Here is a 53,516-nt window from a genome sequence, read left to right on the forward strand (position 1 = left end):
AGAATATGGGACAAGAGTATTTTGGGAGTTTTCTGGAATATGGGCCATGCTTAAGGGATGACATGGTTGGATAGGGAATAGTTTGATAAGAATTTAGAAACGAGAATTATTGGAATCTGAGTTTGGGAGCCTGGTTCGAAGGAATCTCAAAGTTAAGCGTGCTCAACTTGGAGAAACCTGGGATGGGTGACCAGATGGGAAGTTCCCACTGGAAGGAAAATCACAGTCATCGGAGTTCGTATGACTGGAATATGGGTCTGGCTGGTCTTAGGTGGACTGGACAGCATGATGGATGAGTAGTTGAAATTTGGGATGACTAGATGACCGATGAATAGTAACGATGATTAGTAACGATGAATAGTGGCGATGGAAAAGTAATTATAGATATCATCGATGAATAGTAACGATGATGAATAGTAACGATGATGAATAGTGTATGTGAATAGTAACGATGAATAGTAATGGTGAATAGTAATGGTGAATAGTGATAGTGAATAGTTCGTATGAACGAAGGATGACCGATGAATAGGAACTATGAACGAACGGACGAACGATCGAATGATCGGACGAACGAACGATCGGAATTTCGACAGCATAACAGCAGGAAAAGATTATTTGGACGAACGAACGGACGAACGATCGAATGATCGTACGAACGAACGATCGGAATTTCGGCAGCATAACGGCAGGACAAAGATTATCTGGAAGAACGATGAATAGGGACTATGAACGAACGATGAACGATGAATAGGGACTATGACGAACGATGAACGATCGAATGATCGAACGAACGAACGATCGGAATTTCGGCAGCATAACGGCAGGACAAAGATTATCTGGAAGAACGATGAATAGGGACTATGAACGAACGATGAATGATGAATAGGAACTATGAACGAACGATGAACGATCGAATGATCGAACGAACGAACGATCGGAATTTCGGCAGCATAACGGTAGGAAAAAGATTATTTGGACGAACGAACGGACGAACGATCGAACGATCGGACGAACGGACGAACGAACCATGAACGATCGGACGAACGATCGAACGATCGGACGAACGAACGAACAAACTAAGAACAGGGGACGAACGATCGAAGAACGATCGAACGATCCTTGTGCTAGTGTGTGCTTGTGTGGAACATGGAGTGGGTGTGTGTGTGGGGGGAGAGAGTTGCCATGAAATGGCTTGGGGTGGGATGAGAGGAGGCCCTTGCCCCTCTATTTATAGCCATGGTGGGGGGATTAGGGGGAGGGATGAGAGGATTAGTGGGAGGATGAGAGGATTAGCGGGAGATTAGCATGTATTTGTCTTGTATAAGTGAGATTAGCTTGTAGAGCTCACCGTATGACACTGGAGGCATACGTATACGTATGAGCATGAAGAAAGTTATGAGGAAAATATTTATAGGGACTTGAAAAATGATTCTGAAGGTATTTCTCAAGAGGAAAATACTTGGAGATATATCGGTGGAATATCTGGGCAATATTTCTGGAAGGAACTTGAGGGGGATCACTGGGGAAATATCTGGACAGTATTTCTAGAAAGAGTTTGAGGGGGGTCACTGGGGAAATATCTGGACAGTATTTCTGGAAAGAATTTGAGGGGGATCACTGGGGAAATATTTGTAGGATATTTGAGGAGGATTTTGGAGAGAATATAGACCACTATATTTTATTTGCTGATATCAACTTGCAAACAAACATTTTGAAATGAAATTTGAAATTCATTTTGAATTTAGAGCGAGTTTGAGAAAATTTCAAGATTTGAATTTTTGGGCTGCTACAAATCTACCCCACTTAAAAGGAATCTCGTCCTCGAGATTCGGCTTAGAAGGGTTATGGGTATAGCTTTACTTCAGCTACATATCTTCACTTTGCAACTCTTCGAGGAGATGGAACTTCAACAAAATCTGGCCCTTGCGGAGCATCCGACTGCTGATTGCAAACGCTGATTCTGGCTACTCAAGATCATCTTCAGGCTTCTAGGTTTCGCTTGGCAGCTAGCTTATTGAAGAAGCATCGATGCCAACACGCAAACCTTCCTCTTGCGAACTCCCACATGGATTCCTTTCTTGAATGGTCTTCTGGTGCTTCATCAACGGAACTTGGGTGACCACTTCTCATCCAAAAACTTATATGCTTTGATGATCTGGTCCTCCACAAGTTTGCTACAAGCCTTCTTTTTCTCCATAGCAGGAACTTTATTACGGGAACACTACCCCACTTAAAAAGAATGAGGGTAGAACTCTTGAATCTTGGGGATTTGAACTCCTTAAAGTACCTCATAACAAGGGTGTTATGGGTCCTTCTTCTGCTGTTGCTGCTTGAGCAGGCTGCGGAGAGATGACTGACATAGAGCAGGGTTGATTTTGGGAGAACCTTCTTCTTATCTTCTCTTCACTATCTTCTTTTCTCTTCTCACTGCCTCTTTCTTTCTCTTTGCTCTTCCCACTGGAGGATTCTATCAAAGAGTATTACCATCATACAGAGGAGGAATCCGAAGATGTTGAACCATGTACAACAGTCTTCAACCCAAGAATCGCCAAGCATTGTGATCTTAGGGGCGAGGGAGTGGAAAAATGGAGTTGCTTGCTATTTGGCAGAGGGGATTTTATCTGGTGTGTGCTTTGCTTTGGGCGAGATGGTAGATTGGGGGAGCTGGTGGGGGTTTTATAGGCGAGCGGTATGCGAGGTGGTGCTTGGGTGAGGAGTGGTGGTGATGGAGCAGGTGACACGCGGTAGCAGAGGCGACATGGGAGGGGGGATTGTGTTGCTGGCGGTAATGGCGGTGGGTGGGCGCGCTGGAAAGGGGGGTGGGCGGCGGTAGTGCGCTGCAAAGGGGGCATGGGTGGCGGTGCTAGTGCGCATGGAGGCGGGCACACGTGCGAGGGGCACGGGTGAGTGGTGGGGTCAATGACCCTGATGTTTGTGGTCTCTGGTTGCAAGAATCTTTGCCTCTCTGTATGGTAATAACTCCTTCTGTCCTCTTTTCCTGTTTACTTTGACTCAGGGGCAGTGCTTTGATTCTCATGGTCGGTCCTTTTGACTGAGCGACTGGATAGGTTCCTCTGTAGCTTATTCTAGGCTTCAAGGGTAAGCTTCCCGATATCTTCTTGGGTAAGACACTTTTCTCTTCAGATGGGTTAAGATGAGAATGGAAGCATAAGGTAAGGATTAGCTCTAATTTGTGATCTATGTTTTTAGAGAAAACCTTTTTAAGAAAAACAAAAAGAAAACACACAAGCTCAGCAATGATAAGCACAAACAAATCAAATGTTTTGAATAAGGGAAGAATAGAGTTTTTCCAAAGCACGGACTACTCAGATTCGGGGGCTAAGCATAACTACTACTGCTCAGCTCCTGAATTGAGGACTATGCTAACCAGGACTTATGAGCACTAACGTTAAAGCATCACATATGCACTCAAAAGAGGAGAAAACATCAAGCGAAATTCATTTTGAAATGCCCTAGGGGGCCACAATTAGAGTTTTGCAAAACACGAGTCTACACGATTACCTTTCATACATGCAGGGCTCTAGCCAAAGTGAAGAAAAACTTCACTACCCAATGCATGCAGAGGACTGGGCATAACTAACTCAGATCTGACATCTCTCTTCTGGCAAGGCTTGCACACAACTTCAATCTGAGACATCTCCTGGATGGGTCAACAGGGAGCTGATGTTGATGACTTCTTCTGGCAGCGACTGAGATGGCAACACGGGGTCGAACTCTTCTTCAAGCGGGACTGGCTCTTGTAGCTCCTCTGAGGATGGCGGTGCTGGCGGGGTGCTTGCAGCTTCTTCCTTGACCTCAAGGGACGGTGCTGGAATCTTCTTCATGGTGAGGGGCTCAAGCAACTCTGGCGGGGGATCTTGGGAGGATTCAGGGTGCTCTTGCTTATCCATAGACTTAGGGGAGACTGGAATTCCTTCCAAGACTATGGCTCCTTCCGTGGGTTCCCAAGCCTTCTTCTCTCCTCTGATAGATACCGGGTGACCTTCAAGAATCTGGGGGTCTTCAGCTCTGATGGGTTGAACAGGGTTGGATGGAGCGGGCTCTTGGATCCACAAGGCTCTACGTTGGTTAGGGGTTACCAAGTAGGCCTCCATCAACTTCTGGACATGCTCATCCTTGGCTTGCTTCAGGGCTTCAACAGCAATGACTTCGCGACTCTCCAAGGCAGTTGCACGGGCTTGAGCTGTGGTGAGATCCACATGGAGCTTACGGTTGAGCTTCTCTGCATCTTCTGCTCGAGCAATCATCTGACGGTGGTGCCGAGCCAAGAAATCATACTGCGCATCCAGGGTGAGCAGGTATGTAGTGAGGTACACGACTGTGGGGTCGTCCTCAAGCAGCTGCTGCTCTTCCAATGCACGCATCCTGGCCATCCAAGCAGGACGGTCTCTCTGAAAGGGCGGAAAGAATCTGAGCGGTGTGTCGGCCACTTCTTCTTCATAGATCTGACACAGGGTCCTCAATGCCTTGCGGGCGACGACTTGGCAGGTGTCTCTGAATCTGTGCCCAGCAGCAGTGACACTCCATTCCACATGGTGTGGACTGGATCCAATGTATACAATCACGACACACTTCTCTGTGCCATGCTCGACGAATTCACGACCATCATACTCTGGCTGACTCCTGATTCCGAGGCGAACTGTGCATGCTCTCAGCAACTTGGGGAAACCATCTTCATTCTGGCAAAAGCTGGTTTGGCAACGGACCTCCATCTGACTTCTGAGAGAAGGAAAGGGGGAAAACATTTTTGAAATGAAGGGATGAGAGCAAGAATTTTTTTAAGAAAATAGTTTTGACTCAAAAACTTTTGGATCAGGCTAAGGGTTACGTCCTGCGGCCAACCTAACAGCTCTGATACCACCTGAAGCGTCCCCAATCCTCTGGGACTCAAATGTGATACAATTACTAGTCCCAGGAGGCTAGTAAACACATTTATACATCAGATGATTCCAGATCTGCTTAAACGAGACAAACTTACAAAGGTGGCGAACAACTTTAAGAGTTGGTCCACAACTCGAGACATATCATCAGAGTGGGGCTGAAGCAGCCCGATATACGCAGTGAAGCAATTCAGCGGTCCAACAGCCACAGGCAAGGTTGGGAACAGTCGTAACTCTTACCCGATCTCTTTTTTCTGAAAAACAACAAATAAGCAAGGGTGAGTACAAACATACTCAGCAGCCCACCTTCACCCGCGGAATGGGGAAATTAGATATAATGCATGGAATATGTGGAGCTCAGGATATTTTGCAGAAACAACAATATTTTATGCAGAGTTGTTTTGAAAAACATTTTGTATTTTTGCAAAGCGCATCCTCTCCAAAAGGAGCAGGAAGTTTTTCAGTATTATAACAAAATCCCCTGGACTAAACCATCCAGGTATCTCAGCAGTTTCCCACTGGTTTTCATTTCCAAAAACAGCTACTGGACTTCCCGTCCACCATAGCTCACGGCTCAACCGCCGGACCTTTTAAAACCACTTTTCTCAAAACCATCTCTTTTTTTGGAAAACAAAACATTAATTGCCATACCATACCAGACTCGTCCATTCCTGTGGACACAGACTATTCGAATAGGTTTGAACTCTGCGCAGAGGTGTACACTTTACCCACTAGTCCGGCTCTGCGATCTCATAGCTAGTGAGACCTGAATCCGAATCCCTTTCTTTCCCCGCACGTCCTAACCTTAACGGTTATCCGGAAGGAGTCAGGCCACCACCATGTCCAAACCGGACAAAACTTTCCCCCTCCTTATCCTCCCGGTGCTCCCCAGCCTTCATAACCCTGGGGTCGGACCGCACGAGTTCAGATTGAGTGACTGCCCACACAATCTCGAGTGGTTGTACTATTAAAGAGTACAGGTAGTGAAGATGACAAACCGGTCCTTATATGAGGGGACAATCCTTCTGCTCACGCCTAAACCAGCTGAGCCAACACCTTAGGCCCTCCCCTAAACCAGGGAGTCCCTGATCATCCATACTCAAAGGTGATAAGGGTGAAAACCCTTCATCATACACATTTTGAAAAGCATTTTCTTTTGAAAACTCACACCTTTTCTCAAATCATTTGGAACATATATATCAGGGATTGATTGCGGCAAGCGGCTGGGTGGCCATAATAACTTGTCTCAAAATCATATCATGCATAAAATAACAAGCTGAGGGTTGTGGTTGAAAAACATAGGTAATTTATGCATCAAAGGGATCCAGTGAGCTTGCCGTGCTTATTCGGCGAAGGGGGAAGGGGAGCTCGCGGAACTGGCTTCTGGCTCCACCGCCTAGCGTAGACTTGCGGATCTGGCCTCCACGAGACGGCACGAACGCTCCGATAACTATGCAACATGAACAAGCAAACATACAAACCAGCAAGTATACCAACAAATATTTAGTATAGTGGTCAGAATAGCGATATATGGATGGGTAGAGTCTTGAGTAGAATCTGTGTCATGTGGTGTTGTGATATTACTGGTGGTGGAGCGGAGGTGCTTACCAGGAGGGTGGACTGGAGGCGAAGCGACACTATGCGTGTAGCCGGCAGAGAGGAGTAACTGAGTGGGTGGGGTGTTTGCCTTGGCTGAGGGTGTTGAGTGTGTGTGGAGAGGGAGAGGGTAGCTAGGTGTATTTATAGCTGGGTGTATGTGGTGTAGCACAGTGAAGTTCACTGTTGGTGAGAATAGTGACGAATGAATCGTCTGACTTAGTATGAACATGAGAGTTATAGGCAGAATATGGGACAAGAGTATTTTGGGAGTTTTCTGGAATATGGGCCATGCTTAAGGGATGACATGGTTGGATAGGGAATAGTTTGATAAGAATTTAGAAACGAGAATTATTGGAATCTGAGTTTGGGAGCCTGGTTCGAAGGAATCTCAAAGTTAAGCGTGCTCAACTTGGAGAAACCTGGGATGGGTGACCAGATGGGAAGTTCCCACTGGAAGGAAAATCACAGTCATCGGAGTTCGTATGACTGGAATATGGGTCTGGCTGGTCTTAGGTGGACTGGACAGCATGATGGATGAGTAGTTGAAATTTGGGATGACTAGATGACCGATGAATAGTAACGATGATTAGTAACGATGAATAGTGGCGATGGAAAAGTAATTATAGATATCATCGATGAATAGTAACGATGATGAATAGTAACGATAAATAGTAACGATGATGAATAGTGTATGTGAATAGTAACGATGAATAGTAATGGTGAATAGTAATGGTGAATAGTGATAGTGAATAGTTCGTATGAACGAAGGATGACCGATGAATAGGAACTATGAACGAACGGACGAACGATCGAATGATCGGACGAACGAACGATCGGAATTTCGACAGCATAACAGCAGGAAAAGATTATTTGGACGAACGAACGGACGAACGATCGAATGATCGTACGAACGAACGATCGGAATTTCGGCAGCATAACGGCAGGACAAAGATTATCTGGAAGAACGATGAATAGGGACTATGAACGAACGATGAACGATGAATAGGGACTATGACGAACGATGAACGATCGAATGATCGAACGAACGAACGATCGGAATTTCGGCAGCATAACGGCAGGACAAAGATTATCTGGAAGAACGATGAATAGGGACTATGAACGAACGATGAATGATGAATAGGAACTATGAACGAACGATGAACGATCGAATGATCGAACGAACGAACGATCGGAATTTCGGCAGCATAACGGTAGGAAAAAGATTATTTGGACGAACGAACGGACGAACGATCGAACGATCGGACGAACGGACGAACGAACCATGAACGATCGGACGAACGATCGAACGATCGGACGAACGAACGAACAAACTAAGAACAGGGGACGAACGATCGAAGAACGATCGAACGATCCTTGTGCTAGTGTGTGCTTGTGTGGAACATGGAGTGGGTGTGTGTGTGGGGGGAGAGAGTTGCCATGAAATGGCTTGGGGTGGGATGAGAGGAGGCCCTTGCCCCTCTATTTATAGCCATGGTGGGGGGATTAGGGGGAGGGATGAGAGGATTAGTGGGAGGATGAGAGGATTAGCGGGAGATTAGCATGTATTTGTCTTGTATAAGTGAGATTAGCTTGTAGAGCTCACCGTATGACACTGGAGGCATACGTATACGTATGAGCATGAAGAAAGTTATGAGGAAAATATTTATAGGGACTTGAAAAATGATTCTGAAGGTATTTCTCAAGAGGAAAATACTTGGAGATATATCGGTGGAATATCTGGGCAATATTTCTGGAAGGAACTTGAGGGGGATCACTGGGGAAATATCTGGACAGTATTTCTAGAAAGAGTTTGAGGGGGGTCACTGGGGAAATATCTGGACAGTATTTCTGGAAAGAATTTGAGGGGGATCACTGGGGAAATATTTGTAGGATATTTGAGGAGGATTTTGGAGAGAATATAGACCACTATATTTTATTTGCTGATATCAACTTGCAAACAAACATTTTGAAATGAAATTTGAAATTCATTTTGAATTTAGAGCGAGTTTGAGAAAATTTCAAGATTTGAATTTTTGGGATGCTACAACATTTCCCTTTCAATCTCCCCCTTTTTTGGTGATTTATGCCAACACAACATAAAGCAAGTGGAACAAGTGCAAAACTACTTCAAATAAAAACTAACTTTGAGATTTATCCAATTTTGGCATATATGGATCATCTTTTGCCACCACTTGGTTTGTTTTTGCAAATCAAACTCAAATCTCTATCTCTAAGTCAAACACACATGTTGAAGTATAAAGAGAGTCATTCCAAAGAAATTTGACCACGGATTTGAAAAACTCCCCCTTTTTCCCATATCAACATTTCTCCCCACAAGAAGCCAATTTTTGACACAAGAGACAATGCAAGAGTTTTGACAAACCAAAAGCTCTACTATACTTTTTCAAAATTTCTCAAGTGGTAGCTGATCCATTTATTGCTTGGGCCTTTATTTTCTCCCCCTTTGGCATCAAGCACCAAAACGGGATCAATCTTGGCCTCTTTTAACCCCATTGCCTCACCAAAGTCTTCAATTAAGAGCAAATGGCAATAAGATTTCATGAGATGAACTTGGAATTAGTTACCCTCTCATCGGAGTGCAGTGGAAGTCTTTCATGGTCCAAGTCCACCTTTTCCCTTTCAATTCTCCTTTGAGACTAAATCACAACAAACTCAAGCATATGGTTAGTCTCAAAGGATCAAGTTGTAACACATCTCCCCCTAAACATGTGCATCACTTTGCAACGGACTTGTGAGGTCCAGGGAGTGTTTGTACAACTTGAGCACCATAATAAGCAACAAAATGCAGAATGAACATGATCAAAGGCATAAGCACATGTATGCTACAATTCAATCCAAGTTCCGCGAATCTAAGACATTTAGCTCACTACGCAGCCTGCAAAAGGTCTTCTCATCTAGAGGCTTGGTAAAGATATCGGCTAGCTGGTTCTCGGTGCTAACATGAAACACTTCGATATCTCCCTTTTGCTGGTGGTCTCTCAAAAAGTGATGCCGGATGTCTATGTGCTTTGTGCGGCTGTGTTCAACAGGATTTTCCGCCATGCGGATAGCACTCTCATTATCACATCGGAGTGGGACTTTGCTCAGATTGTAGCCAAAGTCCCTGAGGGTTTGCCTCATCCAAAGTAGTTGCGCGCAACACTGTCCTGCGGCAACATACTCGGCCTCAGCGGTGGATAGGGCAACGGAGGTTTGTTTCTTAGAGTTCCATGACACCAGGGACCTTCCTAAGAATTGGCACGTCCCCGATGTGCTCTTCCTATCGACCTTACATCCAGCATAATCGGAGTCTGAGTATCCAACCAAGTCAAAGGTAGACCCCTTTGGATACCAGAGCCCGAAGCAAGGCGTAGCAACCAAATATCTAAGAATCCGCTTCACCGCCACTAAGTGACACTCCTTAGGATCGGATTGAAATCTAGCACACATGCATACGCTAAGCATAATATCCGGTCTACTAGCACATAAGTAAAGTAATGACCCTATCATTGACCGGTATGCTTTTTGATCAACGGACTTACCTCCTTTGTTGAGGTCGGTGTGTCCGTCGGTTCCCATCGGAGTTTTTGCGGGCTTGGCATCCTTCATCCCAAACCGCTTTAGCAGATCTTGCGTGTACTTCGTTTGGGAGATGAAGGTGCCGTCCTTGAGTTGCTTCACTTGGAACCCAAGGAAGTAGTTCAACTCGCCCATCATCGACATCTCGAATTTCTGCGTCATCACCCTGCTAAACTCTTCACAAGACTTTTGATTAGTAGAACCAAATATTATGTCATCGACATAAATCTGGCACACAAACAAATCACCATCACATGTCTTTGTAAAAAGAGTTGGATCGGCTTTCCCAACCTTGAAAGCATTAGCAATTAGAAAGTCTCTAAGGCATTCATACCATGCTCTTGGGGCTTGCTTAAGTCCATAGAGCGCCTTAGAGAGCTTACACACGTGGTCGGGGTACCGTTCATCCTCGAAGCCAGGGGGTTGCTCCACGTACACCTCCTCCTTGATTGGCCCATTGAGGAAAGCGCTCTTCACATCCATTTGGTACAACCTGAAAGAATGGTGAGCGGCATATGCTAGCAAGATACGAATGGACTCTAGCCTAGCCACAGGAGCGAAAGTCTCCTCAAAGTCCAAACCTGCGACTTGGGCATAACCTTTTGCCACAAGTCGAGCCTTGTTCCTCGTCACCACCCCGTGCTCGTCCTGTTTGTTGCGGAACACCCACTTGGTTCCCACAACATTTTGCTTGGGACGAGGCACCAGTGTCCAAACTTTATTGCGCTTGAAGTTGTAGAGCTCCTCCTGCATAGCCAACACCCAGTCCGGATCTAGCAAGGCCTCCTCTACCCTGAAAGGCTCAATAGAAGAGACAAAAGAGTAATGCTCACAAAAATTAACTAATCTAGATCGAGTAGTTACTCCCTTGCTGATATCACCCAGAATTTGGTCGACGGGATGATCCCTTTGAATCATCGCTCGAACTTGGGTTGGAGGTGCCGGTTGCGCTTCTTCCTCCATCACTTGATCTTGTGCTCCCCCTTGATCAAGCGCCTCCACTTGAGGTACCTGTTCGTCATCTTCGGTTGGGGGATGCACCATAGTTGAGGAAGAAGGTTGATCTCGTTCATCTTGTTCCTGTGGCCGTACTTCTCCAATCGCCATGGTCCGTATAGCGGCCGTCGGAACATCTTCTTCATCTACATCATCACAATCAACAACTTGCTCTTTTGAAGAGCCATTAGTCTCATCAAATACAACGTCGCTAGAGACTTCAACCAAACCCGATGATTTGTTGAAGACTCTATACGCCTTTGTATTTGAGTCATAACCTAACAAAAACCCTTCTACAGCTTTGGGAGCAAACTTAGAATTTCTACCCTTCTTCACTAGAATGTAGCATTTACTCCCAAATACACGAAAGTACGATACATTGGGTTTGTTACCGGTTAGTAGTTCATATGACGTCTTCTTGAGGAGTCGGTGAAGGTAGACCCTGTTGATGGCGTGGCAAGCCGTGTTCACGGCTTCCGACCAAAACCGCTCGGGGGTCTTAAATTCTCCAAGCATTGTCCTTGCCATATCGATTAGCGTCCTGTTCTTCCTCTCTACCACACCATTTTGCTGTGGTGTGTAGGGAGCAGAGAACTCGTGCTTGATCCCTTCCTCCTCAAGGAATTCCTCCACTTGAAGGTTCTTGAATTCGGACCCGTTGTCGCTCCTTATCTTCTTCACCTTGAGCTCAAACTCATTTTGAGCTCTCCTGAGGAAGCGCTTGAGGGTCCCTTGGGTTTCAGACTTATCCTGCAAAAAGAACACCCAAGTGAAGCGGGAAAAATCATCAACAATAACTAAACCATACTTACTTCCTCCTATGCTCAGATAGGCGACGGGTCCAAAAAGGTCCATATGCAGCATCTCCAAGGGTCTTGATGTCGTCATCACATTTTTGGTGTGATGAGAGCCTCCCACCTGTTTCCCTGCTTGACAAGCTGCACAAGGTCTATCTTTTTTGAATTGAACATTAGTTAGACCTATCACGTGTTCTCCCTTTAGAAGCTTGTGAAGGTTCTTCATCCCCACATGTGCTAAGCGGCGATGCCACAGCCAGCCCATGCTAGTCTTAGCTATTAAGCATGCATCTAGACCGGCCTCTTCTTTTGCAAAATCTACTAAATAAAGTTTGCCGTCTAATACACCCTTAAAAGCTAGTGAACCATCACTTCTTCTAAAGACAGACACATCTACATTTGTAAATAGACAGTTATATCCCATATTGCATAATTGACTCACAGATAGCAGATTATATCCAAGAGACTCAACTAAAAACACATTAGATATGGAGTGCTCATTAGAAATTGCAATTTTACCTAAACCTTTTACCTTGCCTTGATTCCCATCACCGAATATAATTGAATCTTGGGAATCTTTATTCTTGACGTAGGAGGTGAACATCTTCTTCTCCCCCGTCATATGGTTTGTGCATCCGCTGTCGATAATCCAGCTTGAACCCCCGGATGCATAAACCTGCAAGGCAAATTTAGGCTTGGGACTTAGGTACCCAACTCTTGTTGGGTCCTACAAGGTTAGTCACAATTTCCTTAGGGACCCAAATGCAAGTTTTATCACCTTTGCATTTTGCCCCTAACTTCCTAGCAATTACTTTTCTATCCTTTCTACAAATTGCAAATGAAGCATTTAAAGCACAATAAATTGTAGAGGGTTCATTCACTACTTTTCTATGAACATTTGCAACATTTCTTTTAGGAACAACATTTCTCCTAGTAACATTTCTATCATACACATAAGAGGAACTAGGAGCAAACATGGCATGAGAATCATATGAATCAAAAGCATCATAACTTCTATTTCTAGTTTGTCTTTTATCATGATACAAAAAAGCATGGTTCTTTTTAGTGCTACTAGCCATAGGAGCCTTCCCTTTCTCCTTGGCGGAGATAGAAACCTTATGGCTTGTCAAGTTCTTGACTTCCCTCTTGAAGCCAAGTCCATCCTTAATTGAGGGGTGTCTACCAACCGTGTAGGCATCCCTAGCAAATTTTAGTTTTTCAAAATCACTTTTGCTAGTCTTAAGTTGAGCATTAAGACTAGCCACTTCATTATTTAACTTTGCAATAGAAGCTATGTGTTCACTACAAGCATCAATATCAAAGTCTTTACATCTATTGCAAATAACAACATTTTCTACACAAGTTGTTGATTTACTAGCTATTTCTATCTTAACATTCAACTCATCGTTAATGCTTTTTAATTTAGAAATTGTTTCATGGCATGAAGATAATTCACAAGTAAGCATCTCATTTCTTTTAACTTCTAGAGCATGAGATTTTTGAGCTTCTAAAAATTTATCATGCTCTTCATACAATAAATCCTCTTGTTTCTCTAAGAGTTTATCCTTCTCATTCAATGCATCAATTAATTCATTAATTTTGCCAATTGTAATTCTATCTAGACCTTTAAATAAACTAGAATAGTCTATTTCATCATCGTCACTAGAATCATTATCACTAGAAGAAGCATAAGTAGAGTTTCGAGTACTTACTTTCTTCTCCTTAGCCATGAGACACGTGTGACGCTCGTTGGGGAAGAGGGCCGATTTGTTGAAGGCGGTGGCGGCGAGTCCCTCATTGTCGGAGTCGGAGGAGGAGCAATCCGAATCCCACTCCTTTCCTAGATGCGCCTCGCCCTTGGCTTTCTTGTAGTGCTTCTTCTTCTCCCTTTTGTTCCCCTTTTCCTGGTCACTTTCATTATCAGGACAGTTAGCAATAAAATGACCAAGCTTACCGCATTTGAAGCATGATCGCTTCCCCTTGGTCTTAGTCTTGCTCGGCTGTCCATTGCGACCCTTTAGCACCGTCTTGAATCTCTTGATGATGACGGCCATTTCTTCATCATTAAGACCGGCTGCCTCAATTTGCGCCACCTTGCTGGGTAGCATCTCCTTGCTCCTTGTGGCTTTGAGAGCAAAAGGTTGCGGCTCGTTGATCGGTCCATTCAAGGCGTCGTCCACATACCTTGCCTCCTTGATCATCATTCGCCCGCTGACGAATTTTCCTAGGACTTCTTCGGGCGACATTTTGGTGTACCTGGGATTCTCACGAATATTATTCACCAAATGAGGATCAAGAACGGTAAAGGACCTGAGCATTAGTCGGATGACGTCGTGGTCCGTCCATCGCGTGCTTCCGTAGCTCCTTATTTTGTTGATAAGGGTCTTGAGCCGGTTGTATGTCTGAGTTGGCTCCTCGCCCCTTATCATCGCGAATCGTCCAAGCTCGCCTTCCACCAACTCCATTTTGGTGAGCAAGGTAACGTCATTCCCCTCATGAGAAATTTTGAGGGTGTCCCAGATCTGCTTGGCGTTATCCAAGCCGCTCACTTTGTTATATTCATCCCTGCACAATGAAGCTAGAAGAACAGTGGTAGCTTGTGCATTCTTATGGATTTGCTCATTAATGAATGAAGGGCTATCCGAGCTATCAAATTTCATTCCACTTTCCACAATCTCCCAAATGCTTGGATGGAGAGAAAATAGGTGAGTACGCATTTTGTGACTCCAAAATCCGTAGTCCTCTCCATCAAAGTGAGGAGGCTTGCCAAGTGGAATGGGGAGCAAATGAGCATTTGAGCTATATGGAATGCACGAATAATCAAAAGAAAAGTTTGAGTTAACCGTCTTTTGTTTGTCGTGGTCGTCGTCCTTTTGGGAAGAAGAGGACTCATCGCTGTCGTAGTAGACGATCTCCTTGATGCGTCTTGTCTTCTTCTTCTTCCCATCTTTTCGCTTGTGGCCCGAGCCCGAGTCATTGGACTTGTCGTCCCTTGGCTCGTTGACGAAGGACTCCTTCTCCTTGTCGTTGATCACAATTCCCTTCCCCTTAGGATCCATCTCTTCGGGCGGTTAGTCCCTTTCTTGAAGAGAACGCCTTTGATACCAATTGAGAGCACCTAGAGGGGGGGTGAATAGGTGATCCTGTAAAACTTCAAAACTTAAGCCACAAAAACTTGTTAAGTGTTAGCACAATTATGGCCAAGTGACTAGAGAGGAGTCAAAACACAATAACCACAAGAAATCAATCACAGAGATGACACGGTGGTTATCCCGTGGTTCGGCCAAGTACAAAACTTGCCTACTTCCACGTTGTGGCGTCCCAACGGACGAGAGTTGCACTCAACTCCTCTCAAGTGATCCAATGATCAACTTGAATACCACGGTGTTCTTGCTTTTCTTTTCTCAATCCCGTTTGCGAGGAATCTCCACAATTTGGAGCCTCTCGCCCTTACAAAAGATGTTCACAGAGAATCACGGAGCAAGGGAGGGAATGAGCAACGCACACAAGACTTCAAAAGAGCAACACGCACACAAGCAGCAATAAGAGCTCGCAACACAACTCAAAGAGTACACAACTCCACAAGAGCTCTATATGCTATCACAATGAATTGAATGCGCTAGATCAATGTCTTGGTGCTTAGAAAGGTTGTAGGAATGCTTGGTGTACTCCTCCATGCGCCTAGGGGTCCCTTTTATAGCCCCAAGGCAGCTAGGAGCCGTTGAGAACACAACTGGAAGGCTATTCTTGCCTTCTGTCGTCGGGCGCACCGGACAGTCCGGTGCACACCGGACACTGTCCGGTGCCCGATTTGTTTCCATAAAAAGCTCATCCGACCGTTGCTTTCTGATGCAGATCTGCGCACAGTTGGCGCACCGGACATGTCCGGTGCACACCGGACAGTCCGGTGCCCCTTCCTGACCGTTGGCTCGGCCACGTGTCGCGCGCCGATCGCGCGGCCGACCGTTGGCCCGGCCGACCGTTGGCTCACCGGACAGTCCGGTGCACACCGGACAGTCCGGTGAATTTTAGCCGAAGTCGCCGGAGAAAAACCCGAGAGCGGCTGGTTTGCTCCGCGCTGGTCTGGCGCACCGGACACTGTCCGGTGCCCCAGCCTGAAGCAGCCCTCCACTCCTCTTCTTCTTCCTGTTTCTAACACTTAGACAAGAATATTAGTACACAAACCAATGTACTAAGGCTTAGAAACATACCTTAACTTGTGATTTGCACTTTGTTCATCCATGGGCATATTTTCACATTTAAGCACTTGTGTTTGCACTCAATCACCAAAATACTTAGAAATGGCCCAAAGGCACATTTCCCTTTCAGACTCCTCCAAACGGAAGGAGAAAAGGTCTTCCTCTTCTCACCACAAAGAGAAGAAGGAAAAATCTTCTTCCCACAAGCCGCATCGGAAAGGCAACAAGCACAAGAGGATGAGGAAGGTGGTCTACTACGAGACCGACACTTCATCAACATCGACCTCCGATTCCGATGCGCCATCCGTCACTTCTAAGCGCCAAGAGTGCAAGAAGTATAGTAAGATCCCCCTACGCTACCCTCGCATTTCCAAACATACACCTTTACTTTCCGTCCCATTAGGCAAACCACCAACTTTTGATGGTGAAGATTACGCTAGGTGGAGCGATTTAATGCGATTTCATCTAACCTCGCTCCACAAAAGCATATGGGATGTTGTTGAGTTTGGTGCGCAGGTACCGTCCGTAGGGGATGAGAACTATGATGAGGATGAGGTGTCCCAAATCGAGCATTTCAACTCTCAAGCTACAACCATTCTCCTCGCCTCTCTAAGCAAGGAGGAATACAACAAAGTGCAAGGGTTGAAGAATGCGAAGGAGATTTGGGACCTACTCAAGACGGCGCACGAGGGTGATGAACTCACCAAGATCACCAAGCGGGAAACGATCGAGGGGGAGCTCGGTCGTTTTCGTCTTCGCCAAGGGGAAGAGCCACAAGACATGTACAACCGGCTCAAAACCTTGGTAAACCAAGTGCGCAACCTCGGGAGCGTAAAGTGGGACGACCACGAGGTGGTTAAGGTTATTCTAAGATCTCTCATTTTCCTTAACCCCACTCAAGTTCAATTAATTCGTGGTAATCCTAGATATACTAAAATGACCCCCGAGGAAGTTATCGGGAATTTTGTGAGCTTTGAATGCATGATTAAAGGTTCAAAGAAGATCAACGAGCTTGACGAACCATCCACATCCGAGGCGCAACCGGTAGCCTTCAAGGCTACGGAGGACAAGAAGGAAGAGTCTACACCAAGTAGACAACCAATTGACGCCTCCAAGCTCGACAATGAGGAGATGGCTTTAATCATCAAAAGCTTTCGCCAAATCCTTAAGCAACGGAAGGGGAAGGATTACAAATCCCGTTCCAAGAAGGTTTGCTACAAGTGTGGTAAGCCCGGTCATTTTATTGCTAAATGTCCTATATCTAGTGACAGTGACCGAGGCGACGACAAGAAAGGGAGGCGAAAGGAGAAGAGGAGGTACTACAAGAAGAAGGGCGGTGATGCCCATGTTTGTCAGGAGTGGGACTCCGACGAAAGCTCAAGCGACTCCTCCGACGACGAGGACGCCGCTAACATCGCCGTCACCAAGGGACTCCTCTTCCCCAACGTCGGCCACAAGTGCCTCATGGCAAAGGACGGCAAAAAGAAGAAGGTTAAATCCAACTCCTCCACTAAATATGAGTCTTCCAGTGATGATAATGCTAGTGGTGAGGAAGATAATTTGCGTACTCTTTTTGCCAACCTTAACATGGAACAAAAGGAGAAATTAAATGAACTAATTAGTGCCATCCATGAGAAGGATGGTCTCTTGGACTCCCAAGAGGACTTCCTAATCAAGGAAAATAAAAAACATGTTAAGGTTAAAAATGCTTACGCTCTACAAGTTGAAAAATGTGAAAAATTGTCTAGTGAGCTAAGCACTTGCCATGAGATGATTGACAACCTTAGAAATGAGAATGCTAGTTTAAATGCTAAGGTTGATTCTCATGTTTGTAATGTTTCAATTCCCAATCCTAGAGATAATAATGATGAATTGCCTGCTAGGATTGAAGAATTAAACATTTCTCTTGCTAGCCTTACATTAGAGAATGAAAATTTGATTGCTAAGGCTAAAGATTTTGATGTTTGCAAAGTTACAATTGCCGATCTTAGAGATAAGAATGATATACTTCGTGCTAAGATTGTTGAACTTAATTCTTGCAAATCATCTACATCTACCATTGAGCATGTCACTATTTGTACTAGATGTAGAAATGTTGATATTGATGCTATTCATGATCATATGGCTTTAATTAAACAACAAAATGATCATATAGCAAAACTAGATGCTAAAATTGCCGAGCACAACTTAGAAAATGAGAAATTTAAATTTGCTCGTAGCATGCTTTATAATGGGAGACGCCCTGGCATTAAGGATGGCATTGGCTTCCAAAGGGGAGACAATGTCAAATTTAATGCTCCTCCTAAAAATTTGTCTAACTTTGTTAAGGGCAAGGCTCCCATGCCTCAGGATAACGAGGGTTACATTTTGTACCCTGCCGGCTATCCCGAGAACAAAATTAGGAAAATTCATTCTAGGAAGTCTCACTCTGGCCCTAACCATGCTTTTATGTATAAGGGTGAGACATCTAGCTCTAGGCAACCAACCCGTGCCAAGTTGCCTAGAAAGAAAACTCCTAATGCATCAAATAATCATGCTATTTCATTTAAGACTTTTGATGCATCATATGTTTTGACTAACAAATCCGGCAAGGTCGTTGCCAAGTTTGTTGGGGGCAAACACAAGGGCTCCAAGACTTGTGTTTGGGTACCCAAAGTTCTTGTTTCTAATGCCAAAGGACCCAAAACCGTTTGGGTACCTAAAGTCAAGAACTAAATTTGTTTTGTAGGTTTATGCATCCGGGGGCTCAAGTTGGATACTCGACAGTGGATGCACAAACCACATGACCGGGGAGAAAAGGATGTTCTCCTCATATGAGAAAAACCAAGATCCCCAACGAGCTATCACATTCGGGGATGGAAATCAAGGTTTGGTCAAAGGACTTGGTAAAATTGCTATATCTCCTGACCATTCTATTTCCAATGTTTTTCTTGTTGATTCTTTAGACTACAACTTGCTTTCTGTTTCCCAATTATGTCAAATGGGCTACAACTGTCTCTTTACTGATGTAGGTGTCACTGTCTTTAGAAGAAGTGATGATTCAATAGCATTTAAGGGTGTGTTAGAGGGTCAGCTATACTTAGTAGATTTTGATAGAGCTGAACTCGACACATGCTTAATTGCTAAGACCAACATGGGTTGGCTCTGGCACCGCCGACTAGCCCATGTTGGGATGAAGAATCTTCACAAGCTTCTAAAGGGAGAACACATTTTAGGATTAACAAATGTTCATTTTGAGAAAGACAGGATTTGTAGCGCATGCCAAGCAGGGAAGCAAGTTGGCTCTCATCATCCGCATAAGAACATAATGACGACCGACAGGCCACTGGAACTCCTACACATGGACTTATTCGGCCCGATCGCTTACATAAGCATCGGCGGGAGTAAGTACTGTCTAGTTATTGTGGATGATTATTCTCGCTTCACTTGGGTGTTCTTTTTACAGGAAAAATCTCAAACCCAAGAGACCTTAAAGGGATTCTTGAGACGGGCTCAAAATGAGTTCGGCTTAAGGATCAAGAAAATAAGAAGCGACAACGGGACGGAGTTCAAGAACTCTCAAATTGAAAGCTTTCTTGAGGAAGAGGGCATCCAGCATGAGTTCTCTTCTCCCTACACTCCACAACAAAATGGTGTAGTGGAGAGGAAGAATCGAACTCTATTGGACATGGCAAGAACCATGCTTGATGAGTACAAGACACCGGACCGGTTTTGGGCCGAAGCGGTCAACACCGCCTGCTACGCCATCAACCGGTTATATCTTCACCGAATCCTCAAGAAGACATCATATGAACTCCTAACCGGTAAAAAGCCCAACATTTCATACTTTAGAGTTTTTGGTAGCAAATGCTTTATTCTTGTTAAAAGAGGTAGAAAATCTAAATTTGCTCCTAAAACTGTAGAAGGCTTTTTGCTTGGTTATGACTCAAACACAAGGGCATATAGGGTCTTTAACAAGTCCACTGGACTAGTTGAAGTCTCATGTGACGTTGTGTTTGATGAAACTAACGGCTCTCAAGTAGAGCAAGTTGATCTTGATGAGATAGGTAATGAAGAAGCTCCATGCATAGCGCTAAGGAACATGTCCATTGGGGATGTGTGTCCTAAGGAATCCGAAGAGCCTCTAAGTACACAAGATCAACCGTCCTCCTCCATGCAAGCATCTCCACCAACTCAAAATGAGGATGAGGCTCAAATTGATGAAGGGAAAAATCAAGAAGATGAGCCACCTCAAGAAAATGGCAATGATCAAGGGGGAGATGCAAATGATCAAGAGAAGGAGGATGAGGAAGAACCAAGACCGCCACACCCAAGAGTCCACCAAGCAATCCAACGAGATCACCCCGTCGACACCATCCTCGGCGACATTCATAAGGGGGTAACCACTCGATCTCGTGTTGCACATTTTTGTGAACATTACTCTTTTGTTTCCTCTATTGAGCCACACAGGGTGGAGGAAGCACTTCAAGATTCGGATTGGGTGGTGGCGATGCAAGAGGAGCTCAACAACTTCACGAGGAATGAGGTATGGCATTTGGTTCCACGTCCTAATCAAAATGTTGTAGGAACCAAATGGGTTTTCCGCAACAAGCAAGATGAGCATGGTGTGGTGACAAGGAACAAAGCACGACTTGTGGCCAAAGGATACTCCCAAGTCGAAGGTTTGGATTTCGGTGAAACCTATGCACCCGTAGCTAGGCTTGAGTCAATTCGCATATTATTGGCCTATGCTACTTACCATGGCTTTAAGCTTTATCAAATGGACGTGAAAAGTGCCTTCCTCAACGGACCAATCAAGGAAGAGGTCTATGTTGAGCAACCTCCCGGCTTTGAAGACAGTGAGTATCCTAATCATGTCTATAAGCTCTCTAAGGCGCTTTATGGGCTCAAGCAAGCCCCAAGAGCATGGTATGAATGCCTTAGAGATTTCCTTATTACAAATGGCTTCAAAGTCGGAAAAGCCGATCCTACACTCTTTACTAAAACTCTTGACAATGATTTGTTTGTATGCCAAATTTATGTTGATGATATCATATTTGGGTCTACTAACGAATCTACTTGTGAGGAATTTAGTAGGATCATGACAAAGAAATTCGAGATGTCTATGATGGGGGAGTTGAAGTATTTTCTAGGATTCCAAGTCAAGCAACTCCAAGAGGGCACCTTCATTTGTCAAACCAAATACACTCAAGACATTCTAACCAAGTTTGGAATGAAGGAAGCCAAGCCCATCAAGACTCCCATGGGAACAAATGGGCATCTCGATCTCGACACGGGAGGTAAGTCCGTGGATCAAAAGGTATACCGGTCGATGATTGGTTCATTGCTCTATTTATGTGCATCTCGACCGGACATTATGCTTTCCGTTTGCATGTGTGCAAGATTCCAATCCGACCCTAAGGAATCCCACCTTACGGCCGTAAAACGAATTTTGAGGTATTTGGCTTATACTCCTAAGTTTGGGCTTTGGTACCCTCGGGGATCCACATTTGATTTGATTGGTTATTCGGATGCCGATTGGGCAGGGTGTAAGATTAATAGAAAGAGTACATCGGGGACTTGCCAGTTCTTGGGAAGATCCTTGGTGTCTTGGGCTTCAAAGAAGCAAAATTCGGTCGCTCTTTCCACCGCCGAAGCTGAGTACATTGCCGCAGGCCATTGTTGCGCGCAATTGCTTTGGATGAGGCAAACCCTGCGGGACTACGGTTACAAATTAACCAAAGTTCCTTTGCTGTGTGATAATGAGAGTGCAATCAAAATGGCCGACAATCCCGTCGAGCACAGCCGCACTAAGCACATAGCCATTCGGTATCATTTTCTTAGGGATCACCAACAAAAGGGGGATATCGAGATTAATTACATTAATACTAAAGATCAATTAGCCGATATCTTTACCAAGCCACTTGATGAACACACTTTTACCAAACTTAGGCATGAGCTCAATATTCTTGATTCCCGCAACTTCTTTTGTTAGATTGCACACATAGCTCATTTATATACCTTTGATCATATCTCTTTTGTATATGCTATGACTAATGTGTTTTCAAGAGTATTTCAAACCAAGTCATAGGTATATTGAAAGGGAATTGGAGTCTTCGGCGAAGACAAAGGCTTCCACTCCGTAACTCATACTTCGCCATCACTCCAAGCAACTCTCTATTCTTTGGGGAGAAATGAGCATCAAAGAAAAGGACTTCGTCTTTGGGAGAAAGTAAGAGCCCAAAGCTAAAGGACCGGACTTCGCCTTTGGTATAATCTTAACTCATTTATTTATGACCAAAGGGGAAGATAGCACTTCGAGGGCTCTAATGATTCCGTTTTTGGCGATTCATGCCAAAAAGGGGGAGAAATGAGCCCAAAGCAAAAGGACCGCACCACCACCGATTTCAAAAAAACTTAGTGTTGAATATTTATCAATTGATTTTCCTATTGTGTTCAAAAAGGGGGAGAAAGTTGTATTTCAAAATGATATATCAAAACCCTCTTGAACACTAAGAGGTGGATCTCTTCTAGGGGAAGTTTTGTTTAGTCAAAGGAAAAGCATTTGAAACAAGGGGAGAAGAATTTTAAATCTTGAAAATGCTTTGCATAATCTTATTCATTTACCTGTGACTATTGGCAAAAGAACTTTGAAAAGGATTTCCAAAAGAGTTTGCAAAAACAAAACATGTGGTGCAAGCGTGGTCCAAAATGTTATCTAAGAAAGAAACAATCCATGCATATCTTGTAAGTATCAATATTGGCTCAAATTCCAAGCAAACTTTACACTTACATTATGCAAACTAGTTCAATTATGCACTTCTATATTTGCTTTGGTTTGTGTTGGCATCAATCACCAAAAAGGGGGAGATTGAAAGGGAATCAGGCTTACACCTAGTTCCTATATAATTTTGGTGGTTGAATTGCCCAACACAAATCTTTGGACTAACTAGTTTGCCCAAGTGTATAGATTACACAGGTGTAAAAGGTTCACACTCAGCCAATAAAAAGACCAAGTTTAGGATTCAACAAAGGAGCAAAGGGGCAACCGAAGACACCCCTGGTCTGGCGCACCGGACTGTCCGGTGCGCCACCGGACATGTCCGGTGCACCAGGGGAACTCAGACTCAAACTCTCCACCTTCGGGAATTTCCAGAGGCACTCGCGCTATAATTCACCGGACTGTCCGGTGTACACCGGATAGTGTCCGGTGCGTCAAGGGAGGTCGGCCTCAGGAACTCGCCAGCTTCGGGAAACTCCAACGGCTAGTCCGCTAAAATTCACCGGACTGTCCGGTGTGCACCGGACTGTCCGGTGCGACTCCGGAGCAACGGCTATCTCCGCGCCAACGGCTCTCTGCGGTGCATTAAATGCGCGCGCAGCGCGCGCAGAAGTCAGGCGCGCCCATACTGGCACACCGGACAGCAAACAGTACCTGTCCGGTGTGCACCGGACACCCAGGCGGGCCCACAAGTCAGAAGCTCCAACGGTCAGAATCCAACGGCAGTGATGACGTGGCAGGGGGCACCGGACTGTCCGGTGTGCACCGGACTGTCCGGTGCGCCATCGAGCAGACAGCCTCCCAACGGCCACTTTTGGTGGTTGGGGCTATAAATACCCCAACCACCCCACCATTCATTGCATCCAAGTTTTCCAGCTTCCAACCACTATACAAGAGCTAGCATTCATTGCAAAGCACACCAACAAGAGATCAAATCCTCTCCCAATCTCATTCAAAACCCTAGTGACTAGAGAGAGTTATTTGTAGTGTTCATTTGAGCTCTTGCGCTTGGATCGCTTCTTTTCTTTCGCATCTTTTCTTGTGATCAAACACTCACTTGTAATTGAGGCAAGAGGCACCAATTGTGTGGTGGCCCTTGCGGGAAGTTTGATTCCCAAGTGATTTGAGAAGAGAAGCTCACTCGGTCAGAGGGACCATTTGAGAGAGGGAAGGGTTGAAAGAGACCCGGCCTTTGTGGCCTCCTCAACGGGGAGTAGGTTTGAGAGAACCGAACCTCGGTAAAACAAATCCTCGTGTCACACACTTCATTATTCGCTTGCGATTTGTTTTCCGCCCTCTCTCACGGACTCGTTTATATTTCTAACGCTAACCCGGCTTGTAGTTGTGTTTATATTTGTAAATTTCAGTTTCGCCCTATTCACCCCCCCTCTAGGCGACTATCAATAACGATCTCCATTATTTCCCAAAATGAAAGATTCTTTGTTTTGTATTCCCATCACAATGATATTGCGCGCATTGCTAGGAATTTCATCATCAAGATGAACCTCTTCGTGAGGCAAATCACCATCAGGGTGAATTAATCGGAGGAGAGTTATCACAGACCACGTGAATATGCAATCAGAACATATGCTTTGACTAAGGCTGATGGATCATATTCGCAGGCGTCCCCGAGAATAGATCAAATACCAATAAGTCAAATGTGGCTATGATATTAACCCCGGGTATATCCACATCTACATCAGGTAGAAGCATTCAGACCAATATGGTTACTCCTCAACGATTTCTGGCAAACTCCATATACACAGGAGTACACACCGAACGACAGGTTTAGTTTGGCTTTTGTGTGTTTTATAGAATATTGAGGCATTACACTAGATGGGCATTCCTACCCCTAATGTCGAGATGTTCTTAAAAGCATACAGATAAAATCCCCAACCACAATCATCTAGTTTGTGGCCAATGTATGCTATTGTGGTGATTTATTTGGTAAATCTTACGCACATTACAGATAGGGGTTTTATGCAGTGAGCTTTGGACTTAGATTGATGTAGTGGCATGAATACTACATATTTGTCCTTCAACATGAAGGGTTAGTCTTAACATCCAGCGAGACACGCAACAACAAGTTGCTTCGTGGTTACAATTCTGCAAACTTATTGTTATTATTACCAAATGCATAGTCAATCATTAAGATTTAGACTAACATGCACAACACTATTTTATCCATAAGGGTCCTTCAGGGGCTCATGAATAGCATACGTCGTTTGGAGCCATTAGTTGACTTCAGATCAACAAGTAAAATGACCATCAGGGTCTAGCGCTCACAAGGACATTCACTGGTTGTATTGTGCTTTGAGGCACATAGGAAAAATGTGTGTGTTTATATTGGTAGTAAAGTGCACGGCGTCAGGCCAATGCTGCCAAGCAGATATTTTTGTTATGCAGAGATGTATAGTCCAACTCGTTTTACCATTGCCCATTGTTTACCCAATTACTCATACCGGTCTGAAATCGGGTTTCAAGTTATGCAACATTTTTTTAGGTATTATAATTTTGGGAGAGAACTTATAACAATAGTCAAATATTTATGGTGTTGCCAGCAGGGCAAATATTTCTCCTCATATTATATACCAACTTGTTCTATAAAGCATTATTTCGATCTCTTCATTGTTCAGCAAAAAGAGAAGCTTTGGAATAGAACAGACAAGGCCAAGAATTCACTTTTTATCTGGGAAAATCACCATATAACTAGCTTTTCATGAAACAAATGACGATAACTGCTTGGCAAGAACGAAACAATACTAGTATTCGCCTAGGATCCATCTTCAACAACAGATATTACTGCTCTCATACGAAGAAATCATCAGGAGTAGAGAGGATACAACAGGTCTCTACAAGATCTTCATATTTCTATCACAAATTATCATCACTAGTAGTCTAGTGGTCAAGACATATGACTCTTCTGGCTCCGAGGACCAAAGACATGTTAATGTCTAATCTAGCTTCAAGCTATGTGGTGATGTGGGATTTCATAGTTATTTGTCTACTCTTCTCACTTCTGGTAGATCGGAGGTAGATAATGGTAAGCATGCCAAAGGGTGGAATTCAGTGTAGTTCGACTACATAAACCCCAGGTATGTGTCCATTCAGGACCGACCTTTACCATTTAGCTTACAGTGTATACCAGATTATCAAAGGACTATCTCTAGTCAATTCAGTGATTATAAGAATTTACAATTCAGAGAGATGTATGTGACACAAGCATAGAGGTCCTAGATAGAATGAGTAAAGTGGTTCGACGGGAACACACTATAGTTTTCACACCAACATAGTGAAAAATTCTCAGAATAACCTCTCGGTATACTCGCAACTTCGTGTTGCTAAGGTACTAGCCATTTATCTCAAAGTTCGCTTCATGCCGTTCAGCGACAAATAGCAATGTGCCAACATCTGGTTGAGCAATGTATGGCTGAGATTTATAGCATTTATTCATCTGTTAAGGTCTTATTGCTTACTAATAAAATCTCAATTTGTGATGTTTTCTGTGCCAAAAAGGCTTTCATGCATTAATATTGAATTTCTTCAGGTTACTTCGGGTAAAACTTTATGCACGAGTAGAGAGCAGAGATTTAACTTATTTGTGTTTCATTGTATTTCAATTTAATTTCCCAGATTATTCAAGCACTATAGAGCTTGATATAATTGTTATGGCCACTTGGCAATATAAATAAATATATGATGCCACAAAACACAAGCAAATAAAATATAGAGCTAAACAAAATTGTTTACGAAGGTTGCGCATAATGTGACTTTAGAGGCTTGAACAACCCACCACAATCCACGCGAGTACAAGCTCTAGAGTATCTGGCGTCAACGCGTGTGCGGCCATCAGGGCTACGACCGTATAGCAAGCCTTCGTAATAAGCGCAACAGGTACAATTATGGCTCGGTAATTGGGGTACACGATAAAACCACGCAACATGCGCAACAGGCGCAATCGTGGCTCACGGCAGACAGACAGTGCCTACAGGGCATGCAAAAAATATGCGACTCGGCGATGGCGGTCTGACTCAATGGGAGCAATCCGATTAATGGAGAGCGCGACATAGCAATCACATGACGCAACCAAGTTCGAACGGCACAAATACTGCGTCGTGTTGCCAGGGCGCAGTCAATATTCAGCTAATGCCATAACTCAACCGATAATAACATAGCTTGATTAGTGTGTCCGAGTACCCCTATAATATTTAACCGCTCGACGTGAGTCAAAAACTCAACATAATATAAATATTTAGAGCGATTTAAGTATGCACAGTACAACCTTCGTATGTATTTTAATTTTCTGCTAAGTATCTGCTATGAGAAATAAAAGCAGAAAATAAACACCAAAATTAATGCAAGAGCCTAACACATCAGGTGTAAAAGCCATTTCCATGTATTTTTCTACTAATTATTTGCGACTAGAAATAATTAATCAAAGTAGAAATTGCAACACAAAACATGCTTGATTCTATTTATTATTTTCATCAGGAAAAATAGGATGAAATAGCTTGAAGCATGTATATAAACTAAAACATGTATAAATTTAACACAAATTCATTTATATAAAATATGAATTAAAATGTATAAATGGAGAGATTTTTTTTCCACCGCTCGCTAGTTCGCCATGCATGCTAGACGGTCGTTCTCCCTAGAAGCATGTGATTTTCTTTGACTCAGCCACGTGCACCGGTCGCCCTCCCTAGGAACATCCGATTTTCTTTGACTTGGCCACATGCACCCAGCAGCTCCTGTAGCCGGTAGATTCGCCAGGCCAAAGCATAGCCGTCACCAACGGCCAAGCCGTATTGGCTGGGATTCTACCGGAGCACATGGCAGCTGATCCATTTAATTCGGCAGGGTGTAGACCGGGTCCACCATAGCCACGCACACAAGTGTGTTATAGCCGCTTTCTTCTCAACAGCAAGCAGCAATGCAGGCAGCACGTACAGGACGCGATGCCACGGCTGCGCGAGGGCCATTGGGTCGAGGCTGCGGGCGCGACCCTGACACGGTTCGACTCATGCACAACAAACGACTGCAGGCACAACTTCGGCTCAGGCGTAACCCCAACACGGCGCGCGGCTACTGGCGCGGGCGTGGCCTCGGCGTGTGGGCGCGACTATCGTCGCGGCCACCAGGGCTGCTCCGCGTGCGAGTGGTGTAGATCTCGTCCTGATTCTATTCCGATTAATCGAATAATAGAAAACATACTGGTCGCGTAGAGGGAGAATCAAAGCCTGTCGCGTATGACAGTTCGGCTAGGCCGGAGACCTGCCGGATTGATGGAGAGTCGGTGCAGATCGCATTCCGCAGCAACGTTGAGGTAGAGCGTGCTGATAACGTGTTGAGAACTACGTTACCACGGATCACCAGATCCGCTCCCTTTCCTCCCGTCAGCAGTAGAGACGCAAGAAGCTGTAGAGGACCCGTCTCCCTTCCCATAAGCACGGCAGAAGAAAAACACAAGACACTGGATATATGGTTGGGCCTCTGGCCTCTTTCTGATCTCTCTATTATGAGGGGTGTACAGGTTCCTTATATAGAGATGTGAGACCCCTCAGGGACAAAACAGGTATTTGCCCACATAACCCTAACTAGGGTTACTTCACGTTTTACCTTAGGCGGGCTCGAACGCGACGGGCTCGAATACATATAGGCCAACCAACGCCTTGCAATGGCAAGAAAGAAGCTGGGCAGAGATATCATCCATCGGCAGGCCAGGACCCAACGGCCCAAACGGTGCGTGCACGCTGTGGCCTGCCAAGCGACACACATAGATCCACGGCCCACGGTGTCCCTTGTCAGCGTTTTGCGGTGCAGCCCAACAAGGCCGGCACGGTAGCAGCATTGTGCTGGCACGGGCGAACGGCCGACCCGATGCGCTTTCAAATCCGCTCTGTCGATTCCCAAGTAACGAGCTTGACTTGTCAAACGATGGCTGGCGCCGCGACGTTCCACGCTGATCCCAATATGCATCGAACGGTCGAAGCAGAAATGCCAAGAATGCGTGATGAACTGATGATGGGTGGCAACGAACGCTCTCGATTTCAGACACGAATTAGTGGGACTAGAAAAACAAACCAGCTAGGCCTGCAAGAACGCGGTGGCGACGTGGTCGTCCGCACCACACGTCCACCTCCTCAAGTCTCCGGCTTGTGCAGTGGGGGCGCCGTAGCCATCGGGGAGCCAACGACGGCAAGCCGTCACACGTTCCCTCCCCTGACCGGGCCACGCCACCGAACCGCACCCAACTAATCCGCCACTCATTTCCCACGCGGATCGGACCGACCTGCAAAGGGGCTCAGGAACTGGCAATTGAGGAGGGTCAACGTTAATCAGCCGAGCGTTGGCCGCCGGCGGAGCCCGGCTGCGACGTGACTGCGTTGTTGTGCGGTGGGGTGGGGGAGCTCGTACTTCACGCCGCCGCCCCCTGCCCCCTGGGTGTGTAGGTGAGCAGCCGGGTGTTGTTGTTGGCGGGTCGATTTCCACCCAGAACATCAGGCGGCGCGCGGCGCGAGTTGTTCCGGGCCTTTCTCCCGCTGCGGAACGTGTCCAACTCCAAAGGCCAAAGCGTCGCCTTCTCTCTTTTTTTTCCCGTTCCCCGGGTACGTGCGTACATGGTCCCGCCGCGCCGCGGGAGCATCACGGGCTCACGGCTTCACGGAAGGAATCCGGGCCGCTGACGACGCGCAATCAACGGAGAGGCGTCGGCGCGATGGAAACGGCCGGGGTGTCGTCGATTGTCCGTGCATTCCTGAGTGACGACATGGAGTTTGTACGGGCAAGGGAAAAAAGGCCTGCCTGTCCCGCTGGATCGTGGCACGTTCAGGTGCAACTTTTTATCGCTCGAGCTGTGTAGTAAGTAAGTAGTACGTACGACTGCTTACTGGGTCTCGTTTTTTTGTCCAATTATTGATACGACTGGTTGCTGTCGTTGTCTCAGAGAAGTCGTCGGTCCGATGGGTCCGCAGTTCGGCAGGTCGGGCAAATCTTCCACCCTAATTTTTAAATCAGATAGAAAAATCCAGTTAGAAAAATCAGAGAGAGAGTAACGAATAACGATAGAACAAGCAAACGAAAAATCCCTACTCTTGAGCGCGACCCGTTGTTGCGACTCGGTCGTCGTCGGTGAGCACACATGCTGACGGTCAGAACTTGTCGCTGTACACACACGGATCAGCAACCCTTTTTCTTTTCTTCTTCTACCATATAGTTTTCTTTTCCTTCTGCCAGCCTTAGGCCTTGTTCGTTTATGTCGGATTGGTGGATATTGATTCTCTAATTTATATAAATTTTGATTAGCCAGAACGAATCCATGTGTAATCCGACGTGCCTTACTGTGACTGGGGTGGCGGGCCGGCCAGACCAATTCTTAACCTGTGCGCATGTGTAATCCTTTGGGGAGACTTGGCCCGTCAGGATCGCCCGAGAATGGAGTCATTCATGCCTCCCTGGTCGGTAGGGATTTTTCGTACTGCTGCTAGTGTTACAACGGAATACACACTTTACGCGTAAACGATTTGTACTTTTGTACCTACAAGGTTTATATACTACCCGCATCATCATCTGTTCTAATACGTGTTGAAATTAGATTGTTTACTATCGTTTTGTTATCTCTACTACTTATTAAGAAGGTAAGGGTAGTCTGCCGTTCTGCCGTTCTGCCGTTCTGCGATCTCAGCCGTCCATTCTATCGTGTAAATCTCAGCCGTCCGATCCCGCAGTCCATCCCGCGCACCGCAGCCCATGACATACGGCAAATGGAAAACCCTAATCTTCAGCAGTCCCGTGGTCTCCAGCGCCCTCGTCGCTTACCAGCCGCCACCCGACCCGCGGCCTCCATCTTCCCGCTCGCCGCTTGCCAGCTTCCACCCGCAACCGCCGCCCTGCCTCCCGTCCCCTCCCCTCCCAATGGCACATCCGGTTCCTGCAGACGGGGCAGTCTCCCTCTCTTCCCATCGCAGCCCTAGCTAGGGCGAAGACGGGGCGGTCTGCTCCGCCTCCAGCCATGCCGCGACACCTGGTGGCGACTCCATCGCCTGCTGAGCACACGGTGGACGCGACGGGAGATGGCGGTGGAGGAGGGCCGACGAGGGCGGCGGCGCCACGGAGCACCCGGTCGAGGTGATCGGCCGCATCCGGAACCTCACCTCGGGTGTCTCATCCGCGCTGGAGTTCGCGTGGGGCGGGACGGCCGTGCCGTGCGCGGCGACGCCGACGGGTGTCGCGACTTCACCCTCGACGGCGTCTCTGTGTCGGAGGAGGAGGACCTCGAGGGGTTCTACCGCCGGTTCGTGCGCTCCAGGATCCACGGCGTCCCCGATGCGCTCGGCAACCTCCATCCTCCTCGTCGCGACGATCTCGGTCGGCCGAGCTCCGCACCAACCAGGCAACCACCAGCTCGATCTCCTCGCTGTGAGCCTTGCCAACCTCCAGCCTGCTCTCCTCGCAGACATGCGAGGATCTTGGCCGGCCCAGCTCTGCAAACCCGCCCCTCTCGCGTCGAGCTCCGCGTTTCCCCACCCGCCATCCCGCCCTTCGTGTTTCCCTGCCCACTCTACCTCTCGCCTATCGTGCCGCCCGCCATCCGCTTCTATCGCAAGGGAACCGAGGATCTCGACGGATCCACCCACCATCCTGCCCGCGTTTCCCCGCAAAACAAATACCCCTAGCACCCCTCCACACCGGCGGCCTTGCTGGGTCCTACTCCTCCTCGGCTGTGCCTGCTGGGGTGGCAGCGGCAGGAACTAGGTAAGGGGAGGGAAGGGGATGTATGAGGTAGAGCAGAACCGTAGTGGTGACGCCGTCACACACGGATCTGGACCACCAGATCTCGTAGCTATGGGATTGCAAGTTCATGCAGGCAGTGGAGGTCAAGGCGCTATGCGAGCAGGCATAGGCGATCCTCATCGAGGAGTGGAACGTACAGCCCGTGCGTTGCCCCGTCACTATGTGTGGTGACATCCACGGCCAGTTCTACAACCTCATCGAGCTCTTCCGCATCGGCAGGGAAGCGTCTAACACCAACTACCACTTTTGTATAGATAGAAATTAAGTATCCAGTGTGATCTCTGATTCTTTGAATTATACCTTGAGATCTCTGATTCTCTGATGCATATATAGAAGATTGGTTATGATGATTCAACAACTGAATTCTTTTCTGGTGGGGATATAGCTGAGTAAAAAAATAGATTATAGAATAGTTGAGCATTGAGGCAAGTTTACTATCTCTGTTTAGTTTGTGGGTGACTTTGTTAACGGGAAACATGCATATCTTTCTAGCGCACTTTCCCTTCATGTGATTGATCCGTGAATCTGTACATAACATGTGTGGCAATTTTAGTTCAATTTAACCAATAAACATAGATAGTAAACTTGGCTGAGACTGATCAAACCCGTGCAAAAGTTATGTGATAGTCCCTTCTCGGTTTTCTTGTGTCCAGCTTGGTGTCTAATGAACCATGCCATGCTTAATAAATCCATTTGTGTCTTACCAGTAGAACGAGCGACATTGAATATTTTGTAATTTTCCTGGTTTTCATATTACATCTGCGGTTCCACACACATGATGTTTTGTTCATTTGTATCTTATTTATCTTTTTATTTAAGATTTTTTATCCTTCAAGTACCTTAGAAGGCTGCAATTATTTTGTAGATACTTCATGTACACAGTAAAGGATTTGGAAGAGTGGTCAGAAAATCATGATTCCTTTCGCCACGAGCAGAATTTGGTTCAGTGGACCGAGACAAAACGGCCATGTGTTGAAGCCTTTTTTCATCGTGGTTGTGAGTCTATTGAATGCTTTAATGCTCAAATTATCATGTGTCAGTTTAGCTTTTAGCTCCAATTGTTTTTGTTCTTCGTGAAGCTATGTCTGTTTCTCCACCATAAGAAACATATGTTACTGCTGGAATGCTTTTGAAGGATGTTGTCTATACAGCTGTCGATCATGTTTATTATGAACTTTTGAACTACCTCAGTTTTAATGAATGGTAATTTACTAAGTTTGTGACTTCATGAGTTCTTAATGAAAACGATATCTGTCTTTGTAGAGCTGTCTATAGATGTTCTTACATGTTTGCAATTTGCGTGCTAGCTGTGTTGAGCATATTGATTAAGCTTGGCATCCGAGCTCCCCTTCGTTTCACCCTGGTCCTCTGCTTGGCATCCGAGCTCACACCGCAGGTGAACACAGAGTCACGTTTGTGGCGTGTGTTTGTTTCAGCATTTCGGTGGGTCCACGGGGTACGACCACGACGACGGTGGCGGCCGGGAAGCGTTGGACTCCGTCTTCGCCGACATTGTTGGCGCGGAGGCTGCCATTGTGCGCCCGCAGGTCCCACCTCCGCACACAACACAATCTCGTTTTTTATGGTTACAGTACTGTGTAACCGAGCTCCTCTCCTCTTTGATGAATCAATCAACTAATTGCTCCACTGCTGCCAGTTCTTCTCCGGTACCCACGCCATTGCCTGTGCGTTGTTTGCGCTTCTGAGGCCTGGGCATGAGGTAGGGATAGGATGAACTGAATGAACTATTCTTGGCAGTGACATTTGAGAGTTGAGACTGATTAATGTTGGATTCCTGCAGCTCCTGGCAGTCGCTGGGCCCCCGTACGACACTTTGGAGGAGGTGATTGGGATCAGGGGGTCGGCCAATGTAGGGTCACTCAAGGATTTCGGAGTGACGTACCGAGAAGTTCCGGTGCGTCAATTTCTCTCTTCACTACCCTGTAGTGCCTACTGTGTGTCGCCATGTGCTGTAGCCTGTGGAAGTGTGGATGGTTACTGATGAGACTAAAGTTATAGCTTGTAGCAGATGGTGGCCTTGATTGGGATGCTCTTGCTTGCTCCATCAGGCCGGAAACTGGGTGTGCCTTCATACAGAGATCGTGTGGATATTCGTGGCGCAAGAGCTTAAGTGTAGCAGATATTCACAAAGCTATAGGTTTGATCAAGGCAAGATTGTTGTGTTTTGTGACCATCAACCTTCTGTATCTATAGTAGCTTTTCTCTGTGGTGACAATTTTTTTCTGGTTTTGATATCATTGCAGATGCAAAATCCAAACTGCATGGTGATGGTTGATAATTGCTATGGTGAATTTGTTGAGATATCGGAACCTGCAATGGTGGTATGTCCATGATTTTCACTTCCTCTTGAAGACGATTCCTTTTTCATCTCGTGTTTCATGGCAGGGAGCAGACTTGATTGCTGGAAGTTTGATAAAGAATCCAGGTGGAACTATTGCGCCTTGTGGTGGTTATGTTGCTGGGAAGGAGCATTTAGTCGAAGCAGCTGCAGCCCGTCTATCTGCACCTGGCCTTGGGGTGGAATTTGGGTCAACACCTGGCCATGTTATGCGTGCGCTGTTTCAAGGCCTGTTTCTTAGTCCGCAAATGGTTGGAGAAGCAGTAAAAGTAGGTTTGCTAACTGCAAATGGGTGGAGATACAATGCATGCACTTGATGATATAATATGATCCACAGGGAGGTTTGCTCATTGCGGAAGTCATGTCAGCCAAGGGATACAAAGTTGAACCACTTCCGAGGGTTCCTCGTCATGATATTGTGCAGGTGAAATCTAGCCTTAGATAACTAGCTAGCACGTGTACATAAACACAAGCATGACATTGTAAGGCCCTGTTTATTTCCTTACAGGATTATATAATCTAGCTTATGGATCAACTTATTTAAGCCGACTAGATTGAGATGACAATAACAAAAGGTATGTCTCTAACTCATAGCATATGCCATATCTATTTTTGCCATGGTGATAAAATAATTATAAAATAATGATCAATAATGTGTCTTCGTTGTTGCAACAGGACCATTCCTATTTTTAATGGATAATTTAAACTACTTCCACACATGCTTGTAGGCCATTCAGTTAGTCCCCATTTTGGTTTCTCTGATGCTGCAGATTTTCTGACACAATGATGCTAACTGTTCTTGGTGATCAGTCACGTGCATTATATGTTTCTCATAACATACTTCTGAATACTATTTTTTTAACTGCAGCGAAAATTGGAGTAGATCCCTCAGGATGTGTCGAACTAGCAAAGCATGTCAGATTGAACAACCCTAACCTTGTGTTGTCTGGTTTGATGATAATTGGGATGCTTGATTACTCCTCAACTCCGAAGAATTTCAAGGTAATGTATAACTCTGGGTTATAGAAGTTCTATCGAAGTGGCAATATGGCATGTATATGTGCACTAACGTGTATTATGTATGTTAAATTCATAGGCACTAGCCAACTGTCGGGAAGATGTGTGCAAGGAGCTTGGAATACCGGAAGAGCAGCTCGAACTATTTGTGGACATGTCATCTGACTTTGAACAAACAGTAAGGGAAATACTGTGATATATGAGTGTTGAAGAGGCATGGTAGGCTGATAGCTACGTTAATATAGACATACATTGTTTTCTATGTGCCTGCAGATTGAAATGGGAAGCACAAATGTAAGAGTTGGGTCAACCATATTTGGTGCAAGAGAATACCCAAAGAACTAGGGGGTGCTTATAAATTCGTGTCATCCATGACAGTTCCAAATTTGATGATATGTCATATATGTGAAATTGTGTGCCCAATCCTCCTTAGCTGAAAAAAGTGCACTGCCTGTAGCGGTGACCTCCGCATGCAGCACGTCAAGGAGAAGCTATCCCTCGGCCACAACTCGCTACTACAGGTGCAACCGCTCTTCCTCCTCCCTTTAGTTTTTGCCTTGTAACTTTAATTCGGTCGTCGCCCCCGCTCAATTCCATCTCATATGAATATCTGATTGGGTTTAGTTCATGGATGCTGCGCTATTTTCCCTTCCTTACAATTGCACTTGTGCCTTTTTGGCCCAAGATCTTTCCTGGTTGCTGGTCTTCTTGTGTTCTGTTTCCTGTCATTGATTGCAATTTGGAATGTAGATGGATGGCCTCATAGTTGAGCTGAACCATGCTTCTTGCTATGATATGATCTAAGGTTCTGTGATTACATTGGGAAGCAACTGGGAAGCCTTTAGAAGCAGAGGTAAATGGATTCAATCAGCTCCACTACTGTTTGGTTGTTTCCTCGTTTCTGACAAACATTTGTAATATATGTAGCTTCCCTCCCCTTGTTCTGTTTACAGCTCCAACAAACTTGAGGCCTAACAATTTGAAGTAAATGTAAGTCCCATTTGGTAGTCCTAGCAGGCAATGGCATGTTTGTTGTTTTAGAATTATTTTCCAATAAATTATTGTATGTTACTCTGCATAACCTGCATATATTACAAATGTTTGGGATCTTTTCCTTCCAGTAACCGTCGTAGACGTATGCATTGTCCTCGTATTATGATTTCATACCCAGTGTTATCCCTTTGATTGCAGTGTTATTATAGGTCTACCTTCAGCCAATTGACTCTAGATAAATTATGATTATAGTATACCCTTATTATATAAATATTGATAGTCCACCTAGAAGACCATAAAAATGTCAACAAATAAAACATAATGGAGTAGTTGGCACTGTTTTTTTGACCCAATTTGTTTATATCTGATTTTTGTTGTTTGTGTTTTACGGTTCATATTTGCACAAAGAATCATTATGCACCTATGTTGTGGAGCCAAATCAAAATTTGCTTGATGACAACTATTAGAAGCAGCACCCCTACCTGCTCACAGTCAAAATCATGTCTTACCTAATGTTATGGTCACTTTTAATATAGCTTGAGTAAGCTCATTTCTGAAACGCCTACCATAAAAAAGTAGTATTATTCAATCAAATCAAGCATTCAACCAATCAGATATAGGTACACAAGAATATCTTTTTTGCACATCTATGGTCTATTTTTGATATTCTGAATATATTTTGAAAATAAAACATTGGTTACGTACTGAAATGGTCATTGAAAAAGAGAAACTACCCTTACCTAAGTTGTATTTTGCCTAAGCTATATTTTGCCATCAGAGGGATTCCTCTTGTGCACATATATAGAAGATGCTTTTTGCTAGGGTTTATGTAATGTTGTTGTGTTTTGCTTCTTGGTGATTTCAATCCTGGCTATTAAGTTTTAGTTAACATTTGGAAATTGCAGGTTCAGAGCAGTCCATATGTGTTGATAACATTTATAGCTTGGAGCATATCTAAGGGGTGAGTTTTGACCATAAGACATTTCATTTCATTTTGTTTCTGTATTGTGCTATTGAGTTCTAACCTAGCAGTACACAATATAATTTGTCTAATCATCTTAAGAAAAAGGTAAACCATGTCTTTGTTAGTGATTGATTACTCTTATACCTATTCATTGCCATTTAAATATATACAGTTTTATGGAGCTAGCTCATATCATAACAGTATACAACTGTTTTAGCAATATCAGAGTGGATAGTCTGCTAGAAATGAATTGAGTTCATCAGATGGAAACTATTCTCAAATCTTAATGCATTTGCATGTCGATATTCAGATGAAAAGAGTACTAACATCCATTGGTACACATCTCCAATTATTATGCAACCTAAAAATAAAAAATATCAATGTCTAAATAGGCATAATTATTTCATGTTGTGTGATCTCTTTCTAAGACTTATATTTTCATCTGAACTACAATATATGATATTTATCATCATTTTTTTCTAGATCCATCTTTCATCCCATCCACTCTCTGAAAATCTAAGCTTGAATGCCCAGTACTAAATTTTGCATTATGGAAGCAGTTTGAACAAAGAACAATGTCTATCACTTTGTGTGTTCCACCAGTAAAAATAAGACAACTTGTTAGTCTGATTATATGCTTCTTTGATTAAGAGGGCTATGTTCAAACAAAACATTCCAGTAAACTGGACAAATTATCTTGAACTGGAAGAAGCCTTTCAAAAATACACATCCTTTTTCTACAGTTCAATAACTCACAACTTCAATTCTGGATGCAAGTGTTTATTATTATATACTCTGATGATTCAGACCTGAAAATGTTTGCAGTTGCGAAGAGAATATCAAATAAAATACTTGTCGAGCTTAAGTTTCTTCATCAAATCATTTTTGGGAGGCTTCGAAAGGTAATTATATGTAAATGTTGTGCTTTTTCAATGGATGATGCATATTTCTGTTATGGTTTTTCTAGACTTCAGTTAATCATTTCATCCGAGTCATTTAAAAGAATAGTAAAATGTGTGATAGGATCATGATTGATATTTGTAGAGAATATGTTCTTATATTTAATGATTCCTTGTATGTGGATCATGAATACATAATTGACTTGACCTAAATGACATTTTTAGTAACTTGTATTATTCATGCCTTAAGACTAAGGCACATATAATAAAAATATATCTGCAAGTCACTAGGATCTGTTGGCATAACACACAATTCCTGTTGTGGAGTAGCCTGTTCAGCTTGTTCATCCTCAGATATCTCATCTTCAAACAATAATTTCTGATCCTTATCTTTCAATCCACTGTCATCCTTATGAGTTGCATTTAATATAGCTAAACACTTTCAAATTTCATCAATCACAAGGTACTGATATTGACAACAAAATAGATAATCGCTTAAATTAACTCCTCAAATGAGGCAAACTTGCTACATGTATACAACCAGTTCATGAAGAAAACATTATTCATAAATAGACAGTCACATTCTAAAAGCTGAAGAGCTATGCATTACAATGTCAACGTACAGCAGCATGTTGATCAGTTGCCACCCTCTTAGATTTTGGTTGTAGCTCAAACGAAACTAGAGAAACATTACAAATAGCGAGGTCTATTTATGGTGGGGTGATTGGGCTTGGGCTTCATCGTTGGTGAGAGCTAGCGTGCATCGCCATGCTGTTGTAGTCTGCGTTGTAGATCAGCCCTGCCTCGGTGTCCTTGCCTTGATCAGTCGTCCACCTCGCCTTTGTAGAATATTTTTATTATAAGCTTTAGTGACTCTACAAATCTATGAGGTTTTGCAGTTGACAGCATCAACCTTATTATAGTAATAGCCTGATAATCAGATGAATTATATGTTGAGGGTTGACCATGTCACGTGTTCTGCTAGCTAGCGGAAAGCCACCGACATTATACTCAGCCTCACCGGTCATATCTGCCATTGAGCCACAGCTAAACTCCTCATCGATGGCTGATTCATTGAAGAGGTGGGGAGGGACATCATTTAATGAATGTAAAACATATATTTACACTTCATATTCTTTCCCTCTTTGGTTGATATCTGCCTTATGTGCCATGTAGTCATTAGCTGAATTGTATGTGATCAATGGTCAATACGAAAAGGCACTTTCTCTTTATGCTGAAGTAAGTACATCCTAAAGTTGTATTTGTAGGCACATATCAAAATATACATTTTTATTGTCAAATTCTTTCTAATTAAACCCATTTGGTTCAGCTCCTGAAGCCAGAAGTATTCGAGTTTATTGAGAAATACAACATGTATGATGCTATTCATGATAAGGTATCAAAATGGAGGAGTCCAATTTAGCTGCTAATACAAAGTTACATTCTACAGTGGTACGTTTTAGAAAAAGCATTCCATATCCTTTACTTAAACACTTTTTTTAATATTCTTCAGATTGTCAATCTTATGATAGTGGACAATAAAAGAACAGTTCACCTACGGACCCAACATCGTGATATCATTCTCCCATATGAAGTTGTGGAGCAGCTGTTGCATACCAGTAAAAAATGTGACAAGAGATATTTGTTACACCTGTATTTGCATGCTTTATTTGAGATAGATATACACGCTGGAAAGGATTTTCATGATATGCAGGTATCTTTTCTGCCTTCCATTGTCATGTCCATTTCCCCAATTATTTTTTACATCTACTTTGTGTTTTGACAATAACTTGCAAGTCAAAACTGTTTGCATTATAGGTGGAGCTTTATGCAGACTACGAGACAAGGATGCTACTACCCTTCCTTCTAACCAGTCAGCATTACAGGCTTGACAAGGTCATAGTTTCCCCAAAGAATCACATCATAAAATTTTCTATTTAGCAAGGTTCAGCTAGGCGCTAGGCGGAATCTAGGCGGTGACCCATTGCCTAGCGCCTAGTCGGGAGTACTCGGTCTTAGGCGCTTCTAGGCGCTTTTCTAGGCGTTTTGGCAATATAGCCATAAATTATATATATATTATGTATATAACTATATATACGTATATAACTACTATATAAATTAGAAACAAAAACATTTTCAGTTCTGAAATTTAATCATAGTACTGCTGAAATGATTAATAGATAGGTACTAACCCCTTCAACGCGAGCACATATTTCCTACTGGTATGGTCGAGCCCCCGCAGCACAAATCCACAAGCACCCCCAAAACAGCAAAACCCATCAGGTCACCGCCACACCTCGGTACTCTAACTTCGGCCGCCGCCGCGAATGCCGGAGCCCCAGGCCATCCTCCCGCTGCGCGCTCTCCCGGCGGACGCGCCGCTGCCCTTCCCCGTCCCCGCGTCGTTCCACCCCCAAGCCCCCGGCCCCGGTGGGACCGCCCCGGCCACGCCCCCGAACCCGACCCCTCCGCAACCGTTAACCCCCGCCGCGCCGCCTTCCTCCTCTTCGACGCGGCCGCCGCACCCATGGGAGATCTCCGCGCGAGCCTGGCTAGAGTCCTTCCCCGACGGACGGCCGCCCACCGAGCCCGAGGTCGGCCTACATCGACGTGCACCGCCCCGAGCTCCCTTCCCTCCCCCGCTCCCAGCTACACCTAGGCGATGCGCCCGCCTAGACAGCGCACAGCGCCCTAGGCTACGCGGTGGGCTGCCGATTAGCGCCTAGGCGCGCCTAGGCGCCGCCTAGCCGCCGCCTAGCCGAACACTGCTATTTAGTTAATCATAGGCTTGATAATTTGTTATTGTTATTCAGGCATATGAAATCTTTGCACAAAAAGAACTTGTAAGGGAGCAAGTTTTGTCCTTGGTCGAATGGGCAATGCTAAGGAAGCTCTATCGACAATTATAAACAAACTGGAAGACATGCAGGAGGTTCTAACTTGCCTACCAATTATATTACCATTTCTGAGACATGTTGTTCTATATTAGCCAACTTGATATATGGGATTGAACAGTAACATGCATCTTGAATATGCATACAGGCTGTTGAATTTGTTACGGAACAGCATGATGATGAACTGTGGGAGGAACTGATTAGACAATGCCTCCAGAAGCCTGAAATGGTAACTGAAATAAATGATGCTTAATCTTGCTTAGACTGAGGCATCTTCTGTTTCTTAGTTCAATTTCTATGTCTGTTGGGCAGGTAGGGAATCTATTGGAACATACAGTTGGCAATCTTGATCCTCTGTACATTGTCAGTTTGGTTCCTGATGGCTTAGAAATACCTCGGTATGTTCCATCAAAATTTATCATAAAAGAACTGAGCTACAGAATTTCTTGCATGACTGAAACCTTGGCAAATATACTCAAAACGATCTGCCATGATTCTTAATCCAACCATTTCATCCCCTGGTTGAGTGTTCACTCATGCTTTTGATAGGTTGCAGGATCGTCTTGTGAAAATTGTGACGGATTACCGGACAGAAACTTCATTGTGAAATGGATGCAACGATATACTTAAGGTTTACTTTCTTTCGTATACTGTGCTGCTCCATGCCTCAACCATCTCGAATTTTGGACATTTTCATCCGAAACTTGCTTTGTTCAAGCTGACTGTGTTAACCTTTTGGTTAAATACTACCACGAGGCTCGGCGTGGGGTATACATGGTAAGCATGGACGAGGAGGTACACGGAAACAGAGCTGACGATGGATCATCGCGGGGACACGAGAGATCATCTAGCGTCCGGGCTCTAGATATCAAGTCCAGAACAAGATGTGGTGCCCGGTGTTGTTTGTGCTTCGATCCTTTGCCTATCCAGGACATATCTGTCATCGTGTTCTACTGCTGCCATGCGTATCATCTGTCTTGCCTTGAAGGTGGCTTAGACTCGATGAGATCAAACAGTGGTCAGGATAGTGACGGAGGCATGTACGATGAGGATGGTTCCCCATCAGGCCAGTCTCGCATGCGCTGTGTCTTGTGCACTACTGCTGCTTCATAATTTTATACCGTGTTGGGTAGTACACACTACCTTGTGTTGTGTTGTAAGTTTTGAGCCATGTAATTATTGTGTTCTTTTCGCGTGTTACACATACTTACAATAGTGTAATTCTTTTGAGGGAGGCCATGTCCTCGGCAAGAAGAGTTCTGTGTAAATTTGATGAACCAGCATGAGCAAAGTTGTGCCGCATTTCCATCTTTTTTTAATGCCACGTTTGCCAGATAATCAAAAGTTTATTGACATTACATGATGCAGAACTGTTCATGTAGAATGTGCCTGTCTATATATACACTGTTCTATTTGGGACTAATATATACACTGTTCTATTTGGGACTAGGGCATGGTAGAATTCCTCAGTTTCTTCTCACTTCCTCCAGGTCTTCATGAAAGTGCTTCTCGCAATATACAGAAAACAGATCACATATTTTGCCGTCACTATAGAATTCAAATTTTGGATTTGAAATGGAAAGGAAAGAAATAGGATAATAGAAAAAGAAAAGAAAAGAAAAGAAAATAATAAGAAAGAAACCCTGCCTGGGCCGATTATCCCCATTCCGGCCCACCTCCCTTGTACAACCGCGCGGTCCATCCTCACGCTACACGTGTTGTCATCGTGGCCCAGCCTAGCAACCGCGCAAGCCCGCGTGTCCGCAAATCAGCTCGTGCCCTGACCACTTGGGACCACTTGACAGCCGACCGCGCGCTCAATGCCTGGTAGGGCTCATCTGTCATCCCTCTCCTCCTCCCCTTCAACCGAAGACCGGTTCTGATGCCTGCATGCTCGGAGCTCGTGGCTGCGAATCCTCCGGACCCGTAACAACCTGGGTGGCCTGCCAGGACCCACTAATTAATTTTATTGCCTTTTAGGCTGCCTCCAACATGCGGCAGCTAAAAGAAGCAGGCATTCAACATGTTGGCTGACGTAGATGTTTTAGCTGTCCATCTATAATATAACACTTTTCAATGGTATAGCAAAAATAGCTTGCCTCATGCTCACTGATAAGAATGGCCCACCAATTTGCATCAGAGATGCCTGCTCAGTTCCTGCCCAGCCATAATAGCTTTTCTCTCACCTGCCATGGAATTTGGCTGCTCTGTTTGGCTACTCTGTTGGATGGAAGATGCATGGTGCTACAGTGAATATGAGTAGCCATAATAGCTTTGCATACCCTTTTAGCTGCTCCATTGGAGGCAGCCTTAGGTTCGTAGTATCGTTAGGACGAGCATCTTACTATAACAATATAAGACACATTTTGTATATATAACACACATGCATATATAAGATATCGATATATTATATGTCTCCGTTGCAACGCACGAGCACTAACCTATAAAAGTATAACACACATTTGTACATAGTTTATCGTGGTTTTATACGTTCCCGTTGCAACGCACGGGCACTCTCCTAGTAAACAAATATGGCCTTAGAGCACGTAGATAATGCATTCAGAATTAAAAAAAAGTCACCATGGAGGTTCAGTCTGATGAGATAACGAAGATACAATGGTCTTTCATTCACTACTCGCATAGAGATCACTCCTATCTTGATTTGGATGAATCATTATCACTAGAAGTGAGTGGAAGATGTTTTGTTGGGCTTACTGGTGTGTATATCAAATTGGAAAGTTAGGATGTTCAATCCAAATTCGAAAATATTGTATTTGTAAGGTCCCAAGGGGTCACTACTCACTAGTCGTTGGACCTTCACTATGAAGAATTCATTGTCGTTGACGTTGGACCATTCAACGCCCCACCATCGAACAATATCGTTATGGTTCAATGCCAATAGAGTGTTCCACGAGTATTATTCGTTTGGATGTTGCCATTGTCACTCCAATGACTATATCAATGTATGGTCTAACGCCTTCAATTCGATGATCATGTGATCAGATCATAGAACATAGGGTCTAAAACCATCTATAAAGTGGCCAGAGAGCAACTAGTGACGTCGGACTAGCCTAACTCCCTTCACTGGACTAAAAACTCACAGTCCAACGACACTATTCCTAGACTTACGAAATGCCTAATAATGGAACCATCTCGATTAGCAGTGTGTCCATCCATTTCGACACGCCCATTCCCTTGACCGTCAAACCAAAGCACCAGAGTTCTAGTGCTCTCTCGAAAATGACCATAGAACAACTATGAGCATAGGATCGGTTCGATGACCTATGTTCGACTATAGTCTAGAGTTTGATGGTCGCTCTGATCGTGTGGCTAGGGATAACCATCAAAATAAAATAATTATAGTCCAATGCTTGTATTTGTTAGGGTATGAGACCTACTCTCGGCATCTGAAAGTCGCCTAGAGGGGGGGTGAATAGGGCGAAACTGAAATTCTCAAAAATAATCACAACTACAAGCCGGGTTAGCGTTAGAAATATAATAGAGTCCGCGAGAGAGGGCGCAAAACAAATCGTGAGCAAATACGGAGTGAGACACGATGATTTGTTTTACCGAGGTTCGGTTCTTGCAAACCTACTCCCCGTTGAGGAGGCCACAAAGGCCGGGTCTCTTTCAACCCTTACCCTCTCTCAAACGGTCCCCCGAACCGAGTGAGCTTTCTCTTCTCAATCACTTGAAACACAAAGTTCCTACAAGGACCACCACAAGATTGGTGTCTCTTGCCTCAATTACAAGTGAGTTTGATCGCAAGAAAGAATCAAGAAAGAAGAAAGCAATCCAAGCGCAAGAGCTCGAAAGAACACAAGCAAATCTCTCTCACTGATCACTAGGGCGTTGTGTGGAGTTTGGAGAGGATTTGATTACTTTGGTGTGTCTAGAATTGAATGCTAGAGCTCTTGTAAGTAGTTGAGAAGTGGAAAACTTGGATGACTTGAATGTGGGGTGGTTGGGGGTATTTATAGCCCCAACCACCAAACTAGTTGTTTGGTGCAGGCTGGCTGTCGTATGGTGCACCGGACAGTCCGGTGCATACCGGACAGTCCGGTGCGCCAGCCACGTCACCAAAGCCGTTGGGTTCCGACCGTTGGAGCTCTGACTTCTGGGCCCGCCTGGATGTCCGGTGGCGCACCGAACATGTACTGTAGAGTGTCCGGTGCGCCAGCATGGGCGTGCCTGACCTCTACGCGCGCTGGCGCACATTTAATGCGCTGCAGGTAGCCGTTGGCGCCAGAAGTAGCCGTTGCCCCGCAGTTACACCGGACAGTCCGGTGTACACCGGACATATCCGGTGAATTATAGCGGAGCACCTGAAATGAATTCCCGAGGCTGGCGAGTTCTGGAGGCCGCTCTTCCTTGGAGCACCGGACAGTCCGGTGAATTATAGCGAAGTTGCCTCTGGAATTTCCCGAAGGTGATGAGTTTGAGTTGGAGTCCTCTGGTGCACCGGACAGTCCGGTGGCACACCGGACAGTCCGGTGCGCCAGACCAGAGGTGCCTTCGGTTGTCCCTTTGCTCTTTTGTTGAACCCAATACTTGGTCTTTTTATTGGCTAAGTGTGAACCTTTGGCACCTGTATAACTTATACACTAGAGCAAACTAGTTAGTCCAATTATTTGTGTTGGGCAATTCAACCACCAAAATTATTATAGGAAATAGGTGTAAGCCTAATTCCCTTTCAATCTCCCCCTTTTTGGTGATTGATGCCAACACAAACCAAAGCAAATATAAAAGTGCATAATTGAATTAGTTTGCATAATGTAAGTGCAAAGGTTGCTTGGAATTGAGCCAATAAATGTTACTTACTAGATATGCATGGATTGTTTCTTTATTATTAACATTTTGGACCACGCTTGCACCACAAGTTTTGTTTTTGTAAATTCTTTTCAAAGTCATTTTGCAAGATAGTCAAAGGTAAATGAATAAGATTTTTGAAAAGCATTTATAAGATTGAAAATTTTCTCCACTTGTTTCAAATGCTTTTCCTTTGACTAAACAAAACTCCCCCTCAGATAAATTCTCCTCTTAGTGTTCAAGAGGGTTTTAAGATATTAAGTTTTGAAAATTCTACTTGCTCCCCCTTTAGAACACAAAGAGATACCAATTTGAAATTTACCAATTGAAAATCATTATTTTTTAAAAAATTAGGGTGGTGGTGCGGTCCTTTTGCTTTGGGCCAATACTTTCTCCCCCTTTGGCATGAATCGCCAAAAACGGATACTTGGAATGAAATATGGGCCCTTTGATGACTACTTTCTCCCCTTTGGCAAATAAAACATAGGAGTGAAGGTTATACCAAAGAAAGATGGAGAGTGATGCGGAGCGACGGCGAAGGATGAGTAGTAGAGTGGAGTGGAAGCCTTTGTCTTCGCCGAAGACTCCAATTCCCTTTCAATATACCTATGACTTGGTTTGAAATACACTTGAAAACACATTAGTCATAGCATATATAAAAGAGATATGATCAAAGGTATACTTATGAGCTATGTGTGCAAATTAGCAAAAGAAGTTCCTAGAATCAAGAATATTGAGCTCATGCCTAAGTTTGGTAAAAGTTTGTTCATCAAGTGGCTTGGTAAAGATATCGGCTAATTGGTCCTTAGTGTTAATGTATGAAATCTTGATATCCCCCTTTTGTTGGTGATCCCTAAGAAAATGATACCGAATGGCTATGTGTTTAGTGCGGCTATGCTCAACGGGATTATCCGCCATGCGGATTGCACTATCATTATCACATAGAAGAGGAACTTTGGTTAGTTTGTAACCGTAGTCCCGCAGGGTTTGCCTCATCCATAGCAATTGCGCGCAACAGTGGCCTGCGGCAATATACTCGGCTTCGGCGGTAGAAAGAGCGACCGATATTTGCTTCTTTGAAGCCCAAGACACCAAGGATCTTCCCAAGAACTGGCAAGTCCCCGATGTGCTCTTTCTATGAATCTTACACCCCGCCCAATCGGCATCCGAATAACCAATCAAATCAAATGTGGATCCCCGAGGGTACCAAAGCCCAAACTTAGGAGTATAAGCCAAATATCTCAAGATTCGTTTTACAGCCGTAAGGTGTGATTCCTTAGGGTCGGCTTAGATTGCACACATGCATACGGAAAGCATAATGTCCGGTCGAGATGCACATAAATAAAGCAATGAACCAATCATCGACCGGTATACCTTTTGATCGACGAATTTACCTCCCGTGTCGAGGTCGAGATGCCCATTGGTTCCCATGGGTGTCTTGATGGGCTTGGCATCCTTCATCCAAACTTGGTTAAAATGTCTTGTGTATACTTTGTTTGGCAAATGAAGGTGCCCTCTTGGAGTTGCTTGACTTGGAATCCTAGAAAATATTTCAACTCCCCCATCATAGACATCTCGAATTTCTGTGCCATGATCCTACTAAATTCTTCACATGTAGATTCGTTAGTAGATCCAAATATGATATCATCAACATAAATTTGGCATACAAACAAATCATTGTCAAGAGTTTTAGTGAATAAAGTAGGATCGGCTTTGCCGACTTTGAAGCCATTTGCAATAAGGAAATCTCTAAGGCATTCATACCATGCTCTTGGAGCTTGCTTGAGCCCATAAAGCGCCTTAGAGAGCCTATAGACATGGTTAGGGTACTCACTGTCTTCAAAGCCGGGAGGTTGCTCAACATAGACCTCTTCCTTGATTGGTCCATTGAGGAAGGCACTCTTCACGTCCATTTGGTAAAGCTTGAAGCCATGGTAAGTAGCATAGGCTAATAATATACGAATTGACTCAAGCCTAGCTACGGGTGCATAGGTTTCACCAAAATCCAAACCTTCGACTTGGGAGTATCCCTTGGCTACAAGTCGGGCTTTGTTCCTTGTCACCACACCATGCTCGTCTTGCTTGTTGCGGAAGACCCATTTGGTTCCTACAACATTTTAGTTAGGACGTGGAACTAAATGCCATACCTCGTTCCTCGTGAAATTGTTGAGCTCCTCTTGCATCGCCATCACCCAATCCGAATCTTGGAGCGCTTCCTCTACCCTGTGTGGCTCAATAGAGGAAACAAAAGAGTAATGCTCACAAAAATGTGCAACACGAGATCTAGTAGTTACCCCCTTGTGAATATCGCCGAGGATGGTGTCGACGGGGTGATCTCGTTGGATTGCTTGGTGGACTCTTGGGTGTGGCGGCCTTGGTTCTTCATCCTCCTTGTCTTCATCATTTGCATCTCCCCCTTGATCATTGCCATCATCTTGAGGTGGCTCAACTCTTTGATCTTCTCCTTCATCATTTTGAGCCTCGTCCTCATTTTGGGTTGGTGGAGATGCTTGCGTGGAGGAGGATGGTTGCTCTTGTGCATGTGGAGGCTCTTCGGATTCCTTAGGACACACATCACCAATGGACATGTTCCTTAGCGCGATGCACGGAGCCTGTTCTTCACCTATTTCATCAAGATCAACTTGCTCTACTTGAGAGCCGTTAGTCTCATCAAACACAACGTCACAAGAAACTTCAACTAGTCCTGAGGACTTGTTAAAGACTCTATATGCCCTTGTGTTTGAATCATATCCTAGTAAAAAGCCTTCTACAGTTTTAGGAGCAAATTTAGATTTTCTACCTCTTTTAACAAGAATAAAGCATTTGCTACCAAAGACTCTAAAATATGAAATATTTGGCTTTTTACCGGTTAGGAGTTCATAGGATGTCTTCTTGAGGATTCGATGTAGATATAACCGGTTGATGGCATAGCAAGCGGTGTTAACCGCCTCGGCCCAAAACCGATCCGAAGTCTTGTACTCATCAAGCATGGTTCTTGCCATGTCCAATAGAGTTCTATTTTTCCTCTCCACTACACCATTTTGTTGTGGGGTGTAGGGAGAAGAGAACTCATGCTTGATGCCCTCCTCCTCAAGGAAGGCTTCTATTTTAGAGTTCTTGAACTCCGTCCCGTTGTCGCTTCTAATTTTCTTGATCCTTAAGCCGAACTCATTTTGAGCTCGTCTCAAGAATCCCTTTAAGGTCTCTTGGGTATGGGATTTTTCTTGCAAAAAGAACACCCAAGTGAAGCGAGAATAATCATCCACAATAACTAGACAATACTTACTCCCGCCGATGCTTATGTAAGCGATCGGGCCGAATAGGTCCATGTGTAGGAGCTCCAGTGGCCTGTCACTAGTCATGATGTTCTTGTGTGGATGATGAGACCCAACTTGCTTTCCTGCTTGGCATGCGCTACAAATCCTGTCTTTCTCAAAATGAACATTTGTTAGTCCCAAAATGTGCTCTCCCTTTAGAAGCTTATGAAGATTCTTCATCCCAACGTGGGATAGTCGGCGATGCCAGAGCCAACCCATGTTAGTCTTAGCAATTAAGCATGTGTCGAGTTCAGCTCTATCAAAATCTACCAAGTATAGCTGACCCTCTAACACACCCTTAAATGCTATTGAATCATCACTTCTTCTAAAGACAGTGACACCTACATCAGTAAAGAGACAGTTGTAGCCCATTTGACATAATTGAGATACAGAAAGCAAATTGTAATCTAAAGAATCTACAAAAAAAACATTGGAAATAGTATGGTCAAGTGATATAGCAATTTTACCCAATCCTTTGACCAAACCTTGATTTCCATCCCCAAATGTGATAGCTCGTTGGGGATCTTGGTTTTTCTCATATGAGGAGAACATCTTCTTCTCCCCTGTCATGTGGTTTGTGCACCCGCTGTCGAGTATCCAACTTGAGCCCCCGGATGCATAAACTTACAAAAAAAATTTAGTTCTTGACTTTAGGTACCCAAACGGTTTTGGGTCCTTTGGCATTAGAAACAAGAACTTTGGGTACCCAAACACAAGTCTTGGAACCCTTGTGTTTGCCCCCAACAAACTTGGCAACTACCTTGCCGGATTTGTTAGTCAAAACATAAGATGCATCAAAAGTTTTAAATGAAATATCATGATCATTTGATGCATTAGGAGTTTTCTTTCTAGGCAACTTGGCACGGGTTGGTTGCCTAGAGCTAGATGTCTCACCCTTATACATGAAAGCATGGTTAGGGCCAGAGTGAGACTTCCTAGAATGAGTTCTCCTAATTTTGCTCTCGGGATAGCCGGTAGGGTACAAAATGTAACCCTCGTTATCCTGAGGCATGGGAGCCTTGCCCTTAACAAAGTTAGACAAATTTTTAGGAGGGGCATTAAGTTTGACATTGCCTCCCCTTTGGAAGCCAATGCCATCCTTGATGCCAGGGCGTCTCCCATTATAGAGCATACTTCTAGCAAATTTAAACTTTTCATTTTCTAAGTTATGCTCGGCAATTTTAGCATCTAATATTGCTATATGATCATTTTGTTGTTTAATTAAAGCCATGTGATCATGAATAGCATTGATATCAACATCTCTACATCTAGTACAAATAGAAGTGTGCTCAACGGTAGATGTAGAGGGTTTGCAAGATTTTAATTCTACAACCTTAGCATGCAACATATCATTCCTAGTTCTAAGGTCGGAAATAGTAGTATTGCAGACATCAAAATCTTTAGCCTTAGCAATTAACTTTTCGTTTTCAATCTTAAGGCTATCAAGAGAAATATTCAATTCATCAATCCTAGCAAGTAAATCAACATTATCATCTCTAGGATTGGAAATTGAATCAATACAAACATGGGAATCAACCTTAGCAATTAATTTAGCATTTTCATTTCTAAGGTTGTCAATGGTCTCATGGCAAGTGCTTAGCTCACTAGACAATTTTTCATATTTTTCAACTTGTAGAGCATAAGCATTTTTAACCTTAACATGCCTTTTATTTTCCTTGATTAGGAAGTCCTCTTGGGAGTCCAAGAGATCATCCTTCTCATGGATGGCACTAATTAGCTCATTTAGTTTTTCTTTTTGTTGCATGTTTAGGTCGGCAAAAAGGGTACGCAAATTGTTTTCCTCATCACTAGCATTATCATCACTAGAGGATTCATATTTAGTGGAGGATTTAGATTTAACCTTCTTCTTTTTGCCGTCCTTGGCCATGAGGCACTTGTGGCCGACGTTGGAGAAGAGAAGTCCCTTGGTGACGGCGATGTTGGCGGCGTCCTCGTCGTCGGAGGAGGAGTCGGTGGAGCTCTCGTCGGAGTTCCACTCGCGGCACACGTGGGCATCGCCGCCCTTCTTCTTGTAATACCTCTTCTTTTCTCTCCTCTTTCCCTTCTTGTCGTTATCCCTATCACTGTCACTTGATAATGGACATTTAGCAATAAAGTGACCGGGCTTACCACACTTGTAGCAAACCTTCTTGGAACGGGATTTGTAATCCTTCCCCTTCCGTTGCTTGAGGATTTGGCGAAAGCTTTTGATGATTAAAGCCATCTCCTCATTGTCGAGCTTGGAGGCGTCAATTGGTTGTCTACTTGGTGTAGACTCCTCCTTCTTCTCCTCCGTCGCCTTAAATGCCACCGGTTGTGCTTCGGACGTGGAGGGTTCGTCAAGCTCGTTGATCTTCTTTGAGCCTTTAATCATACATTCAAAGCTCACAAAATTCCCGATTACTTCCTCGGGAGTCATTAGTGTATATCTTGGGTTACCACGAATTAATTGTACTTGAGTAGGGTTAAGGAAAATAAGAGATCTTAGAATAACCTTAACCACCTCGTGGTCGTCCCACTTCTTGCTCTCGAGGTTGCGCACTTGGTTCACAAAGGTTTTGAGCCGGTTGTACATATCTTGTGGCTCCTCCCCTTGGCGAAGACGAAAACGACCGAGCTCCCCCTCGATCGTTTCCCGCTTTGTGATCTTGGTGAGTTCATCACCCTCGTGCGCGGTCTTGAGTAGGTCCCAAATATCCTTTGCATTCTTCAACCCTTGCACCTTGTTGTATTCCTCTTTGCTTAGAGAGGCGAGGAGTATGGTTGTAGCTTGAGAGTTGAAGTGCTCGATTTGGGCCACTTCGTCCGTATCATAGTCTTCATCCCCTACGGATGGTACCTGTGCTCCAAACTCAACAACATTCCATATACTTTTGTGGAGTGAGGTTAGATGAAATTTCATTAAATCACTCCACCTAGCATAATCTTCGCCATCAAAGGTTGGCGGTTTGCCTAATGGAACGGAAAGTAATGGAGTAGGTCTAGATGTACGAGGATAGTGTAAGGGGATCTTACTAAACTTCTTGCGCTCTTGGCGCTTAGAAGTTACGGACGGCGCATCGGAGTCGGAGGTCGATGTTGATGAAGTGTCGGTCTCATAGTAGACCACTTTCCTCATCCTCTTGTGCTTGTCGCCTTTCCGATGCGACTTGTGAGAAGAATATTTCTCCTTCTTCTCTTTGTGGTGAGAAGAAGAAGATCTTTTCTCCTTCCGTTTGGAGGAGTCCTTCTTCTTCTCCTTCCTCTTGGTGCGGGATTCTTCCGATGAAGTGCTCCCGTGGCTCGTAGTGGGCTTATCGCCGGTCTCCATCTCCCTCTTGGTGTGATCTCCCGACATCACTTCGAGCGGTTAGGCTCTAATGAAGCACCGGGCTCTGATACCAATTGAAAGTCGCCTAGAGGGGGGGGTGAATAGGGCGAAACTGAAATTCTCAAAAATAATCACAACTACAAGCCGGGTTAGCGTTAGAAATATAATAGAGTCCACGAGAGAGGGCGCAAAACAAATCGTGAGCAAATGCGGAGTGAGACACGATGATTTGTTTTACCGAGGTTCGATTCTTGCAAACCTACTCCCCGTTGAGGAGGCCACAAAGGCCGGGTCTCTTTCAACCCTTACCCTCTCTCAAACGGTCCCCCGAACCGAGTGAGCTTTCTCTTCTCAATCACTTGGAACACAAAGTTCCTACAAGGACCACCACAAGATTGGTGTCTCTTGCCTCAATTACAAGTGAGTTTGATCGCAAGAAAGAATCAAGAAAGAAGAAAGCAATCCAAGCGCAAGAGCTCGAAAGAACACAAGCAAATCTCTCTCACTGATCACTAGGGCGTTGTGTGGAGTTTGGAGAGGATTTGATTACTTTGGTGTGTCTAGAATTGAATGCTAGAGCTCTTGTAAGTAGTTGAGAAGTGGAAAACTTGGATGACTTGAATGTGGGGTGGTTGGGGGTATTTATAGCCCCAACCACCAAACTAGCCGTTTGGTGCAGGCTGGCTGTCGTATGGTGCACCAGACAGTCTGGTGCATACCGGATAGTCCGGTACGCCAGCCACGTCACCAAAGCCGTTGGGTTCCGACCGTTGGAGCTCTGACTTCTGGGCCCGCCTAGATGTCCGGTGGCGCACCAGACATGTACTGTAGAGTGTCCGGTGCGCCAGCATGGGCGTGCCTGACCTCTGCGAGCGCTGGCGCGCATTTAATGCGCTGCAGGTAGCCGTTGGCGCCAGAAGTAGCCGTTGCCCCGCAGTTACACCGGACAGTCCGGTGTACACCGGACATGTCCGGTGAATTATAGCGGAGCACCTGAAATGAATTCCCGAGGCTGGCGAGTTCTGGAGGCCGCTCTTCCTTGGAGCACCGGACATGTCCGGTGAATTATAGCGGAGTTGCCTCTGGAATTTCCCGAAGGTGATGAGTTTGAGTTGGAGTCCTCTGGTGCACCGGACATGTCCGGTGGCACACCGGACAGTCCGGTGCGCCAGACCAGAGGTGCCTTCGGTTGTCCCTTTGCTCTTTTGTTGAACCCAATACTTGGTCTTTTTATTGGCTAAGTGTGAACCTTTGGCACCTGTATAACTTATACACTAGAGCAAACTAGTTAGTCCAATTATTTGTGTTGGGCAATTCAACCACCAAAATT

The 53,516-nt window shown here is 44.7% G+C and overlaps 1 protein-coding gene and 1 pseudogene across 1 annotated transcript; both read left to right on the forward strand.

Moving 5' to 3' along the window:
• Positions 1 to 33,434: 33,434 nt before the first annotated feature.
• LOC103630538 (uncharacterized 33.9 kDa protein in glnA 5'region) lies at positions 33,435 to 34,428 on the forward strand. Its single transcript, XM_020539605.1, has 5 exons — positions 33,435 to 33,539; positions 33,644 to 33,793; positions 33,889 to 33,966; positions 34,031 to 34,252; positions 34,321 to 34,428. Exons 3-5 carry the CDS (start codon positions 33,889 to 33,891, stop codon positions 34,426 to 34,428), a joined length of 408 nt encoding a protein of 135 aa, XP_020395194.1. The 5' UTR covers positions 33,435 to 33,539; positions 33,644 to 33,793.
• Positions 34,429 to 39,260: 4,832 nt separating this feature from the next.
• LOC103631583 (vacuolar protein sorting-associated protein 41 homolog) lies at positions 39,261 to 41,251 on the forward strand (annotated as a pseudogene).
• Positions 41,252 to 53,516: the final 12,265 nt, after the last annotated feature.

Source organism: Zea mays, chromosome 6, assembly GCF_902167145.1.
Source record: "Zea mays cultivar B73 chromosome 6, Zm-B73-REFERENCE-NAM-5.0, whole genome shotgun sequence".
In the NCBI taxonomy this organism is placed as follows: Eukaryota; Viridiplantae; Streptophyta; class Magnoliopsida; order Poales; family Poaceae; genus Zea; species Zea mays.

What these genes read in the sequence shown, in the direction of transcription:
- LOC103630538 (XM_020539605.1), top strand. Translation starts at nt 33,889, where the DNA reads ATGCAAAATCCAAACTGCATGGTGATGGTTGATAATTGCTATGGTGAA. An exon ending in TATCGGAACCTGCAATGGTG is followed by an intron (nt 33,967 to 34,030) that starts GTATGTCCATGA and finishes GTTTCATGGCAG; the next exon opens with GGAGCAGACTTGATTGCTGG. An exon ending in TGGTTGGAGAAGCAGTAAAA is followed by an intron (nt 34,253 to 34,320) that starts GTAGGTTTGCTA and finishes TATGATCCACAG; the next exon opens with GGAGGTTTGCTCATTGCGGA.